This window comes from Chiloscyllium punctatum, chromosome 49 (assembly GCF_047496795.1).
Source record: "Chiloscyllium punctatum isolate Juve2018m chromosome 49, sChiPun1.3, whole genome shotgun sequence".
In the NCBI taxonomy this organism is placed as follows: domain Eukaryota; kingdom Metazoa; phylum Chordata; class Chondrichthyes; order Orectolobiformes; family Hemiscylliidae; genus Chiloscyllium; species Chiloscyllium punctatum.
This window is the reverse complement of record NC_092787.1, coordinates 38,750,338-38,822,426: the sequence shown is the minus strand read 5'-3', so window position 1 is coordinate 38,822,426 and position 72,089 is coordinate 38,750,338. Positions and strand designations below refer to the sequence as shown.

General features: G+C 60.7%; 1 protein-coding gene across 1 annotated transcript; it reads right to left on the bottom strand.

Annotated features, from left to right (window-relative positions):
- Window positions 1-20,948: 20,948 nt before the first annotated feature.
- LOC140469283 (apical endosomal glycoprotein-like) lies at window positions 20,949-69,939 on the bottom strand. The gene is made up of 6 exons (XM_072565626.1): window positions 69,698-69,939; window positions 44,399-44,533; window positions 39,657-39,791; window positions 32,519-32,646; window positions 23,393-23,603; window positions 20,949-21,124 (listed from the first exon to the last, which is right to left on the bottom strand). Exons 1-6 carry the CDS (start codon window positions 69,747-69,749, stop codon window positions 20,949-20,951), a joined length of 837 nt encoding a protein of 278 aa, XP_072421727.1. The 5' UTR covers window positions 69,750-69,939.
- Window positions 69,940-72,089: the final 2,150 nt, after the last annotated feature.

Here is a 72,089-nt window from a genome sequence, read left to right as displayed (position 1 = left end):
CTCCTTACCCCCAACTCTCAGCCCCTCGCTCCCACCCCCTCACTCTCACCCCCTTGCTCCCACTCCCTCGCTCTTACCCCCTCGCTCCCACCCCCTCGCTATCACCCCCTCGCTATCACCCCCTCACTCCCAACCCCTCACTCCCACCCCCTCACTCCCACCCCCTCACTCCCAACCCCTCACTCCCAACCCCTCACTCCCAACCCCTCACTCTCGCTCTCACCGCCTCGCTCTCACCCCCTCACTCCCAACCCCTCATTTCCAACCCCTCACTCCCAACCCCACACACTCACTCCCACCCCTTCACTCCCAACCCCTCACTCCCAGCCCCTCACTCCCAGCCCCTCACTCCCAGCCCCTCACTCCCAACCCCACTCCCTCACTTCCACCCCCTCACTCCCAACCCCTCACTCCCAACCCCTCACTCTCGCTCTTACCTCCTCGCTCCCACACCCTCACTCCCAACCCCTCACTCTCGCTCTCACCGCCTCGCTCTCACCCCCTCACTCCCAACCCCTCACTTCCAACCCCTCACTCTCACTCCCACCCCCTCACTCCCACCCCCTCACTCCCAACCCCACCCCCTCACTCCCACCCCCTCACTCCCACCCCCTCACTCCCAACCCCACCCCCTCACTCTTACCCCCTCACTCTCACCCCCTCACTCTCACCCCCTCACTCTCACCCCCTCACTCCCATCCCCTCGCTCCCACCCCCTCACTCTCACTCTCACCCCTCACTCTCAGCCCCTCATCGCCACCTCCTCACTCCTACTCCCACACTCCCAACCCCTCACTCTCACTCCCACACCCTCATTCCTACCCCCTCACTCCCACACACTCACTCTCACTCCCTCAGTCTCACTCCCTCACTCTCACCCACTCTCTCACTCCCACCCCCTCACTCCTTCACTATCACCCCCTCACTCCCACCTCCTCACTCCCACACTCCTACCCCCTCACACTCACCCCCCACGCTCACCCACTCACTCCCAACCCCACACTCTCACTCCCATCCCCTCACTCCCACCCCCTCACTCTCGCTCCCACTCCCTCACTCCCACCCCCTCACTCTCACACCCTCACTCCCACCCCCTCACTCCCAACCCCTCACTCCCACTCCCTCACTCCCACTCCCTCACTCCCAACCCCTCACTCCCAACCCCTCACTGCCACCCCCTCACTCCCACTCCCTCACTCACACCCCGTCACTCCCAACCCCTCACTCTCACTCTCACCCCCTCGCTCCCACTCCCTCACTCCCACCCCCTCACTCTCACACCCTCACTCCCACCCCCTCACTCCCAACCCCTCAGTCCCACCCCCTCACTCCCAACCCCACACTCTCACTTGCACCCCCTCGTTCTCACCCCCACACTCTCACGCCCTCGCTCCCACTCCCTCATTCCCTCACTCCCACTCCCTCACTCCCACCCCCTCGCTCCCAACCCCACCCCCTCACTCTCACTCTCACCCCCTCGCTCTCACCCCCTCGCTCCCACCACCTCACTCTCACCCCCTCGATCCCACCCTCTCACTCCCAACCCCCTCACTCTCACTCTCACCCCCTCACTCCCACCCCTCACTCTTACCTCCTCGCTCTCACCCCCTCGCTCTCACCCCCTCACTCTCACCCCCTCACTGCCACCACCTCACTCCCACCCCCTCACTCCCACTCCCTCACTCCCACTCCCTCACTCCCAACCCCTCACTCCCAACCCCTCACTCCCAACCCCTCACTCTCAACCCCTCACTCTCACCCCCTCACTGCCACCCCCTCACTCCCACTCCCTCACTCACACCCCGTCACTCCCAACCCCTCACTCTCAGTCTCACCCCCTCACTCCCAACCCCTCACTCTCACTCTCATCCCCTCACTTTCACCCACTCACTGCCACCCCCCTCACTCACATCCCGTCTCTCTCAACCCTCACTCCTTACCCCCTCACTCCCATCCCCTCACTCCCAACCCCTCACTCTCACTCCCACACCCTCATTCCCACCCCCTCACTCCCACACACTCACTCTCACTCCCTCAGTCTCACTCCCTCACTCTCACCCACTCTCTCACTCCCACCCCCTCACTCCTTCACTATCACCCCCTCACTCCCACCCTCCTCACCTCCCACACTCCTACCCCCTCACACTCACCCCCCACTCTCACGCCCTCACTCCCAACCCCCCCACTCTCACCCCCTCACTCCCTCACTCTCACCTCCTCACTCCCACCCCCTCACTCCCACCCCCCTCATCCCCACCCCCTCACCCTCACCCCCTCACTCCCACCCCCTCACACCTCACATCCTCACTCTCACACCCCCTCATTCTCACCCCCTCACTCTCACCCCCCTCACCCCCACCCCCTCATCCCCACCCTCTCATCCCCACCCCCTCACCCCCTCACCCTCACCCACTCACTCCCTCACCCACTCACTCCCTCACTCCCACCCCCCTCACTCTCACACCCCCGCTCCCACCCCCTCGCTCCCACCCCCTCGCTCTTACCCCCCTCGCTCTCACTCTCGCTCCCACTCCCTCACTCCCCCCCTCACTCCCACTCCCTCACCCCCACCCCCTCACTCCCAACCCCCTCACTCCCAACCCCTCACTCCCACTCCCTCACTCCCACCCCCTCACTCCCGACCCCACACTCTCACTTGCACCCCCTCGTTCTCACCCCCCACACTCTCACGCCCTCGCTCCCACTCCCTCATTCCCTCACTTCCACTCCCACACTCCCATCCCCTCGCTCCCAACCCCACCCTCTCACTCCCACCCCCTCACACTCACATCCTCACTCTCACACCCCCTCACTCTCACCTCCTCACTGCCACCCCCTCACTCACATCCCCTCACTCTCACCCCCTCACTCCCAGCTGCTTGCTCCTTACCCCCTCGCTCCCACCCCCTCACTCCTACCCTCTCACTCTCACCCCCTCACTCCCAACCCCTCACTCCCACCCCAACTCTCACTCCCTCACTCTCACCCCCTCACTCTCACACCGTCACTGCCACCCCCTCACTCACCTCCCATCTCTCTCACCCCTCGCTCCTTACCCCCTCACTCTCACTCTCATCCCCTCACTCTCAGCCCCTCACTGCCACCCCCTGACTCCCATCCCCTCACTCTCACTCCCACCCCCTCACTCTCACTCCCACCCCCTCACTCCCAACCCCACCCCCTCACTCCCACCCCCTCACTCTCACCCCCTCACTCTCACCCCCTCACTCCCAACCCCTCACTCCCAACCCCTCACTCCCAACCCCTCACTCTCACTCTCATCCCCTCACTTTCACCCACTCACTGCCACCCCCCTCACTCACAACCCGTCTCTCTCAACCCTCACTCCTTACCCCCTCACTCTCACCCCCTCGCTCCCATCCCCTCGCTCCCACCCCCTCACTCTCACTCTCACCCCTCACTCTCAGCCCCTCACCGCCACCTCCTCACTCCCACTCCCACACTCCCATCCCCTCATTCCCACCCCCTCACTCCCACACACTCACTCTCACTCCCTCAGTCTCACTCCCTCACTCTCACCCACTCTCTCACTCCCACCCCCTCACTCCTTCACTATCACCCCCCTCACTCCCACCTCCTCACTCCCACACTCCTACCCCCTCACACTCACCCCCCCACTCTCACGCCCTCAGTCCCAACCTCCCCACTCTCACCCACTCACCCTCACCCCCACCCCCCTCACACTCACATCCTCACTCTCACACCCCCTCACTCCTACCCTCTCACTCTCACCCCCTCACTCTCACCCCCTCACTCCCAACCTCTCACTCTCACCCCCCCGCTACCATCCCCTCGCTCCCACCCCCTCGCTCCCACCCCCTCACTCTCACTCTCACCCCCTCGCTCTCACCCCCACACTCTCACCCCCTCGATCCCACCCTCTCACTCCCACCCCCTCACTCCCACCCCTCACTCTCACTCTCACCCCCTCACTCTCACCCCCTCACTCCCAACCCCTCACTCTCACTCCCTCACTCCCAACCCCTCACTGCCACCCCCTCACTCCCACTCCCTCACTCACACCCCGTCACTCCCAACCCCTCACTCTCACTCTCACCCCCTCGCTCCCACTCCCTCACTCCCACCCCCTCACTCTCACACCTCACTCCCACCCCCTCACTCCCAACCCCTCAGTCCCACCCCCTCACTCCCAACCCCACACTCTCACTTGCACCCCCTCGTTCTCACCCCCACACTCTCATGCCCTCGCTCCCACTCCCTCATTCCCTCACTCCCACTCCCTCACTCCCACCCCCTCGCTCCCAACCCCACCCTCTCACTCTCACCCCCCACCTCTCACCCCCTCACTGCTACCCTCTCACTCCCACTCCCTCACTCACACCACCTCACTCCCGACCCCCTCACTCTCATGCTCACCCCCTCGCTCCCACTCTCTCACTCCCACCCCCTCAATCCGACTCCCTCACTCCCACCCCCCTCGCTCCTTACCCCCTCACTCCCTCACTCTCACCTCCTCACTCCCACCCCCTCACTCCCACCCCCTCATCCCCACCCCCTCACCCTCACCCCCTCACTCCCACCCCCTCACACTCACATCCTCACTCTCACACCCCCCTCATTCTCACCCCCTCACTCTCACCCCCTCACCCCCACCCCCTCATCCCCACCCTCTCATCCCCACCCCCTCACCCCCTCACCCTCACCCACTCACTCCCTCACCCACTCACTCCCTCACTCCCACCCCCTCACTCTCACACCCCCCGCTCCCACCCCCTCGCTCCCACCCCCTCGCTCTTACCCCCTCGCTCTCACTCTCGCTCCCACTCCCTCACTCCCCCCCTCACTCCCACTCCCTCACCCCCACCCCCTCACTCCCAACCCCTCACTCCCAACCCCTCACTCCCACTCCCTCACCTCCCACCCCCTCACTCCCGACCCCACACTCTCACTTGCACCCCCTCGTTCTCACCCCCACACTCTCACGCCCCTCGCTCCCCACTCCCTCATTCCCTCACTTCCACTCCCACACTCCCATCCCCTCGCTCCCAACCCCACCCTCTCACTCCCACCCCCTCACACTCACATCCTCACTCTCACACCCCCTCACTCTCACCTCCTCACTGCCACCCCCTCACTCACATCCCCTCACTCTCACCCCTCACTCCCAGCTGCTTGCTCCTTACCCCCTCGCTCCCACCCCCTCACTCCTACCCTCTCACTCTCACCCCCTCACTCCCAACCCCTCACTCCCACCCCAACTCTCACTCCCTCACTCTCACCCCCCTCACTCTCACACCGTCACTGCCACCCCCTCACTCACCTCCCATCTCTCTCACCCCTCGCTCCTTACCCCCTCACTCTCACTCTCATCCCCTCACTCTCAGCCCCTCACTGCCACCCCCCTGACTCCCATCCCCTCACTCTCACTCCCACCCCCTCACTCTCACTCCCACCCCCTCACTCCCAACCCCACCCCCTCACTCCCACCCCCTCACTCTCACCCCCTCACTCTCACCCCCTCACTCCCAACCCCTCACTCCCAACCCCTCACTCCCAACCCCTCACTCTCACTCTCATCCCCTCACTTTCACCCACTCACTGCCACCCCCCTCACTCACAACCCGTCTCTCTCAACCCTCACTCCTTACCCCCTCACTCTCACCCCCCCTCGCTCCCATCCCCTCGCTCCCACCCCCCTCACTCTCACTCTCACCCCTCACTCTCAGCCCCTCACCGCCACCTCCTCACTCCCACTCCCACACTCCCATCCCCTCATTCCCACCCCCTCACTCCCACACACTCACTCTCACTCCCTCAGTCTCACTCCCTCACTCTCACCCACTCTCTCACTCCCACCCCCTCACTCCTTCACTATCACCCCCTCACTCCCACCTCCTCACTCCCACACTCCTACCCCCTCACACTCACCCCCCCACTCTCACGCCCTCAGTCCCAACCTCCCCACTCTCACCCACTCACCCTCACCCCCACCCCCTCACACTCACATCCTCACTCTCACACCCCCTCACTCCTACCCTCTCACTCTCACCCCCTCACTCTCACCCCCTCACTCCCAACCTCTCACTCTCACCCCCCCGCTACCATCCCCTCGCTCCCACCCCCTCGCTCCCACCCCCCTCACTCTCACTCTCACCCCCTCGCTCTCACCCCCACACTCTCACCCCCTCGATCCCACCCTCTCACTCCCACCCCCTCACTCCCACCCCCTCACTCTCACTCTCACCCCCTCACTCTCACCCCCTCACTCCCAACCCCTCACTCTCACTCCCTCACTCCCAACCCCTCACTGCCACCCCCTCACTCCCACTCCCTCACTCACACCCCGTCACTCCCAACCCCTCACTCTCACTCTCACCCCCCTCGCTCCCACTCCCTCACTCCCACCCCCTCACTCTCACACCCTCACTCCCACCCCCTCACTCCCAACCCCTCAGTCCCACCCCCTCACTCCCAACCCCACACTCTCACTTGCACCCCCTCGTTCTCACCCCCACACTCTCATGCCCTCGCTCCCACTCCCTCATTCCCTCACTCCCACTCCCTCACTCCCACCCCCTCGCTCCCAACCCCACCCTCTCACTCTCACCCCCCACCTCTCACCCCCTCACTGCTACCCTCTCACTCCCACTCCCTCACTCACACCACCTCACTCCCGACCCCTCACTCTCATGCTCACCCCCTCGCTCCCACTCTCTCACTCCCACCCCCTCAATCCGACTCCCTCACTCCCACCCCCTCGCTCCTTACCCCCTCACTCCCACCCCCTCACTCTCACCCCCTCACTCTCACCCCCTCACTCCCACCCCCTCACTCCCACTCCCTGACTCCCACCCCCCTCACTCTCACTCTCACCGCCTCGCTCTCACCCCCTCGCTCTCACCCTCTCACTCCCACCCCCTCGCTCCTTACCCCCTCACTCTCACCCCCTCACTCCCAACCCCTCACTCTCACTCTCATCCCCTCACTCTCACCCACTCACTGCCACCCCCTCACTCACATCCCGTCCCTCTCAACCCTCACTCCTTACCCCCTCACTCTCACCCCCTCGCTCCAACCCCCTCACTCTCACTCTCAGCCCCTTACGGCCAACCCCTCACTCTCACTCCCACACCCTCATTCCCACCCCCTCACTCCCACACACTCACTCTCACTCCCTCAGTCTCACTCCCTCACTCCCACCCCCTCACTCCCTCACTCTCACCCCCTCACTCCCACCCCCTCACTCCCACCCGCCATCCCCACCCCCTCACCCCCTCACTCCCACCCCCTCACACTCACCCCCCCCACTCTCACCCCCTCACTCCCAACCCCTCACTCCCTCACTCCCACCTCCTCACTCCCACCCCCTCACTCCCACCCCCTCTTCCCCACCCCTTCACCCTCACCTCCTCACTCACACCCCCTCACTCCCACCCCCTCACTCCCTCACTCCCACCCCCTCACTCTCACATCCTCACTCTCACACCCCCTCACTCTCACCCCCTCACTCTCACCTCCTCACTGCCACCCCCTCACTCACATCCCCTCACTCCCAACCCCACACCCCCTCACTCCCAGCCACTTGCTCCTTACCCCCTCGCTCCCACCCCCTCGCTCTTACTCCCCTCGCTCTCACCCCCTCTCTCCCACCCCCTCACTCCCACCCCCTCACTCCCACCTCCTCACTCCCACCCCCTCACTCCCAACCCCTCACTCCCAACCCCTCACTCCCAACCCCTCACTCTCACTCTCATCCCCTCGCTCTCACCCACTCACTGCCACCCCCCTCACACATCCCGTCTCTCTCAACCCTCACTCCTTACCCCCTCACTCTCACCCCCTCGCTCCCATCCCCTCGCTCCCACCCCCTCACTCTCACTCTCACCCCTCACTCTCAGCCCCTCACTGCTACCCCCTCACTCCCACTCCCACACTCCCATCCCCTCACTCCCACACACTCACTCTCACTCCCTCAGTCTCACTCCTTCACTCCCACCCCCTTGCTCCCAACCCCTCGTTCCCAACCCCTCGCTCCCAACCCCTCGCTCCCAACCCCTCGCTCCCACCTCCTCGCTCTTACACCCTCGCTCTCACTCTCACTCCCACCCCCACACTCCCAACCCCACACTCTCGTTCTCACCCCCACACTCTCACGCCCTCGCTCCCACTCTCTCACTCCCACTCTCTCACTCCCACCCCCTCACTCCCACCCCCTCACTCTCACCCCCTCACTCTCACCCCCTCACTCCCACCCCCTCACTCTCACCCCCTCACTCCCAACCCCTCACTCCCACCCCCTCACTCTCACTCTCACCCCCTCACTCTCACCCCCTCACTCCCACCCCCTCACTCCCAACCCCTCACTCTCAATCCCAACCCCACCCTCTCACTCCCACCCCCTCACTCCCACTCCCTCGCTCCCACTCCCTCGCTCCCAACCCCTCACTCTCACTCTCACCCCCCACCTCACACCCCCTCACTGCTACCCCCTCACTCCCACTTGCTCACTCACACCCCCTCACTCCGACTCCTCACTCCCACCCCCTCGCTCTTACCCCCTCGCTCTCACCCCCTCACTCCCACCCCCTCACTCTCACTCTCACTCTCACACCCACCCCCTCACTCTCACTCCCACCCCCTCACTCCCAACCCTTCACTCTCACTCCCACCCCCTCACTCCCACCCCCTCACTCACACCCCCTCGCTCTTACCCCCACACTCTCACCCCCTCACTCACACCCCCTCGCTCTTACCCCCTCACTCCCACACCCTCACTCCCACCCACTCGCTACCACCCCTCACTCCCAACCCCTCACTCTCGCTCTCACCGCCTCGCTCTCACCCCCTCACTCCCAACCCCTCACTCCCAACCCCTCACTCCCAACCCCTCACTCTCACTCTCATCCCCTCACTTTCACCCACTCACTGCCACCCCCCTCACTCACATCCCGTCTCTCTCAACCCTCACTCCTTACCCCCTCACTCTCACCCCCTCGCTCCCACCCCCTCGCTCCCACCCCCCTCACTCTCACTCCCAAACTCCCATCCCCTCACTCCCAACCCCTCACTCTCACTCCCACCCCCTCACTCCCACCCCCTCATCCCCACCCCCTCACCCTCACCCCCTCACTCCCACCCCCTCACACTCACCCCCCCACTCTCACCCCCTCACTCCCACCCCCTCACTCCCACCTCCTTACTCCCACCCCCTCACTCCCACCCCCTCATCACCACCCCCTCACCCTCACCCCCTCACTCCCACCCCCTCACACTCACATCCTCACTGCCACCCCCCTCACTCACATCCCCTCACTCACATCCCCTCACTCTCACCCCTCACTCCCAGCCGCTCGCTCCTTACCCCCTCGCTCCCACCCCCTCACTCCCACCCCCTCACTCCTACCCTCTCACTCTCAACCCCTCACTCTTACTCTCACCCCCTCACTCCCAACCCCTCACTCCCACCCCAACTCTCACCCCCTCACTCTCACCCCCTCACTCTCACACCCTCACTGCCACCCCCTCACTCACCTCCCTTCTCTCTCACCCCTCGCTCCTTACCCCCTCACTCTCACTCTCACCCCCTCACTTTCAGCCCCTCACTGCCACCCCCTCACTCCCATCCCCTCACTCTCACTCCCACCCCCACACTCCCAAACCCACACTCTCACCCCCTTGCTCCCACTCCCTCGCTCCCACCCCCTCGCTCACACCCCCTCGCTCCCACCCCCTCGCTACCACCCCCTCGCTCCCAACCCCTCGCTCCCAACCCCTCACTCCCAACCCCTCACTCTCGCTCTCACTGCCTCGCTCTCACCCCCTCACTCCCAACCCCTCACTTCCAACCCCTCACTCCCACCCCCTCACTCCCAACCCCTCACTCTCACCCCCTCAATGCCACCCCCTCACTCCCAACCCCACACACTCACTCCCACCCCCTCACTCCCACCCCATCACTCTCACCTCCTCACTCGCAGCCCCTCACTCCCAGCCCCTCACTCCCAACCCCACTCCCTCACTTCCACCCCCTCACGCCCACTCCCTCACTCCCACTCCCTCAGTCTCACTCCCTCAGTCTCACTCTCTCACTCCTTCACTATCACCCCCTCACTCCCACCCCCTCACTCCCACCCCCTCATCCCCACCCCCTCACCCTCACCCCCTCACTCCCACCCCCTCACTCTCACCCCCTCACTCCCAACCCCTCACTTCCAACCCCTCACTCTCACTCCCACCCCCTCACTCCCACCCCCTCACTCCCAACCCCGCCCCCTCACTCTCACCCCCTCACTCCCAACCCCTCACTCCCAACCCCTCACTCTCACTCTCATCCCCTCACTTTCACCCACTCACTGCCACCCCCCCTCACTCACATCCCGTCTCTCTCAACCCTCACTCCTTACCCCCTCACTCTCACCCCCTCGCTCCCATCCCCTCGCTCCCACCCCCTCACTCTCACTCTCACCCCTCACTCTCAGCCCCTCACCGCCACCTCCTCACTCCCACTCCCACACTCCCATCCCCTCACTCCCAACCCCTCACTCTCACTCCCACACCCTCATTCCCACCCCCTCACTCCCACACCCTCATTCCTACCCCCTCACTCCCACACACTCACTCTCACTCCCTCAGTCTCACTCCCTCACTCTCACCCACTCTCTCACTCCCAACCCCTCACTCCTTCACTATCACCCCCTCACTCCCACCTCCTCACTCCCACACTCCTACCCCCTCACACTCACCCCCCACTCTCACGCCCTCACTCCCAACCCCCCCACTCTCAACCCCTCACTCCCTCACTCTCACCTCCTCACTCCCACCCCCTCACTCCCACCCCCTCATCCCCACCCCCTCACCCACACCCCCTCACTCCCACCCCCTCACACTCACATCCTCATTCTCACACCCCCTCATTCTCACCCCCTCACTCTCACCTCCGCACTGCCATCCCCTCACTCTCAACCCCTCACTCCCAACCTCTCACTCCCATTCCCACACTCCCACCCCCTCACTCTCACCCTCTCATCCCCACCCCCTCACCCTCACCCCCTCACCCTCACCCACTCACTCCCTCACCCACTCACTCCCTCACCCACTCACTCCCTCACTCCCATCCCCTCACTCTCACCCCCCCGCTCCCACCCCCACGCTCTTACCCCCTCACTCCCACCCCCTCACTCCCACCCCCTCACTCTCACTCTCACCCCCTCGCTCTCACCCCCACACTCTCACCCCCTCGATCCCACCCTCTCACTCCCAACCACTCACTCTCACTCTCACCACTTCGCTCCCACCCCCTCACTCCCACCCCCTTACTCACACCCCTCGCTCTTACCTCCTCGCTCTCACCCCCTCACTCTCACCCTCTCACTCCCACCCCCTCACTCCCACCCCCTCACTCCCAACCCCTCACTCCCACTCCCACCCCCTCACTCCCAACCCCTCACTCCCAACCCCTCACTCCCAACCCCTCACTCCCACCCCCTCACTCTCACTCCCACCCCCTCACTCCCACCCCCTCACTCCCAACCCCTCACTCTCACTCCCACCCCCTCACTCCCAACCCCTCACTCCCAACCCCTCACTGCCACCCCCTCACTGCCACCCCCTCACTCCCACTCCCTCACTCACACCCCTTCACTCCCAACCCCTCAGTCCCACCCCCTCACTCCCGACCCCACACTCTCACTTGCACTCCCTCGTTCTCACCCCCACACTCTCACGCCCTCGCTCCCACTCCCTCATTCCCTCACTCCCACTCCCTCACTCCCACCCCCTCGCTCCCAACCCCACCCTCTCACTCCCACTCTCACCCCCTCGCTCTCACCCCCACACTCTCACCCCCTCGATCCCACCCTCTCACTCCCAACCCCTCACTCTCACTACTTCGCTCCCACCCCCTCACTCACACCCCCTCACTCCCACCCCCTCACTCACACCCCCTCACTCCCACCCCCTCACTCCCAACCCCTCACTCCCAACCCCTCGCTCCCACTCCCTCACTCCCAACCCCTCACTCCCACTCCCTCACTCCCAACCCCTCACTCCCAACCCCTCACTCCCACTCCCTCACTCCCAACCCCTCACTCCCACTCCCTCACTCCCAACCCCTCACTCCCACTCCCTCACTCCCAACCCCTCACTCCCAACCCCTCACTCTCAACCCCTCACTCCCAACCCCTCACTCCCAACCCCTCACTCTCAACCCCTCACTCCCAACCCCTCACTCCCAACCCCTCACTGCCACCCCCTCACTCCCACTCCCTCACTCACACCCCGTCACTCCCAACCCCTCACTCTCACTCTCACCCCCTCGCTCCCACTCCCTCACTCCCACCCCCTCACTCTCACACCCTCACTCCCACCCCCTCACTCCCAACCCCTCAGTCCCACCCCCTCACTCCCAACCCCACACTCTCACTTGCACCCCCTCGTTCTCACCCCCACACTCTCACGCCCTCGCTCCCACTCCCTCATTCCCTCACTCCCACCCCCTCACTCTCATACCCCCCACTCTCACCCCCTCACCCACTCACTCCCTCACCCACTCACTCCCTCACTCCCATCCCCTCACTCTCACCCCCCCGCTCCCACCCCCTCACTCCCACCCCCTCACTCCCACCCCCTCACTCCCAACCCCTCACTCCCAACCCCTCGCTCCCACTCCCTCACTCCCAACCCCTCACTCCCACTCCCTCACTCCCAACCCCTCACTCCCACTCCCTCACTCCCACTCCCTCACTCCCAACCCCTCACTCCCACTCCCTCACTCCCAACCCCTCACTCCCACTCCCTCACTCCCAACCCCTCACTCCCAACCCCTCACTCTCAACCCCTCACTCCCAACCCCTCACTCTCAACCCCTCACTCCCAACCCCTCACTCCCAACCCCTCACTCCCAACCCCTCACTGCCACCCCCTCACTCCCACTCCCTCACTCACACCCCGTCACTCCCAACCCCTCACTCTCACTCTCACCCCCTCGCTCCCACTCCCTCACTCCCACCCCCTCACTCTCACACCCTCACTCCCACCCCCTCACTCCCAACCCCTCAGTCCCACCCCCTCACTCCCAACCCCACACTCTCACTTGCACCCCCTCGTTCTCACCCCCACACTCTCACGCCCTCGCTCCCACTCCCTCATTCCCTCACTCCCACCCCCTCACTCTCATACCCCCCACTCTCACCCCCTCACCCACTCACTCCCTCACCCACTCACTCCCATCCCCTCACTCTCACCCCCCCGCTCCCACCCCCTCACTCCCACCCCCTCGCTCTCACCCCCTCACTCTCACCCCCTCACTCTCACACCCCCTCACTCCCACCCCCTCACTCTCACTCTCACCCCCTCACTCCCACCCCATCACTCTCTCTCACCCCCTCACTCCCACCCCCTCACTCCCAATCCCTCACTCCCACCCCCTCATTCCCACTCCCTCACTTCCACCCCCTCACTCCCACCCCCTCACTCCCACTCCCTTACTCCCACCCCCTCGCTCTTACCCCCTCACTCTCACCCCTCACTCCCAACCCCTCACTCTCACCCCCTCGCTCCCACTCCCTCACCCTCACCCCCTCACTCCCACCCCCTCCCTCCCAACCCCACACTCTCACTCTCACCCCCACGTTCCCACTCCCCCACTCTCACCCCCCTCACTCCCACTGCCTCATTTCCACTGCCTCGCTCCCACCACCTCACTGCTACCCCCTCACTCACATCCCCTCACTCACATCCCCTCACTCCCAACCCCACACCCCCTCACTCCCAGCCGCTCGCTCCTTACCCCCTCCCTCCCACACCCTCAATCTCACCCCCTCACTCCCACCCCCTCACTCCCAACCCATCACTCTCACTCTCACCCCCTCACTCCCACCCCCTCACTCCCAATCCCTCACTCCCACCCCCTCATTCCCACTCCCTCACTCCCACCCCCTCACTCCCACTCCCTTACTCCCACCCCCTCGCTCTTACCCCCTCACTCTCACCCCCCCCACTCCCACCCCCTCGCTCTTACCCCCTCGCTCTCACTCCCCCACTCCCACCCTCTCGCTTCTACCCCCTCACTTCCACCCCCTCGCTCTTACCCCCTCGCTCTCACACCCCCTCACTCTCACCCCCTCACTCTCACCCCCTCACTCTCACCCCCTCACTCCCACTCCCTCACTCCCACTCCCTCACTCTCACCCCTTCACTCCCACTCCCTCACTCTCACCCCTTCACTCCCACTCCCTCACTCTCACCCCCTCACTCACCTCCCTTCTCTCTCACCCCTCGCTCCTTACCCCCTCACTCTCACTCTCACCCCCTCACTTTCAGCCCCTCACTGCCACCCCCTCACTCCCATCCCCTCACTCTCACTCCCATCCCATCACTCTCACCCCCACCCCCACCCCCAACCCCACACCCCCAACCCCACACTCCCAAACCCACACTCTCACCCCCACACTCTCACCCCTCACTCCCAGCCGCTCGCTCCTTACCCCTTCGCTCCCATCCCCTCACTCTCAACCCCTCACTCTTACTCTCATCCCCTCACTCTCACCCCCTCACTCCCAACCTCTCACTCCCATTCCCACACTCCCACCCCCTCACTCTCACCCTCTCATCCCCACCCCCTCACCCTCACCCCCTCACCCCCTCACCCACTCACTCCCTCACCCACTCACTCCCTCACTCCCATCCCCTCACTCTCACCCCCCCGCTCCCACCCCCTCGCTCTTACCCCCTCGCTCTCACCCCCTCGCTCTCACCCCCTCACTCCCACCCCCTCACTCCCATCCCCTCACTCTCACCCCCTCGCTCTCACCCCCACACTCTCACCCCCTCGATCCCACCCTCTCACTCCCAACCACTCACTCTCACTCTCACCACTTCACTCCCACCCCCTCACTCCCACCCCCTCACTCACACCCCTCGCTCTTACCTCCTCGCTCTCACCCCCTCACTCTCACCCCCTCACTGCCACCACCTCACTCCCACCCACTCACTCCCAACCCCACACTCTCACTCCCACCCCCTCACTCCCACCCCCTCACTCTCACTCCCACCCCCTCACTCCCACCCCCTCACTCCCAACCCCTCACTCCCACTCCCACCCCCTCACTCCCAACCCCTCACTCCCAACCCCTCACTCCCAACCCCTCACTCCCAACCCCTCACTCTCACTCCCACCCCCTCACTCCCACCCCCTCACTCCCACCCCCTCACTCTCACTCCCACCCCCTCACTCCCAACCCCTCACTCCCAACCCCTCACTGCCACCCCCTCACTGCCACCCCCTCACTCCCACTCCCTCACTCACACCCCTTCACTCCCAACCCCTCAGTCCCACCCCCTCACTCCCAACCCCACAGTCTCACTTGCACCCCCTCGTTCTCACCCCCACACTCTCACGCCCTCGCTCCCACTCCCTCATTCCCTCACTCCCACTCCCTCACTCCCACCCCCTCGCTCCCAACCCCACCCTCTCACTCCCACTCTCACCCCCTCGCTCTCACCCCCACACTCTCACCCCCTCGATCCCACCCTCTCACTCCCAACCCCTCACTCTCACTCTCACCACTTCGCTCCCACCCCCTCACTCCCACCCCCTCACTCACACTCCCTCACTCCCAACCCCTCACTCCCAACCCCTCGCTCCCACTCCCTCACTCCCAACCCCTCACTCCCACTCCCTCACTCCCAACCCCTCACTCCCAACCCCTCACTCCCACTCCCTCACTCCCAACCCCTCACTCCCACTCCCTCACTCCCAACCCCTCACTCCCAACCCCTCACTCTCAACCCCTCACTCCCAACCCCTCACTCCCAACCCCTCACTCTCAACCCCTCACTCCCAACCCCTCACTCCCAATCCCTCACTCCCAACCCCTCACTGCCACCCCCTCACTCCCACTCCCTCACTCACACCCTGTCACTCCCAACCCCTCACTCTCACTCCCTCGCTCCCACTCCCTCACTCCCACCCCCTCACTCTCACACCCTCACTCCCACCCCCTCACTCCCAACCCCTCAGTCCCACCCCCTCACTCCCAACCCCACACTCTCACTTGCACCCCCTCGTTCTCACCCCCCACACTCTCACGCCCTCGCTCCCACTCCCTCATTCCCTCACTCCCACCCCCTCACTCTCATACCCCTCATCCCCACCCCCTCATCCTCACCCCCTCATCCTCACCCCCTCACTCACACCCCCTCACTCCCACCCCCTCACTCCCACCCCCTCACTCTCACCCCCTCACTCTCACCCCCTCACTCTCACACCCTCTCACTCCCACTCCCTCACTCTCACTCTCACCCCCTCACTCCCACCCCATCACTCTCTCTCACCCCCTCACTCCCACCCCCTCACTCCCACCCCCTCACTCCCAATCCCTTACTCCCACCCCCTCGCTCTTACCCCCTCACTCTCACCCCTCACTCCCAACCCCTCACTCTCACCCCCTCGCTCCCACTCCCTCACCCTCACCCCCTCACTCCCACCCCCTCCCTCCCAACCCCACACTCTCACTCTCACCCCCACGTTCCCACTCCCCCACTCTCACCCCCCTCACTCCCACTGCCTCATTTCCACTGCCTCGCTCCCACCACCTCACTGCTACCCCCTCACTCACATCCCCTCACTCACATCCCCTCACTCCCAACCCCACACCCCCTCACTCCCAGCCGCTCGCTCCTTACCCCCTCCCTCCCACACCCTCAATCTCACCCCCTCACTCCCACCCCCTCACTCCCAACCCATCACTCTCACTCTCACCCCCTCACTCCCACCCCCTCACTCCCACTCCCTTACTCCCACCCCCTCGCTCTTACCCCCTCACTCTCACCCCCCCCACTCCCACCCCCTCGCTCTTACCCCCTCGCTCTCACTCCCCCACTCCCACCCTCTCGCTTCTACCCCCTCACTTCCACCCCCTCGCTCTTACCCCCTCGCTCTCACACCCCCTCACTCTCACCCCCTCACTCTCACCCCCTCACTCTCACCCCCTCACTCCCACTCCCTCACTCCCACTCCCTCACTCTCACCCCTTCACTCCCACTCCCTCACTCTCACCCCTTCACTCCCACTCCCTCACTCTCACCCCCTCACTCACCTCCCTTCTCTCTCACCCCTCGCTCCTTACCCCCTCACTCTCACTCTCACCCCCTCACTTTCAGCCCCTCACTGCCACCCCCTCACTCCCATCCCCTCACTCTCACTCCCATCCCATCACTCTCACCCCCACCCCCACCCCCAACCCCACACCCCCAACCCCACACTCCCAAACCCACACTCTCACCCCCACACTCTCACCCCTCACTCCCAGCCGCTCGCTCCTTACCCCTTCGCTCCCATCCCCTCACTCTCAACCCCTCACTCTTACTCTCATCCCCTCACTCTCACCCCCTCACTCCCAACCTCTCACTCCCATTCCCACACTCCCACCCCCTCACTCTCACCCTCTCATCCCCACCCCCTCACCCTCACCCCCTCACCCCCTCACCCACTCACTCCCTCACCCACTCACTCCCTCACTCCCATCCCCTCACTCTCACCCCCCCGCTCCCACCCCCTCGCTCTTACCCCCTCGCTCTCACCCCCTCGCTCTCACCCCCTCACTCCCACCCCCTCACTCCCATCCCCTCACTCTCACCCCCTCGCTCTCACCCCCACACTCTCACCCCCTCGATCCCACCCTCTCACTCCCAACCACTCACTCTCACTCTCACCACTTCACTCCCACCCCCTCACTCCCACCCCCTCACTCACCCCCCCTACCCCTCGCTCTTACCTCCTCGCTCTCACCCCCTCACTCTCACCCCCTCACTGCACCACCTCACTCCCACCCACTCACTCCCAACCCCACACTCTCACTCCCACCCCCTCACTCCCACCCCCTCACTCTCACTCCCACCCCCTCACTCCCACCCCCTCACTCCCAACCCCTCACTCCCACTCCCACCCCCTCACTCCCAACCCCTCACTCCCAACCCCTCACTCCCAACCCCTCACTCCCAACCCCTCACTCTCACTCCCACCCCCTCACTCCCACCCCCTCACTCCCACCCCCTCACTCTCACTCCCACCCCCTCACTCCCAACCCCTCACTCCCAACCCCTCACTGCCACCCCCTCACTGCCACCCCCTCACTCCCACTCCCTCACTCACACCCCTTCACTCCCAACCCCTCAGTCCCACCCCCTCACTCCCAACCCCACAGTCTCACTTGCACCCCCCTCGTTCTCACCCCCACACTCTCACGCCCTCGCTCCCACTCCCTCATTCCCTCACTCCCACTCCCTCACTCCCACCCCCTCGCTCCCAACCCCACCCTCTCACTCCCACTCTCACCCCCTCGCTCTCACCCCCACACTCTCACCCCCTCGATCCCACCCTCTCACTCCCAACCCCTCACTCTCACTCTCACCACTTCGCTCCCACCCCCTCACTCCCACCCCCTCACTCACACTCCCTCACTCCCAACCCCTCACTCCCAACCCCTCGCTCCCACTCCCTCACTCCCAACCCCTCACTCCCACTCCCTCACTCCCAACCCCTCACTCCCAACCCCTCACTCCCACTCCCTCACTCCCAACCCCTCACTCCCACTCCCTCACTCCCAACCCCTCACTCCCAACCCCTCACTCTCAACCCCTCACTCCCAACCCCTCACTCCCAACCCCTCACTCTCAACCCCTCACTCCCAACCCCTCACTCCCAATCCCTCACTCCCAACCCCTCACTGCCACCCCCTCACTCCCACTCCCTCACTCACACCCTGTCACTCCCAACCCCTCACTCTCACTCCCTCGCTCCCACTCCCTCACTCCCACCCCCTCACTCTCACACCCTCACTCCCACCCCCTCACTCCCAACCCCTCAGTCCCACCCCCTCACTCCCAACCCCACACTCTCACTTGCACCCCCTCGTTCTCACCCCCACACTCTCACGCCCTCGCTCCCACTCCCTCATTCCCTCACTCCCACCCCCTCACTCTCATACCCCTCATCCCCACCCCCTCATCCTCACCCCCTCATCCTCACCCCCTCACTCACACCCCCTCACTCCCACCCCCTCACTCCCACCCCCTCACTCTCACCCCCTCACTCTCACCCCCTCACTCTCACACCCTCTCACTCCCACTCCCTCACTCTCACTCTCACCCCCTCACTCCCACCCCATCACTCTCTCTCACCCCCTCACTCCCACCCCCTCACTCCCACCCCCTCACTCCCAATCCCTCACTCCCACCCCCTCATTCCCACTCCCTCACTCCCACCCCCTCACTCCCACTCCCTTACTCCCACCCCCTCGCTCTTACCCCCTCACTCTCACCCCTCACTCCCAACCCCTCACTCTCACCCCCTCGCTCCCACTCCCTCACCCTCACCCCCTCACTCCCACCCCCTCCCTCCCAACCCCACACTCTCACTCTCACCCCCCTCACTCCCACTGCCTCATTTCCACTGCCTCGCTCCCACTGCCTCGCTCCCACCACCTCACTGCTACCCCCTCACTCACATCCCCTCACTCACAACCCCACACCCCCTCACTCCCAGCCGCTCGCTCCTTACCCCCTCCCTCCCACACCCTCAATCTCACCCCCTCACTCCCACCCCCTCACTCCCAATCCCTCACTCCCACCCCCTCATTCCCACACCCTCACTCCCACCCCCTCACTCTCACTCCCTTACTCCCACCCCCTCGCTCTTACCCCCTCACTCTCACCCCCCCCCACTCCCACCCCCTCGCTCTTACCCCCTCGCTCTCACTCCCCCACTCCCATCCTCTCGCTTCTACCCCCTCACTTCCACCCCCTCGCTCTTACCCCCTCGCTCTCACACCCCCTCACTCTCACCCCCTCACTCTCACCCCCTCACTCTCACCCCCTCACTCCCACTCCCTCACTCCCACTCCCTCACTCTCACCCCTTCACTCCCACTCCCTCACTCTCACCCCTTCACTCCCACTCCCTCACTCTCACCCCCTCACTTCCACCCCCTCACTCCCACTCCTTCACTCACAACCCCTTACTCTCGCTCCCACCCCCTCAGTCTCACCCCCTCGCTCCCACTCCCTCACTTCCACCCCCTTACTCCCACCTCCTCGCTCCCACTCCCTCACTCCCACCCCCTCACTCTCGCTCCTACCCCCTCACCCCCACCCCCTCACTCCCACCCCCTCACTCCCACTGCCTCACTCCCACCCCCTCACTACCACTCCCTCACTCCCACCCCCCACTCCCACTCCCTCACCCCCAACCCTCGCTCCCACTCCCTCACCCCCAACCCCTCGCTTCCACCCCCTCACTCCCAACCCCTCACTCCCACTCCCTCACTCTCACCCCCACGCTCTCACCCCCACGCTCCCACTCCCTCACTCCCACCCCCTCGCTCCCACCCCCTTGCTCCCACCCCGTCACTCCCACCCCCTCGCTCCCACTCCCTCATCCCCAACCCTCGCTCCCACTCCCTCATCCCCAACCCTCGCTCCCACTCCCTCACCCCCACTGTCACCCCCTCACTCTCACCCCCCCACTCTCACCCACTCACTCTAACCCCCTCGCTCCCACCCCCTCACTCCCTCACTCCCACCCCCTCACCCCCTCACTCCCACCCCCCCTCGCTCCCACTCCTTCACCCTTCGCTCCCACTCCCTCACCCCCAACCCTCACTCCCACCCTTCACTCCCACCCCCTCGCTCCCACTCCCTCACTCAGAGGCTGTGAACGTTTTAGCTGTGCTCTCCTTCTCCTCCTTTCGGTGAGTGTGAAGCAAATTGAATCTGTGACGATCGCAAATCATGGCGCTGTTGGGTCAGCAGAACCTGTTGCCTGTGTGGGCTGTGGTCAGGCCTATTCCCAATACCTTTGTATCGATCGAACAGGAGCCCCCAGGAGAGCTCAGCGTCTGTCTGTGAGAATCCTGCTGCAGACCGGGGCTCAGATGGTGATCGGTGTCCCTGAGCTCAGATCTGCAGAGGTCACAGGGGGAGGCAAGGCCGAGGCTGGAAGTTGTTACCTGGATGGTCACCATTCATCTGGAACCAGAACTGAAGGCAGGCACCAGCTACCACGGGCTCCTGGACGGGTGAAACCAGGAGCAGTGGCTCACCACTCTGAAGGTTGCCAGCGCTGGTATCGGCCAACATGAAGTGTCCTAATCACAAGGGAGACAACAAACCATCTGAGTTAATGGGCTGAACAGGCTCCATCTGAGGAGGCCTCACATCCACGTGGGACACAACACTGTCTGACCCACCGGCCCCATTTGGAACAGAATGAGTTGTAAAGCCGTGGAATTATAAAGGCCCTTCAGTTCACCGTATCCAAACCAGTCAAAACCAGCCACCTAACGACACTCATTCCCAGCACTTGGCCCATATGCCTTGACATCTCAGGAGCACGGCTAAATTCGTCCGAAAAGTGAGAAGGGTTTCTGCCTCTGCTCCGTTACAGGCAGTGCCTTCCGATTCCCATCACCCTCTGGGTGTGAAAGGTTTCCCTTACATCTCCTCCAAACCTTCTGCCCCACCAATAAATGCCTGCCCCCTGGTCATCCATGACTCCCCAGGGGCAAATGTTTCTTCCTGTCTACCCTGCCTATGCCCTTCATAACTTTAGCTGTCTCAGTCATGCCCCCACTGCTCCAAGGGAAACACCCCAGGGCTGCCCAATCACTCTTCCTAACTGAAGCTCTCCAGGCCAGGCAACACCCTCTGCATCTGTCCCTCACCCACTCTCTGCAATTTGCCCGAAACGCCGATGTTTCCTGCTCCTCGGATGCTGCCTGACCTGCTGTGCTTTTCCAGCACCACTCTAATCCAGATCCAGTCCAGCAGCGATGTGCCTTAAATCCGACCAGCTCAAAGCAGTCGTGTTGCTGCAGAGCCCCTCCTGGTGGTGGACATTGAAATCCCTCATTCAGGGCACATTCTGGGTCTTGGTCACCTTCAGTGCTTTCTCGAAGTGTTGTTTCACATGGAGTATTACATCAGCCAAGGGAGGACAGTCTGTGGTCATCAGCAGGAGGTATCCTTGCCCTGTTTAACCTGAGTCCATGAGACTGCTCTCTGATGGCCTCGAAAGAACTCACAACGATCGTCCTTGACGTTTCTAACTTCCACCTTAATTGATTCTAAGTTGGGAAAGTTGGGAACCAAGATCATTTCTCATGTCGGTACAAATGTTCCCTTTCATCAAGAGGGCTGCCCAACCACCCTCTGCCAGCTCGCTCCCCTTCGGGTTCGGCCTTTGCTCCAGAAGCACGTCTTGGAGTTGGCTGTCGAGAAGTGTGGCGCTGGAGAAGAACAGCAGGGTCGGACAGCGTCCGAGGAGCAGGAGAGTCACTGCCTCAGGCATAAGCCCTTCATCAGGAACGTGAGGCCGTCAGGTCATAGAGATGGTGTTTTAATTGGAGTTGACAATTTATTTGTTTGATTATGAATGCTGCATGTATTCAGACCCAGAGCCATTAACTGAGGTCCTCTCTACTGCTTTTGTAAACTCTGGCCATGTCTGCTCTCACTGTCCCTTCCTGGCATCCTCTTGTTTGATCAATTGTCATTTCCCTTAAATTTACCCAGTCTTCCCCCCACAAATTTTATTCCCCCTGTATTTAGTTGAAAGCTCTGTCTATTCCCTGGCTCTGATTCACGTGAACACCAGTCCCAGTATGCAGGCAGTGCCAATTACTTCACCCTCCCCAAAAATAAGTCAGAATTCACAGGACACGAGGTTATAGTCAAACAGGTTTATTTGAAATCACAAGTTTTTGGAGCGCTGCTCCTTTGTCACCGGGCTCTAACCTGGTGTTGTGTGATTCCTGACTGTGTCCACTCCAGTCCGACATCATGGCTTCCCCAGGGCCTGGTGTTCACGCTTCACAGTTCAGAACCAACTCCTGCTGGACCAGGCACGTTCATCTCTCGAACCTGATCGGACTACAAGCTGATCTCTGGGTCCAGCCTCCCTCTGAGGACCAGCGCCTGCTCCTGAGAATCGTACCCACCTCTCCCTTAAAAACGCACTGCTCCCACCTCCCATCGTGACAGGTTACAGGTGGCTCTGAGTCATAACCTGCAGAGGCACAGAGGACCTGCTGCTGACGTGAGAGCCCAGCTCCTTACCCTGGCAATGTCGATCCTCCTCTGTGGTGTCTACGTGCCTGGTACCGGCCAAGAAAATACTGACTGCACCTTCCCTGTACCACAGCAGCTCCGAGGAGATAGGGCAGGCAGAGGGGAGGATAGAGAATGACTGTCACTCTCAGATGCCCCACTACCACTGTGCTCCCTCTAGCATCCCCCACCCCTACAAATGTCCTTGAGTATAGTGATCGCATCGTGGCTGTCTTGGCTTGGATTAAACGGTGAAGGTGAAGCCAGGTTGTGTCCAGGCTGAGCTGGACAATGGAAGGTGCACTCACCCTCAGCGGTCTCGGTTGTGTGGTCAGTGACTGGCCGATTGGACATGTTACCAACGAGACGGTTCCACCTCAGCATTCCAGGTGATGTGTACTGGCAAATATTGGCCTCGAAGGAGCACAGTCCCTGGACTTCACACTCTCCACCCACAACACTCACATCGTCAAGGGCAATGTCCCCAATACCAGCTCCGGGAGAACCTTCAAACATCAGCTGCAAACAAACAAGATATTTATCACCAGTCCTTCGCCATGTGAAGCTGGACAGTGATATTTGGTGTAAGTGGTGTCGATAACCAGAGGGACAGAGGAAACCATTCAGGAGTTCAGTAATGATGGAACACAGCACTCCCTCAGCACTGACCCTCTGACAGTGCCCACTCCCTCAGCACTGACCCTCTGACAGTGCCCACTCCCTCAGCACTGACCCTCTGACAGTGCCCACTCCCTCAGCACTGACCCTCTGACAGTGCCCACTCCCTCAGCACTGACCCTCCAACAGGGCCCACTCCCTCAGCACTGACGCTCTGACAGTGCCCACTCCCTCAGCACTGACCCTCTGACAGTGCCCACTCCCTCAGCACTGACCCTCTGACAGTGCCCACTCCCTCAGCACTGACCCTCCAACAGGGCCCACTCCCTCAGCACTGACCCTCTGACAGTGCCCACTCCCTCAGCACTGACCCTCCGAGAGTGCCCACTCCCTCAGCGCTGACCCTCCGACAGTGCCCACTCTCTCAGCACTGACCCTCCGACAGTGTGACACTCCCTCAGCACTGACCCTCCGACAGTGCAGCACTCCATCAGCACTGACCCTCCGACAGTGCGGCACTCCCTCAGCACTGACCCTCTGACAGTGTGACACTCCCTCAGCACTGACCCTCCGACAGTGCCCACTCCCTCAGCCCTGACCCTCCGACAGTGCGGCACTCCCTCAGTACTGACCCTCCGACAGTGCCCACTCCCTCAGTACTGACCCTCCGACAGTGCCCACTCCCTCAGCACTGACCCTCCGACAGTGCCCACTCCCTCAGTACTGACCCTCCGACAGTGCCCACTCCCTCAGCATTGACCCTCCGACAGTGCCCACTCCCTCAGCACTGACCCTCCGACAGTGCCCACTCCCTCAGTACTGACCCTCCGACAGTGCCCACTCCATCAGCACTGACCCTCCGACAGTGCCCACTCCCTCAGCACTGACCCTCCGACAGTGCCCACTCCCTCAGCACTGACCCTCCGACAGTGCCCACTCCCTCAGCACTGACCCTCCAACAGTGCAGCACTCCATCAGCACTGACCCTCCAACAGTGCCCACTCCCTCAGCACTGACTCTCCGACAGTGCCCACTCCCTCAGAACTGACCCTCCGACAGTGCGGCACTCCCTCAGTACTGACCCTCCGACAGTGTGACACTCCCTCAGCACTGACCCTCCAACAGTGCGGCACTCCCTCAGCACTGACCCTCCGACAGTGCGGCACTCCCTCAGTACTGACCCTCCGACAGTGCCCACTCCCTCAGCCCTGACCCTCCGACAGTGTGGCACTCCCTCAGCACTGACCCTCCGACAGTGCGGCACTCCCTCAGTACTGACCCTCCGACAGTGCCCACTCCCTCAGTACTGACCCTCCGACAGTGCCCAATCCCTCAGTACTGACCCTCCAACAGTGCGGCACTCCCACAGCATTGACCCTCCGACAGTGCGGCACTCCCTCAGCACTGACCCTCCGACAGTGCGGCACTCCCTCAGCACTGACCCGCTGACAGTGCAGCACTCCCTCAGCACTGACCCTCCGACAGTGCAGCACTCCCTCAGCACTGACCCTCCGACAGTGTGGCACTCCCTCAGAACTGACCCTCCGACAGTGTGGCACTCCCTCAGCACTGACCCTCCGACAGTGCGGCACTCCCTCAGTACTGACCCTCCGACAGTGCCCACTCCCTCAGTACTGACCCTCCGACAGTGCCCAATCCCTCAGTACTGACCCTCCAACAGTGCGGCACTCCCTCAGCACTGACCCTCCGACAGTGCGGCACTCCCTCAGCACTGACCCGCTGACAGTGCAGCACTCCCTCAGCACTGACCCTCCGACAGTGCAGCACTCCCTCAGCACTGACCCTCCGACAGTGTGGCACTCCCTCAGTACTGACCCTCTGACACTGTGACACTCCCTCAGCACAGACCCTCCGACAGTGTGGCACTCCTTCAGAACTGACCCTCCGACAGTGCAGCACTCCCTCAGCACTGACCCTCCGACATTGTGACACTCCCTCAGCACAGACCCTCCGACAGTGTGACACTCCCTCCGTACTGACCCTCCGACAGTGCCCACTCCCTCAGCACTGTCGGAGGGTCAGTGCGGCACTCCCTCAGCACTGACCCTCCAACAGTGCGGCACTCCCTCAGTACTGACCCTCCGACAGTGCCCACTCCCTCAGCCCTGACCTTCCGACAGTGCGGCACTCCCTCAGCACTGACCCTCCGACAGTGTGGCACTCCCTCAGCCCTGACCCACCGACAGTGCGGCACTCCCTCAGCACTGACCCTCCGACAGTGCGGCACTCCCTCAGCACTGACCGTCCGACAGTGTGACACTCCCTCAGCACTGACTCTCCGACAGTGCGGCGCTCCCTCAGCACTGACCCACCGACAGTGCTGCACTCCCTCAGCACTGACCATCCGACAGTGCGGCACTCCCTCAGCACTGACCCTGTGACAGTGCGGCACTCCCACAGCATTGACCCTCCGACAGTGCGGCACTCCCTCAGCACTGACCCTCCAACAGTGCGGCACTCCCTCAGTACTGACCCTCCGACAGTGACCAATCCCTCAGTACTGACCCTCCAACAGTGCGGCACTCCCTCAGCACTGACCCTCCGACAGTGTGGAACTCCCTCAGAACTGACCCTCCGACAGTGCGGTGCTCCCACAGGATTGACCCTCCGACAGTGCGGCACTCCCTCAGCACTGAACCTCCGACAGTGCGGCACTCCCTCAGTACTGACCCTCCGACAGTGCCCAATCCCTCGGCACTGACCCTCCGACAGTGCTGCACTCCCTCAGCACTGACCCTCCGACAGTGCGGCACTCCCTCAGCACTGACCCTGTGACAGTGCGGCACTCCCACAGCATTGACCCTCCGACAGTGCGGCACTCCCTCAGCACTGACCCTCCAACAGTGTGACACTCCCTCAGTACTGACCCTCCAACAGTGCGGCACTCCCTCAGCACTGACCCTCCGACAGTGACCAATCCCTCAGTACTGACCCTCCAACAGTGCGGCACTCCCTCAGCACTGACCGTCCGACAGTGTGGAACTCCCTCAGAACTGACCCTCCGACAGTGCGGCACTCCCTCAGTACTGACCCTCCAACAGTGCGGCACTCCCTCAGCACTGACCCTCCGACAGTGTGGCACTCCCTCAGAACTGACCCTCCGACAGTGCGGCACTCCCTCAGCACTGACCCTCCGACAGTACCCAATCCCTCAGTGCTGACCCTCCAACAGTGCCCAATCCCTCAGTACTGACCCTCCGACAGTGCCCAATCCCTCAGTACTGACCCTCCAACAGTGCGGCACTCCCACAGCATTGACCCTCCGACAGTGCGGCACTCCCTCAGAACTGACCCTCCGACAGTGTCGCACTCCCTCAGTACTGACCCTCCGACAGTGTGGCACTCCCTCAGTACTGACCCTCCGACAGTGCCCACTCCCTCAGCACTGACCCTCCGACTGTGCAGCACTCCCTCAGCACTGACCCGCTGACAGTGCAGCACTCCCTCAGCACTGACCCGCTGACAGTGCAGCACTCCCTCAGCACTGACCCTCCGACAGTGCAGCACTCCCTCAGCACTGACCCTCCGACAGTGTGGCACTCCCTCAGCACTGACCCTCTGACAGTGTGACACTCTCCCAGCACTGACCCTCCGACATTGTGACACTCTCCCAGCACTGACCCTCCGACATTGTGACACTCCCTCAGCACTGACACTCCGACAGTGCGGCACTCCCACAGCATTGACCCTCCGACAGTGCGGCACTCCCACAGCATTGACCCTCCGACAGTGCGGCACTCCCTCAGTACTGACCCTCCGACAGTGAGACACTCCCTCAGCACTGACCCTCCGACAGTGCAGCACTCCCTCAGCACTGACCCTCCGACAGTGCGGCACTCCCTCAGTACTGACCCTCCGACAGTGCCCACTCCCTCAGCCCTGACCCTCCGACAGTGTGGCACTCCCTCAGCCCTGACCCTCCGACAGTGCGGCACTCCCTCAGTACTGACCCTCCGACAGTGCCCACTCCCTCAGTACTGACCCTCCGACAGTGCCCAATCCCTCAGTACTGACCCTCCAACAGTGCGGCACTCCCACAGCATTGACCCTCCGACAGTGCGGCACTCCCTCAGCACTGACCCTCCGACAGTGCCCACTCCCTCAGCACTGACCCTCCGACAGTGCCCACTCCCTCAGCCCTGACCCTCCGACAGTGTGGCACTCCCTCAGCCCTGACCCTCCGACAGTGCGGCACTCCCTCAGCACTGACCCTCCGACAGTGCGGCGCTCCCTCAGCACAGACCCTCCGACAGTGTGACACTCCCTCAGTACTGACCCTCCGACAGTGCCCACTCCCTCAGCCCTGACCTTCCGACAGTGCGGCACTCCCTCAGCACTGACCCTCCGACAGTGTGGCACTCCCTCAGCCCTGACCCACCGACAGTGCGGCACTCCCTCAGCACTGACCCTCCGACAGTGCGGCACTCCCTCAGCACTGACCCTCCGACAGTGTGGCACTCCCTCAGCACTGACCCTCCGACAGTGTGGCACTCCCTCAGCACTGACCCTCCGACAGTGTGGCACTCCCTCAGCACTGACCCTCCGACAGTGCGGCACTCCCTCAGAACTGACCCTCCGACAGTGTGGCACTCCCTCAGTACTGACCCTCCGACAGAGTGACACTCCCTCAGCACTGACCCTCCGACAGTGTGGCACTCCCTCAGCACTGACCCTCCGACAGTGCGGCACTCCCTCAGCACTGACCCTGTGAAAGTGCGGCACTCCCACAGCATTGACCCTCCGACAGTGCGGCACTCCCTCAGCACTGACCCTCCAACAGTGCAGCACTCCCTCAGCACTGACCGTCCGACAGTGTGGAACTCCCTCAGAACTGACCCTCCGACAGTGTGGCACTCCCTCAGTACTGACCCTCCGACAGAGTGACACTCCCTCAGCACTGACCCTCCGACAGTGTGGCACTCCCTCAGCACTGACCCTCCGACAGTGCGGCACTCCCTCAGCACTGACCCTGTGAAAGTGCGGCACTCCCACAGCATTGACCCTCCGACAGTGCGGCACTCCCTCAGCACTGACCCTCCAACAGTGCAGCACTCCCTCAGCACTGACCGTCCGACAGTGTGGAACTCCCTCAGAACTGACCCTCCGACAGTGTGACACTCCCTCAGCACTGACTCTCCGACAGTGCGGCACTCCCTCAGCACTGACCCTCCGACAGTGCGGCACTCCCTCAGCGCTGACCCTCCGACAGTGCGGCACTCCCTCAGCACTGACCCTCCGACAGGGCGGGCGCTCTCTCAGCACTGACCCTCCGACAGTGCGGCGCTCCCACAGGATTGACCCTCCGACAGTGCGGCACTCCCTCAGCACTGACCCTCCGACAGTGCGGCACTCCCTCAGTACTGACCCTCCGACAGTGCCCAATCCCTCAGCACTGACCCTCCGACAGTGCGGCACTCCCTCAGCACTGACCCTCCGACAGGGCGGGCGCTCTCTCAGCACTGACCCTCCGACAGTGCGGCACTCCCTCAGCACTGACCCTCCGACAGGGCGGGCGCTCTCTCAGCACTGACCCTCCGACAGTGCAGCACTCCCTCAGCACTGACCCTCCGACAGTGCGGCACTCCTTCAGCACTGACCCTCCGACAGTGCGGCACTCCCTCAGCACTGACCCTCCGACAGTGTGGCACTCCCTCAGTACTGACCCTCTGACAGTGTGACACTCCCCCAGCACTGACCCTCCAACAGTGCGGAACTCCCTCAGCACTGACCCTCCGACAGTGTGGCACTCCCTCAGCACTGACCCTCCGACAGTGTGGCACTCCCTCAGCACTGACCCTCCGACAGTGCGGCACTCCCTCAGCACTGACCCTGTGAAAGTGCGGCACTCCCACAGCATTGACCCTCCGACAGTGCGGCACTCCCTCAGCACTGACCCTCCAACAGTGCAGCACTCCCTCAGCACTGACCGTCCGACAGTGTGGAACTCCCTCAGAACTGACCCTCCGACAGTGCGGCGCTCCCACAGGATTGACCCTCCGACAGTGCGGCACTCCCTCAGCACTGACCCTCCGACAGTGCGGCACTCCCTCAGTACTGACCCTCCGACAGTGCCCAATCCCTCAGTACTGACCCTCCAACAGTGCGGCACTCCCTCAGCACTGACCCTCCGACAGTGCGGCACTCCCTCAGCACTGACCCTCCGACAGGGCGGGCGCTCCCTCAGCACTGACCCTCCGACAGTGCGGCACTCCCTCAGCACTTACCCTCCGACAGTGCGGCACTCCCTCAGCACTGACCCTCTGACAGTGCCCACTCCCTCAGTACTGACCCTCCGACAGTGCGGCGCTCCCACAGGATTGACCCTCCGACAGTGCGGCACTCCCTCAGCACTGACCCTCCGACAGTGCGGCACTCCCTCAGTACTGACCCTCCGACAGTGCCCAATCCCTCAGCACTGACCCTCCGACAGTGTGGCACTCCCTCAGCACTGACCCTCCGACAGTGCGGCACTCCCACAGCATGGACCCTCCGACAGTGCGGCACTCCTTCAGCACTGACCCTCCGACAGTGCGGCACTCCCTCAGTACTGACCCTCCGACAGTGCCCAATCCCTCAGTACTGACCCTCCGACAGTGCGGCACTCCTTCAGCACTGACCCTCCGACAGTGCCCAATCCCTCAGTACTGACCCTCCAACAGTGCGGCACTCCCTCAGAACTGACCCTCCGACAGTGTCGCACTCCCTCAGTACTGACCCTCCGACAGTGTGGCACTCCCTCAGTACTGACCCTCCGACAGTGCCCACTCCCTCAGCACTGACCCTCCGACAGTGCAGCACTCCCTCAGCACTGGCCCTCCGACAGTGTGGCACTCCCTCAGAACTGACCCTCCGACAGTGCGGCACTCCCTCAGCACTGACCCTCCGACAGTGCAGCACTCCCTCAGCACTGACCCGCTGACAGTGCAGCACTCCCTCAGCACTGAACCTCCGACAGTGCAGCACTCCCTCAGCACTGACCCTCCGACAGTGTGGCACTCCCTCAGTACTGACCCTCTGACAGTGCAGCACTCCCTCAGCACTGACCCGCTGACAGTGCAGCACTCCCTCAGCACTGACCCTCCGACAGTGCAGCACTTCCTCAGCACTGACCCTCCAACAGTGCGGCACTCCCTCAGTACTAACCCTCCGACAGTGCCCACTCCTTCAGCCCTGACCCTCCGACAGTGCGGCACTCCCTCAGCACTGACCCTCCGACAGTGTGGCACTCCCTCAGCCCTGACCCACCGACATTGCGGCACTCCCTCAGCACTGACCCTCCGACAGAGTGACACTCCCTCAGCACTGACTCTCCGACAGTGCGGCACTCCCTCAGCACTGACCCTCCGACAGTGCGGCACTCCCTCAGCACTGACCCTCCGACAGAGTGACACTCCCTCAGCACTGACTCTCCGACAGTGCGGCACTCCCTCAGCACTGACCCTCCGACAGTGCGGCACTCCCTCAGCGCTGACCCTCCGACAGTGCGGCACTCCCTCAGCACTGACCCTCCGACAGGGCGGGCGCTCTCTCAGCACTGACCCTCCGACAGTGCGGCGCTCCCACAGGATTGACCCTCCGACAGTGCGGCACTCCCTCAGCACTGACCCTCCGACAGTGCGGCACTCCCTCAGTACTGACCCTCCGACAGTGCCCAATCCCTCAGCACTGACCCTCCGACAGTGCGGCACTCCCTCAGCACTGACCCTCCGACAGGGCGGGCGCTCTCTCAGCACTGACCCTCCGACAGTGCGGCACTCCCTCAGCACTGACCCTCCGACAGTGCAGCACTCCCTCAGCACTGACCCTCCGACAGTGCGGCACTCCTTCAGCACTGACCCTCCGACAGTGCGGCACTCCCTCAGCACTGACCCTCCGACAGTGTGGCACTCCCTCAGTACTGACCCTCTGACAGTGTGACACTCCCCCAGCACTGACCCTCCAACAGTGCGGAACTCCCTCAGCACTGACCCTCCGACAGTGCGGCACTCCCTCAGCACTGACCCTCCGACAGTGTGACACTCCCTCAGCACTGACCCTCCGACAGTGCAGCACTCCCTCAGCACTGACCCTCCGACAGTGCGGCACTCCCTCAGCACTGACCCTCCGACAGTGCGGCACTCCCTCAGCACAGACCCTCCGACAGTGTGACACTCCCTCAGCACTGACCCTCCGACAGTGTGACACTCCCTCAGCACTGACCCTTCGACAGTGCAGCACTCCCTCAGCACTGACCCTCCGACAGTGCTGCACTCCCTCAGTACTGACCCTCCGACAGTGCCCACTCTCTCAGCCCTGACCCTCCGACAGTGTGGCACTCCCTCAGCACTGACCCTCCGACAGTGCGGCACTCCCTCAGCCCTGACCCTCCAACAGTGCGGCACTCCCTCAGCACTGACCCTCCGACAGTGCGGTGCTCCCCCAGCACTCACCCTCCGACATTGTGACACTCCCTCAGCACAGACCCTCCGACAGTGTGACACTCCCTCAGCACTGACCCTCCGACAGTGCAGCACTCCCTGAGCACTGACCCTCCGACAGTGCAGCACTCCCTCAGCACTGACCCTCCGACAGTGTGGCACTCCCTCAGCCCTGACCCTCCGACAGTGCGGCACTCCCTCAGCACTGACCCTCCGACAGTGCGGCACTCCCTCAGCCCTGACCCTCCGACAGTGCCCACTCCCTCAGCACTGACTCTCCGACAGTGCGGCACTCCCTCAGTACTGACCCTCCGACAGTGCGGCACTCCCTCAGCACTGACCCTCTGACTGTCGGTCGCTCAGTCAGGATGTTATTACCTGGAAGTGCTTGTTCTGGGGTGCGATGGTGTGAAATGCCCATCTCCATTGATTCCCCTGTGTCCCTGTCTTTGTCCACAGGAGCTCCTCAGGCTGGCCTTGTTGCTGCACCTTGAGACTCAACGTTCCTGCAGAGAGAGCTCAGTGTGATTCCCACATCCTGTAGGTCAGGGACACACTGCAGAGAGAGCTCAGTGTGATTCCCACATCCTGTAGGTCAGGGACACACTGCAGAGAGAGCTCAGTGTGATTCCCACACCCTGTAGGTCAGGGACACACGACAGGCTGGAGACAGCTGGCCTTGTTGGATAATCCCTTCATGGATAATAGGGTCACAAACACTTGAAGGTAGGGGTGGTTATGAAAGGAAGTCTGCCTGAATATGATCTGCATTGCACGATGATACTCACATTGAGGCTGTGCGGTAATGATCAAACAGAGCACTCCCCAGACAGGTTAGTGGGTTAATGGGTATACATGGTTTACTAGGTTAGAGATCATATAGATTTACATTGAAAGAATCTTGCTGAATGATTATTTGATTCTGTGATTGGGGAGTTCATAACTGCTTCCAAATACTATCAGTCACAACGGTGCTCAGACACGAGCTGCTGGGGATGGTGATAAAATAAGGGCCAATCTGTCCCAGTCTGATTTACGCTGCACAACCCTCAGCAACAGAATCCCAACACATCAGTCCAATGTAGGGGATGGAGATAACAGGGAGATTCACACAGCATTCAGGAGTTACCAGGCCAAACACCGTAATGACATGTTAACCATACCCGAAACACCGCGCAATCACATCATGGAGATTTCCATTTTAAATGGGGCTTCTGAGAGTCAGTGTGTGTGGGACTGTTCCCCAGTGAGAGTCAGTGTGTGTGGGACTGTTCCCCAGTGAGAGTCAGTGTGTGTGGGACCCTGTACCCCAGTGAGAGTCAGTGTGTGTGGGACTGTATCCCAGTGAGAGTCAGTGTGTGTGGGACCCTGTACCCCAGTCAGAGTCAGTGTGTGTGGGACTGTATCCCAGTGAGAGTCAGTGTGTGTGGGACTGTACCCCAGTGAGAGTCAGTGTGTGTGGGACCCTGTACCCCAGTGAGAGTCAGTGTGTGTGGGACTGTACCGCAGTGAGAGTCAGTGTGTGTGGTACTGTCCCCCAGTGATAGTCAGTGTGTGTGGTACTGTCCCCCAGTGATAGTCAGTGTGTGTGGTACTGTCCCCCAGTGATAGTCAGTGTGTGAGGGACTGTACCCCAGTGAGAATCAGTGTGTGAGGGACTGTACCCCAGTGAGAGTCAGTGTGTGTGTGGGTCAGTATCCCAGTGAGAGTCAGTGTGTGTGGGATTATAACCCAGTGAGAGTCAGTGTGTGAGTCTGTACCACTTGAGTGACAGTGTGTGTGGGACTGTACCCCTTGAGAGACAGTGTGTGTGGGACTGTACCCCAGTGAGAGTCTGTGTGTGTGTGTGACTGTCCCCCAGTGAGATTCAGTGTGTGTGGTACTGTCCCCCAGTGAGAGTCAGTGTGTGAGGGACTGAACCCCAGTGAGGGTCAGTGCGTGTGGAACCCCCCCCCAGTGACAGTCAGTGTGTGTGTGGGTCAGTATCCCAGTGAGAGTCAGTGTGTGTGAGACTGTACCCCGTGAGAGACAGTGTGTGTGGAACTGTACCCTAGTGAGACTCAGTGTGTGTGGGACAGTACCCCATGATAGTCTGTGTGTGGGACTGAACTTGAGTGACAGTCAGTGTGTGTGGTACTGTACCCCAGTGAGAGTCAGTGTGTGTGGGAATGTTCCCCAGTGAGAGTCAATGTGTGTGGGACCCTGTACCCCAGTGAGAGTCAGTGTGTGTGGGACTGTACCGCAGTGAGAGTCAGTGTGTGTGGTACTGTCCCCCAGTGATAGTCAGTGTGTGAGGGACTGTACCCCAGTGAGAATCAGTGTATGTGGGACTATCCCCCAGTGATAGTCAGTGTGTGAGGGACTGTACCCCAGTGAGAGTCAGTGTGTGTGTGGGTCAGTATCCCAGTGAGAGTCAGTGTGTGTGGGATTATAACCCAGTGAGAGTCAGTGTGTGAGTCTGTACCACTTGAGTGACAGTGTGTGTGGGACTGTACCCCTTGAGAGACAGTGTGTGTGGGACTGTACCCCAGTGAGAGTCTGTGTGTGTGTGTGACTGTCCCCCAGTGAGATTCAGTGTGTGTGGTACTGTCCCCCAGTGAGAGTCAGTGTGTGAGGGACTGAACCCCAGTGAGGGTCAGTGCGTGTGGAACCCCCCCCCCAGTGACAGTCAGTGTGTGTGTGGGTCAGTATCCCAGTGAGAGTCAGTGTGTGTGAGACTGTACCCCGTGAGAGACAGTGTGTGTGGAACTGTACCCTTGAGACTCAGTGTGTGTGGGACAGTACCCCATGATAGTCTGTGTGTGGGACTGAACTTGAGTGACAGTCAGTGTGTGTGGTACTGTACCCCAGTGAGAGTCAGTGTGTGTGGGAATGTTCCCCAGTGAGAGTCAGTGTGTGTGGTACTGTACCCCAGTGAGAGTCAGTGTGTGTGGGAATGTTCCCCAGTGAGAGTCAATGTGTGTGGGTCTGTACCCCCTGAGAGACAGTGTGTGTGGAACTGTATCCCAGTGAGAGTCAGTGTGTGTGGGACTGTATTCCAGTGAGAGTCAGTGTGTGTGGGACTGTCCCCCAGTGAGAGTCAGTGTGTGTGGGTCTGTACCCCCTGAGAGACAGTGTGTGTGGAACTGTATTCCAGTGAGAGTCAGTGTGTGTGTGGGACCATCCCCCAGTGAGAGTCAGTGTGTGCGTGAGACTGTCCCCCAGTGAGAGTCAGTGTGTGTGAGACTGTCCCCCAGTGAGAGTCAGTGTGTGTGGGACTGTATCCCAGTGAGAGTCAGTGTGTGTGGTACTGTACCTCAGTGAGAGTCAGTGTGTGTGGGACAGTATCCCAGTGAGAATCAGTGTGTGTGGGACTGTCCCCCTTGAGAGACAGTGTGTGGGACTGTACCCAGTGAGAGTCAGTGTGTGTATGGGACCGTCCCCCAGTGAGAGTCAGTGTGTGTGAGACTGTACCCCAGTGAGAGTCAGTGTGTGTGGGACTGTCCCCCTTGAGAGACAGTGTGTGGGACTGTACCCAGTGAGAGTCAGTGTGTGTATGGGACCGTCCCCCAGTGAGAGTCAGTGTGTGTGGGACTGTCCCCCATTGAGAATCAGTGTGTGTGGGACTGTCCCCCATTGAGAGTCAGTGTGTGTGGGACTGTCCCCCAGTGAGAGTCAGTGTGTGTGGGATTATAACCCAGTGAGAGTCAGTGTGTGAGTCTGTACCACTTGAGAGACAGTATGTGTGGGACTGTACCCCTTGAGAGACAGTGTGTGTGGGACTGTCCCCCAGTGAGATTCAGTGTGCGTGTGACTGTACCCCAGTGAGAGTCAGTGTGTGTGGTACTGTCCCCCAGTGAGAGTCAGTGTGTGAGGGACTGAACCCCAGTGAGGGTCAGTGCGTGTGGAACCCCCCCCCCCAGTGACAGTCAGTGTGTGTGTGGGTCAGTATCCCAGTGAGAGTCAGTGTGTGTGAGACTGTACCCCGTGAGAGACAGTGTGTGTGGAACTGTACCCTAGTGAGACTCAGTATGTGTGGGACAGTACCCCATGATAGTCTGTGTGTGGGACTGAACTTGAGTGACAGTCAGTGTGTGTGGGACTGTACCCCAGTGAGAGCCAGTGTGTGTGGGAATGTTCCCCAGTGAGAGTCAGTGTGTGTGGGACTGTCCCCCAGTGAGAGTCAGTGTGTGTGGGTCTGTACCCCCTGAGAGACAGTGTGTGTGGAACTGTATTCCAGTGAGAGTCAGTGTGCGTGTGGGACCATCCCCCAGTGAGAGTCAGTGTGTGCGTGAGACTGTCCCCCAGTGAGAGTCAGTGTGTGTGGGACTGTATCCCAGTGAGAGTCAGTGTGTGTGAGACTGTACCCCAGTGAGAGTCAGTGTGTGTGAGACTGTACCCCAGTGAGAGTCAGTGTGTGTGGGACTGTACCCCAGTGAGAGTCAGTGTGTGAGGGACTGTACCCCAGTGAGAGTCAGTGTGTGTGTGGACTGTACCCCAGTGAGAGTCAGTGTGTGTGGGACTGTACCTCAGTGAGAGTCAGTGTGTGTGGGACTGTACCCCAGTGAGTCAGTGTGTGTGAGACTGTATCCCAGTGAGAGTCAGTGTGTGTGAGACTGTACCCCAGTGAGAGTCAGTGTGTGTGGGACTGTACCCCAGTGAGAGTCAGTGTGTGTGGGACTGTACCCCAGTGAGAGTCAGTGTGTGTGAGACTGTACCCCAGTGAGAGTCAGTGTGTGTGGGACTGTATCCCAGTGAGAGTCAGTGTGTGTGAGACTGTACCCCAGTGAGAGTCAGTGTGTGTGTGGACTGTACCCCAGTGAGAGTCAGTGTGTGTGGGACTGTACCCCAGTGAGAGTACCAAGGCTCTAAAGGAGCCTTCCACATCCATCAAAGTTTCACCTGCACATCCACTAATATCATTTATTGTATCCGTTGCTCCCGATGCGGTCTCCTCAACATTGGGGAGACTGGACACCTCCTAGCAGAGCGCTTTAGGGAACATCTCCGGGACACCCGCACCAATCAACCCCACCGCCCCGTGGCCCAACATTTCAACTCCCCCTCCCACTCTGCCGAGGACATGGAGGTCCTGGGCCTCCTTCACCGCCGCTCCCTCACCACCAGACGCCTGGAGGAAGAACGCCTCATCTTCCGCCTCGGAACACTTCAACCCCAGGGCATCAATGTGGACTTCAACAGTTTCCTCATTTCCCCTTCCCCCACCTCACCCTAGCTCCAAACTTCCAACTATCCTCCATATGCCTATCCAATGCCTGTTTAAATGCCCATAAAGAGGGAGAGTCCACCACTGCTACTGGCAGGGCATTCCATGAACTCACGACTCGCTGAGTAAAGAATCTACTCCTAACATCTGTCCTATACCTACCACCCCTTAATTTAAAGCTATGCCCCCTTGTAATAGCTGACTCCATACGTGGAAAAAGGTTCTCATGGTCAACCCTATCAAAACCCCTAATCATCTTGTACACCTCTATCAAGTCACCCCTAAACCTTCTTTTCTCCAATGAAAACAGCCCCAAGTGCCTCAGCCTTTCCTCATATGATCTTCCTACCATACCAGGCAACATCCTGGTAAACCTCCTCTGCACCCGTTCCAGTGCCTCCACATCCTTCCTATAGTATTGCGACCAAAACTGCACACAATACTCCAGATGCAGCCGCACCAGAGTCTTATACAACTGCAACATGACCTCAGGACTCCGGAACTCAATTCCTCTACCAATAAAAGCCAGTAAGCCATATGCCTTCTTCACCGCACTATTTACCTGGATGGCAACTTTCAGAGATCTGTGTACATGGACACCAAGATCCCTCTGCTCATACACACTACCAAGTATCCGACCATTAGCCCAGTACCCCATCTTTTTGTTACTCTTACCAAAGTGAATCACCTCACACTTACCCACATTGAACTCCATTTGCCACCTGTCTGCCCAGCTCTGCAGCTTCTCTATATCCCGCTGTAACCTGCCACATCCTTCCTCACTGTCCACAACTCCACTGACTTTCATATCATCCGCAAACTTGCTCACCCAGCATTCTAGCCCCTCCTCCAGGTCATTTATAAAAATGACAAACAGCAATGGTCCCAAAACAGATCCTTGTGGAACACCGCTAGTAACTGCACTCCAAGATGAACCTTTACCATCAACTACTACCCTCTGTCTTCTTCCAACCAGCCAATTCCTAATCCAAACCTCCAACTCACCCTCAATGCCATACCTCCGTATTTTTTGCAGTCGCCTACCATGGGGGACCTTATCAAATGCCTTACTAAAATCCATATACACCACATCTACCGCTTTACCCTCGTCCACCTCCTTAGTCACCTTCTCAAAGAATTCAATAAGGTTTGTGAGGCATGACCTGCCCTTCACAAAACCATGCTGACTATCCTTGATCACATTATTCTTATCCAGATGTTCATAAATCCTATCCCTTACAATTCTCTCTAAGACTTTGCCCACAACAGAATTGAGGCTCACTGGCCTATAGTTACTAGGGTTATCCCTACTCCCCTTCTTGAACAAGGGAACCACATTTGCTAGCCTCCAGTCTTCTGGCACTATTCCTGTAGACAACGAGGACATAAAAAATCAAGGCCAACGGCTCTGCTATCTCCTCCCTTGCTTCCCAGAGAATCCTGGGATAAATGTCATCAGGCCCAGGGGACTTATCTATTTTCACCCTTTCCAGAATTTCCAACACCTCTTCCCTACATACTTCAAAGCCATCCATTCTAATTAATTGTGACTCAGTATTCACATCGGCAACAATGTCCTGTTCCTGAGTGAATACTGACGAAAAGTATTCATTCAGTGCCTCCCCAATCTCTTCAGCCTCCACACACAACTTCCCACTACTATCCTTGTCTGGACCTATTCCTACCCTAGTCATCCTTTTATTCCTGACATACCTATAGAAAGCCTTTGAGTTTTCCCTAATCCTACCAACCAAGGACTTTTCATGTCCCCTTCTCGCTGCTCTTAGCTCTCTCTTCAGGTCCTTCCTGGCTACCTTATAGCTCTCAATCGCCCCCAATTGAACCTTCATGCTTCATCTTTACATAGGCCTCCCTCTTCCCTTTAACAAGGGATTCCAATTCCTTATTAAACCACGGCTCCCTCACACGACCCTTTCCTCCCTGCCTGACGGGTACATACTTACCAAGGACACACATGTAGAGGAGTGTTCCCTGGCTATACTTTGAGAATGATTTAGAACATAGAACAGTACAGCACAGAACAGGCCCTTCAGCCCACGATGTTGTGCCGACCACTGATCCTCATGTGTGCACCCTTAAATTTCTGTGACCATATGTATGTCGAGGAGTCTCTTAAATGTCCCCAATGACCCTGCCTCCACAACTGCTGCTGGCAACGCATTCCATGCTCTCACAACTCTCTGTGTAAAGAACCCGCCTCTGACATCCCCTCTATACTTCCCTCCAACCAGCTTAAAACTATGACCCCTCGTGTTCGTCATTTCTGTCCAATGTTTTCTGAACACTCACCGATTTTCGGTCCATACATGTGATACCAGAAGGATAAGCACTGATTGGCTGAGGTGGCAGTCTGGAGGGTCGTTGTGAGCCGTGCTGCCTGGTTTGGGAGTAAGGCTGATGAATTGTGGATAAACAAGTAATACCCTGAAATTCAAAGAATGCTTGGTTAGTGGTGAAAGGTGTGTTCCGTGTTCACAGCTTTACGTTTTGTCTCGTAGATGCGCTGTCCTTTCCAGGTTCCCCATCAGATCCAACAGCAATGCTGCCTTGGGACTCATTCCTTCCTTGTTTAAATGTCTGGATTAAACGCATTGTCGGAGCACTGTCCCCCCATAATGATCTGAGGGATTCAGGTCAAAGGCCCATCGACTCTCTCTCAGGTCAAATAGTCCTAAGATATAGGAGCAGAAGTGGGTCACTCAGCCCATCACGGTCGCTCCACCATTCAATAAGATCATGTCTGACCTCTGCACCCTGAACTCTACTTTCCAGCTTTTTGCACTCAACCCTTGATCCCGCCCCTGATTAAAAATCCAATCTACCTCAGCTTGGACAACCCAGCGGTAAAGAATACCACAGATTCACTCCTCTCAAAGAAAACTAACCCTCCACTTGTCCCAAGTGTCCTATGTCCTGAGGTTAGCTGCTCTGGCCCTAGACTCTCCCATAAGGAGACAACCTACCTGCTCACTGTCGGTGACATTGGTGTCTGTTTCAAAGGTCTGGCATTTTTCAAAACTGCATTGTGTCCAAGTTGAAACCCACTCGATTTCTCCTCAAAGGGCAGTACATAGCTCTCCCATGAGAGAAGCTGTTTAGCTTATTTGTGTGCGTGTGTGTATGTGTGGGTGTGTGTATGTGTGCGCACTCACGCGAGGGTATGTGCGTGTGTGGGTGAGTCCAAAGATTAGGTGGATCGGCCAGACCAAATTGCCCCAGTGTCCAAGGTTAGGTGAATTAGCCATGGGAAATGCAGGGTTACAGGAATAGGGTTGGGGGCTGGGTTTGGGGTGGAAAGCTCTTCAAGGGTGGTGGGGGGGGGGGGGGCGTGGTGATGTGGACTTGATGGACCGAATAGCTGCACTGTAGGGATTCTATTATACATGTATCTGTGTGTGTGTGTGTGTGAGCGTGTGTGTGTGTGTGTGTGTGTGTGTGAGAGTGTGTGTGTGTGTGTGTGAGCGTGTGTGTGTGTGTGAGAGTGTGTGTGTGTGTGTGAGTGAGAGTGTGTGTGTGTGTGTGTGTGAGTGTGTGTGTGTGTGTGTGAGAGTGTGTGAGAGTGTGTGTGTGTGTGAGTGTGTGTGTGTGTGTGTGTGTGTGAGAGTGTGTGAGAGTGTGTGTGTGTGTGTGAGTGTGTGTGAGTGTGTGTGAGTGTGTGTGTGTGAGTGTGTGTGTGTGTGTGTGTGTGTGTGTGTGTGTGAGTGTGTGTGTGTGTGTGTGTGTGTGTGTGTGTGAGTGTGTGTGTGTGTGTGTGTGAGTGTGAGTGTGTGTGTGAGTGTGTGAGTGTGTGTGTGTGTGTGTGAGTGTGTGTGTGTGTGTGAGTGTGTGTGTGTGTGTGTGTGTGTGAGTGTGAGTGTGTGTGTGAGTGTGTGAGTGTGTGAGTGTGTGTGTGTGTGTGTGTGTGTGTGTGTGTGTGAGTGTGTGAGTGTGTGTGTGTGTGTGAGTGTGTGTGTGTGTGTGAGTGTGTGTGTGTGTGTGTGTGTGTGTGAGTGTGTGTGTGAGTGTGTGAGTGTGTGAGTGTGTGTGTGTGTGTGTGTGTGTGAGTGTGTGAGTGTGTGTGTGTGTGAGTGTGTGTGTAGTGACTGCAGAGTATCCTAAGTCTATGCTCAAAAACTGCATACCTTCATGACTCCAGCCACCAGAACATCTGCTCCCCCCGTTACCCACTGATTCCAGTTTTTCTCGGGCTCCTTGACCCCACGCTCAGTCAAAGGTAGCCGTGATATCAAAGGTTTCTCCCCGCCCCCCACCCCCGGGATTCAGTTCTTTTGTCCATGTTTGACCCAAGGCTGGAATGAGGTCAGGGGCTGAGTGGCCCTGACCGAACCCAAACTGGGCCTCACTGAGCAGGTTATTGCTGAGCAGGTGCTGCCTGATAGCGCTGTTCCTGACCCTGTCCATCACCTCACTGATGATCGAGAGTAGACCGATTGGGTGATATTTGGCCAGTTTGGATTGGTCCTGTTTTTTTTGTGTCCAGGACAGGCCCATTGTCAGGTCCCACAGCCCTTTCCAATATTCAGTGACTCCAACCATTTCTTGATGTCAAGTGAAGTGTGGAGTGAGTCGAATTGACTGAAGTCTGGTATCTGTGACGTTGGGGACCACTGGAGGAGGCTGAGATGGATCATCTGCTCAGCACTTCTGGCTGAAGGTGGCTGTGGAAGCTTCAGCCTTATCGGGGTGGCCCAGTGGTTAGCACTGCTGCCTCACAGCACCAGGGTCCCAGGTTTGATCCCAGCCTCGGGCGACTGTCTGTGTGGAGTTTGCACCTTGTCTGCGTGGGTTTCCTCCCACAGTCACAAAAGATGTGCAGGTTCAGGTAAACTGGCCATGCTCAGCTGCCCATAGTGTTGGGGGGAATGGGTCTGGGTGGGTTACACTTCGGAGGGTCGGTGTGGACTGGTTGGGCCGAAGGGCCTGTTTCCACACTGTAGGGAATCTAATCTCACCTGATGTGCTGGGCTCTTCCATCGTTGAGGATGGGGATATTTGTGGAACCTCTACCACCATTCCTGGTTGGATGTGGCAGGACTGCAGAGCTTAGATCTGATCAGTTGGTTGTGGGATCGCTTGGCTCTGTCTATGACTTGCTGTTTAGCAGGCACGTCGTCCTGGTCTGGCAGCTTCACCAAATTAGCACCGCATTTTCAGGTAAGCTCCTGATTTACCCTGAATTGGGGTGGATCCCCTGGTTTGATGATAATGACTAAATGGGGGGATATGTCAGGCCATGAGATTATAGATTGTGCTGGAGTACGATTCTGCTGCTGATGACCCATAGTCCCTCATGGGTACCTAATCTTGAGCAGCTCGATGTATTTGAAGTCTGTCCCATTGAGCACAGTGATAGTGCCACACAACATGATGGAGGGTATTCGCAATGTGAAGGCAGGACTTTGTCTCCACACGGACTTTGTGGTGGTGATTCTGAACAATACTGTCATGATTAATTGCATTTGCAGACTGTTAAGGACGAGATTGAGTATATTTTTTTTCCTGTTGTTGGTTCCCTCACCACCTGCTGCAGACCCAGTGCACCAGCTGTTTCCTTTAGGACCTGACCAGCTCAATCTGTCGTCATAGTGCTGACACTGACACCCCACCACCCAGAGGACATTCGGCCCCCTTGCTACCCTCAGACATGTCGTTCAACATGGAGGAGTACTGATTTATCAGCCGAGGGAGGACAGGATGCGGTGATCAGCAGGATTTCCTTGCCCACGTTTTTTGTGAAGTCTTTATGGGGTCTGGAATCGATGGTGAAAACTTCCCGGGCAACTCCGTCCTGACTGTATCCCACTGTGTGCCACCACCTCTGCTGGGTCTGTCCTACCCAGTGGGAGAGGACATATCCAGGCACGGTGATGGTGGTGTCCGGGACATTGTCTGTAAGGTATTGTCCCGTGACTATGACAATGTCAGGCTGTTGCTTGACGAGTCTGTGAGACAGCTCTCCCCGTTTCGACACTAATCCCCCAGATGTTAGTGAGGGAGACTTTGCAGGGTCGACAGGGCTGTTTCTCCCAACAGAAGTGGGGACTGCAGATGCTGGAGATTAGAGTCAAGATCAGAGTGGTGCTGGAAAAGCACAGCAGGTCAGGCAGCGTCCGAGGAGCAGGAAAAGCTTTTGCCCAAAACATCGATGTTTCCTGCTCCTTGGATGCTGCCAGATCTGCTGTGCTTTTCCAGCACCACTCTCCTCAATGCCGAAGTCAATGGCAGGTGTCCAGTTGGTTTCATAAGACCATAAGACATAGGAGTGGAAGTAAGGCCATTCGGCCCATCGAGTCCACTCCGCCATTCAATCATGGCTGATGGGCATTTCAACTCCACTTACCCGCGTTCTCCCCGTAGCCCTTAATTCCCCGAGACAACAAGAATCTATCAATCTCTGCCTTGAAGACATTTAGTGTCCCAGCCTCCACTGCACTCTGCGGCAATGAATTCCACAGGCCCACCACTCTCTGGTTTCATTTCTTTGCTGAGACTTTGCAGTGACTAGTACAACTGAGGGAGTTGTGGGCCATTTCAGGGGGCAGCTGAGAGTTGTTGTGGGTTTGGTGTCACATGTCGGCCAGACCAGGTGAACCTGGCAGATTTCCTTCCCTGAGCCGAGAATCGTCAGTGATTTCATGGTTTAATGATGAAACATCCAGATTCCACCATCTGCACTCAATTGCGGGTCCCCAGAACATTGCCTGACTCTTGGGATTGCTACTAGCTGAAAATGTGTTGCTGGAAAAGCACAGCAGGTCAGGCGACATCCAAGGAGCAGGAGAATCAACGTTTCGGGAAGGGCTTACGCCCGAAACATCGATTCTCCTGCTCCTTGGATGCTACTGACCTCCCGCGCTTTTCCAGCAACACATTTTCAGCTCTGATCTCCAGCCTCTGCAGTCCCCACTTTCTCCTCCAGGGATGGCTAGACCAGCAGCAATACCACTTGACCTATCACACCCTGACCCGGCCAGTTGCTCCCTTTACCTCTGAGTGCCCTGAGGTTTGAACCCATGGTCCATCCTGTTTACCTTTGCCATTGAGAGTGTGATCATACATCGGGCTGTATTTCCACAGGTCACTGCCATTATCACGAATCCACTGAAGATTATCAGTCTCCTTTTCTTCCCATTCACAGAAATCCACTTCAAAATTACAAGAGATAGCTGGAAGCAAAGAAATCAAGTTGGAGCTAGCTTTTTGAGACTATTCCCTCCATCCGCACCATCGGCTGATCAGTAAATCAATAAAATGGGAGCTAATCTGATCATTCACATTCCTGTCCACATCTGATAACCTCTCACAGGATTGTTATGGTACATAAGGAGGCCATTCAGCCCATCATGTTGGTACCAGCTCTATCTCCTAGTGCTAAATGCCTGCCTTTTCTACAGCCCAGCACTGCATTCCAAATAATTATCCAACATCCTGAGGGGGATTGAGGGGGTAAGGGGGGGACACAGGGACTGAGGGGGTAAGGGGGGGACACAGGGACTGAGGGGGTAAGGGGGGGTCACAGGGACTGAGGGGGTAAGGGGGTCACAGGGACTGAGGGGGTAAGGGGGGGACACAGGGACTGAGGGGGTAAGGGGGGGGACACAGGGACTGAGGGGGTAAGGGGGTCACAGGGACTGAGGGGGTAAGGGGACACGGGGACTGAGGGGGTAAGGGGGACACAGGGACTGAGGGGGTAATGGGGGGACACAGGGACTGGGGGGTAAGTGGGGGAAACAGGGAATGAGGGGGTAAGGGGGTCACAGGGACTGAGGGGGTAAGGGGGGGAAACAGGGAATGAGGGGGTAAGGGGGGGAAACAGGGAATGAAGGGGTAAGGGGGGACACAGAGACTGAGGGTGTAAGGGGGACATGGGGACTGAGGGGGTAAGGGGGGGCACGGGGACTGAGGGGGTAAGGGGACACAGGGACTGAGGAGGTTGGGGGGACATTCGGAAAGAAGGGGTAAGGGGGGACATAGGGGCTGAGGGGGTAATGGGGGACATGGGGACTGAGGGGGTAAGGGGACACAGGGACTGAGGGGTAAGGGGGGCACAAGGACTGAGGGGGTAAGGGGGTGACACAGGGACTGAGGTGGTAAGAGGTGGACAGAGGGACTGAGGGGGAAAGGGGGGGACACAGGGACTGAGGGGGTAATGGGGACACAGGGACTGAGGGGGTAAGGGGACACAGGGACTGAAGGGGTAAGGGGGTACAGGGACTAAGGGGGTAAGAGGGGACACGGGGACTGAGGGGTAAGGGGGGAACAGGGACTGAGGGGGTAAAGGGGGGACACAGGGACTGAGGGGATAACGGGGGGACACAGGGACTGAGCAGGTAAGAGGGGGACAGAGGGACTGAGGGGTAAGGGAGAACACAGGGACTGAGAGGGTAAGGGGGAGACACAGGGACTGAGGGGGTAATGGGGGGACAGAGGGACTAGGGGGGTTAGTGGGGACACATGGACAGAAGGGGTAATGGGGGACATAGGGACTGAGGGGTAAGGGGCGGACACAGGCACTGAGGGGGTAAGAGGGACACAGGGACTGAGGGGGTAAGGGGGAGACACAGGGACTGAGGGGGTAATGGGGGGACACAGGGACTGGGGGGGGTTAGTGGGGACACATGGACAGAAGGGTAATGGGGGACATAGGGACTGAGGGGGTAAGGGGTGGATACAGGCACTGAGGGGGTAAGAGGGACACAGGGACTGAGGGGGTAAGGGGGGCACAGGGACTGAGGGGGTAAGGGGGGCACAGGGACTGAGGGGGTAAGGGGCAGAAACAGGCACTGAGGGGGTAAGGGGGTCACAGGGACTGAGGGGGTAAGGGGGGGACAGGGACTGAGGGGGTAAGGAGGGACACAGGGACTGGGGGGGAAGGGGGGATACAGGGCTGAGGGGGTTAGGGGGCAGGGACTGAGGGGATAAGGGGACACAGGGACTGAGGGGGTAAGGGGGGCACACGGACTGAGGAGGTAAGGGGGCAAAGACAGAGGGGGTAAGGGATGACACAGGGACTGAGAGGGTAAGGTGGTACTGGGACTGAGGGAGTAAGGGGACACAGGGTCTGAGGGGGTAAGGGAAAACACAGGGACTGATGGGTAAGGGGGGTACAAGGACTGAGGGGGTAAGAGGGGACGTGGGGACTGAGGGGGTAAGGAGGGACAGAGGGACTGAGGGGTTAAGGGGGGACACAGGGACTAAGGGGGTAAGGGGGTAAGTGGGGACACAGGGAGTGAGAGGGTAACGGGGCACAGGCACTGTGGAGGTAAGGGGGGCAGGATTGAGGGGGTGTGGGGGACACAGGGACCAATGGGGTAAGGGGTTACAGGGACTGAGGGGGTAAGGGAGGACACATGGACTGAGGGGTAAGGGGGGACTCAGGGATTGAGTGGGCAAAGGGGGACACGGGGACTGTGGTGGTAAGGGGGGACACAGGGACTGAGGGGGTAAGGGGGCACAGGGACGGAGGCGGTAAGGGGGGGACACAGAGACTGAGGGAGTAGGGGGGACACGGTGACTGAAGGGGTAAGGGGGACAGGAACTGAGGGGGTAAGGGAGGACACAGGGACTGAGGGGGTAAGGGGGGACTCAGGGACTGAGGGCTTAGGGTGACAGAGGGACTGAGGAGTAAGGGGGACACAGGGACTGATGGGGTAAGGGGTTACAGGGACTGAGGGGGTAAGGGGGTACAGGGTCTGAGGGGGCAAGGGGGTACAGGGACTGAGGGGGTAAGGGGGGATACAGGGGCTGAGCGGTGAGGGGGGACACAGGGACTTAGGGGTTAAGGGGGAACACAAGGACAGAGGAGGTAAGGGAGGGGGACACAGGGACTGAGGGTGTAAGGAGGGACAGGTACTGAGGGGGTAAGGGGAAACACACGAACTGAGGGGGTGAGGGGGGACACAGGGACTGAGGGGTAAGGATGGGCAGGGACTGAGGGGGTACTGGGGGGACACAGGGACAGAGGTGGTAATTGGGGGACACAGGGACTGAGGGGGTTGGGGGGACACATGAACAGAATGGGTAAGGGGAGACATAGGGACTTAGGGGATAAAGGGGGGACACAGGCACTGATGGGGTAAGGGAGGAAGGGGCATGAGGGGGTAAGGGGGGACAGGAACTGAGGGGGTAAGGGGACAGGTACTGAGGGGGTAAGGGGACAGGTACTGAGGGGGTAAGGGGGAATACAGGGACTGAGGGGGTAAGGGGGACAGGGACTGAGGTGGTAAGGGGGGGGGCAGGAACTGAGGGAGAAAGGGGAGATACAGGGACTGAAGGTATAAGGGGGGACACAGGGACTGAGGGGGTAAGGGGGGCAGGGACTGAGGGGGTAAGGGAGGACACATGGACTGAGGGGGTAAGGGGGGACTCAGGGATTGAGTGGGCAAAGGGGGACACAGGCACTGAGTGGGGTAAGGGGGGACACAGGGACTGAGGGGGTAAGAGGGGGACACAGGGACTGAGGGGGTAAGAGGGGGACACAGGGACTGAGGGTTTAGGGGGGACACGGTGACTGAAGGGGTAAGGTGGGTGCAGGGACTGAGGGGATAAGGGGACAGAGGTTCTGAGGAGGTAAGGGGGGGACACAGGGACTAAAGGGGTAACGGAACACAGGGACTGAGGAGGTAAGGGGGGACAGGAACTGGGGGAGTATGGGGAGATACAGGGACTGTGGGTGTAAGGGGGGGCACAGGGACTGAGGGGGTGGGGGGGACAGGGACTGAGGGGTGAGGGACACAGGGACTGAGGGGGTAAGGGAGGACACAGGGACTGAGGGGGTGGGGGGCACAGGGACTGAGGGGTGAGGGACACAGGGACTGAGGGGGTAAGGGAGCACAGGGACTGAGGGGGTAAGGGGGGGCATAGGGACTGAAGGGGTAAGGGGGTCACAGGGACTGAGGGCGTAAGGGGGGACACAGGGACTGAAGGGGTAAGGGGGACACACGGAAAGAAGGGGTAAGGGGGGACATAGGGACTTCGGGGGTAAGGGGGGCACAGGGACTGAGGGGGTAAGGGGCGGAAACAGGCACTGAGGGGGTAAGGGGGTCACAAGGACTGAGGGGGTAAGGGGGCACACAGGCACTGAGGGATTAAAGGGGGACAGGGACTGAGGGGCTAAGGGGGGACAGGGACTGAGGGGGTAAGAGGGACACAGGGACTGAGGGGGTAAGGGGGACACAGGGACTGAGGGGGTATGTGGGGCACAGGGACTGAGGGGGTATGGAGGGACACAGGGACTGAGGGGGTAAGGGAGGCACAGGGACTGAGGGGGTAAGGGGCGGAAACAGGCACTGAGAGGTTAAGGGGGTCACAGGGACTGAGGGGCTAATGGGGGACAGGGACTGAGGGGGTAAGGGGGGACACAGGGACTGGGGGGAAGGGGGGACACAGGGCTGAGGGTGTAAGGGGAACATGGCGACTGAGGGGATAAGGGGGGACACAGGGACTGAAGGGGTAAGGGGTGGACACAGGGACTGAGGGGGTAAGGGGGGGACAGGGACTGAGAGGGTATGGAGGGACACAGGGACTGAGGGGGTATGGAGGGACACAGGGACTGAGGGGGTATGGAGGGACACAGGGACTGAGGGGGTATGGAGGGACACAGGGCTGAGGGGGTAAGGGGACACAGGAACTGAGGGGGTAATGGGGGGACACGGACTGAGGGGGTAAGGGGGCAGAGACAGAGGGGGTAAGGGATGACACAGGGACTGAGGGGGTAAGGGGGGCACAGGGACTGAGGGGGTAAGGAGGGGACAGGGATTGAGAGGGTAAGGTGGTACAGGGACTGAGGGAGTAAGGGAGAAAACAGGGACCGATGGGGTAAGGGGTTACAGGGACTGATGGGGTAAAGGGGGTCACAGGAACTGAGGGGGTAAGGGGGGGACAAGGACTGAGGGGGTAAGAGGGGACGCGGAGACTGAGGGGGTAAGGGAGGGACACAGGCACTGAGCGGTAAGGGGGAACAGGGCCTGAGGGGGTAAGGGAGACAGAGGGACTGAGGGGTTAAGGGGGGACACAGGGACTAAGGGGGTAAGGGGGTAAGTGGGGACATAGGGAGCGAGAGGGTAACGGGGCACAGGCACTGTGGGGGTAAAGGGGGGCCGGGACTGAGGTGGTATGGGGGACACAGGGACTGAGGGCTAAGGGTGACTGAGGGACTGAGGAGTAAGGGGGACACAGGGACCGATGGGGTAAGGGGTTACAGGGACTGAGGGGGTAAGGGGGTAAAGGGTCTGAGGGGGCAAGGGGGTACAGGGACTGACGGAGTAAGGGGGGGACACAGGGACTGAGGGAGTAAGGAGGGACAGGTACTGAGGGGGTAAGGGGAAACACACGAACTGAGGGGGTGAGGGGGGACACAGGGACTGAGGGGTAAGGATGGGCAGGGACTGAGGGGGTACTGGGGGGACACAGGGACAGAGGTGGTAATTTGGGGACACAGGGACTGAGGGGGTTGGGGGGACACATGAACAGAATGGGTAAGGGGAGACATAGGGATTAGGGGATAAAGGGGGGACACAGGCACTGATGGGGTAAGGGAGGAAGGGGCATGAGGGGGTAAGGGGGGACAGGGACTGAGGGTGTAAGGGGGCAGGTACTGAGGGGGTAAGGGGGACAGGGACTGAGGAGGTAAGGGGGACAGGGACTGAGGAGGTAACGGGGGGACTCAGGGATTGAGTGGGCAAAGGGGGACACGGGGACTGTGGGGGTAAGGGGGGGACGCAGGGACTGAAGAAGTAGGGGGGACACGGCGACTGAAGGGGTAAGGGGGGACACAGGGACTGAGGGTGTAAGGGGACACAGGGACAGAAGGGGTAAGGGGGGACATAGGCACTGAGGGGGTAAGGGGTGACACAGGGACTGAGCAGGTCGGGGGGGACACAGGAACTGAGGGCGTAAGGGGAGATACAGGGACTGAGGTTGTATGGGGGGCAGGGACTGAGGGGGTAAGGGAGGACACAGGGACTGAGGGTGTAAGGGGGGCACAGGGACTGAGGGGGTAAGGGAGGACACAGGGACTGAGGGAGTAAGGGGGTCACAGAGAATGAGGGGGTAACGGGGGGGGGGACAGGGACTGAGGGGGTAAAGGGATGACACAGGCACTGAGTGGGGTAAGGGGGACAAGGTACTGAGGGGTTAAGGGGACACAGGGACTGAGGGGTGAGGGGGGGACACAGGGACTGAGGGGCTAAGGGGGTGACAGAGGGTCTGAGGTGTGATGGGGGACACAGGGACTGAGGGGGTAAGGGGGGATACAGGGAGTGAGGGGGTTACGGGGCACAGGGACTGAGGGGGTAAAGGGGGACACAGGCACTGAGGGGGTAAGGGGAGACACACGGACTGAGGGGGTAGTGGAGGGACACAGGCACTGAGGGAGTGAGGGGGTAATGGGGACGCAGGGACTGAGGGGTTAAGGGGGGACACAGGGAGTGAGGGGTTAACGGGACACAGGGACTGATGGGGTACAGGGGGACACAGGGACTGAGGGGGCAAGGGCGACACAGGGACTGAGAGGGTAAGGGGGGACAGGGACAGAGGGGGTTAGGGGGGACACAGGGACTGAGGGGGCAAGGGCGACACAGGGACTGAGAGGGTAAGGGGGGACAGGGACAGAGGGGGTTAGGGGGGACACAGGGACTGAGGGGGTAAGGGGTGGACACAGGGACTGAGGGGGTAAGGGGGACACAGGGACTGAGGGGGTAAGGGGACACAGGGACTGAGGGGTTAAGTGGGGCACAGGGACTGAGGTGGTAAAGGGGGGGATAGAGACTGAGGGGAGAAGGGGGACACAGGAACTGAGTGGGTAAGGGGGTCAGAGGGACTGAGGGATTAAGGGTGGACACAGGAACTGTGAGGGTAAAGGGGGACAGGGACTGATTGGGGAAGGGGGACACAGGGTCTGAGGGGGTAAAGGGGATAGAGGGGGTAAGGGGGGACACAGAGTGAGGGGGTAACTGGGCACAGGAACTAAGGGGGGGGAGTGGGGACAGAGGCACTGAGGGGGTAAGGGGGACACAGGGACTGAGGGGTTAAGGGGGGACACAGGGACTGAGGGGGTAAGGGGGGACACAGGGAGTGAGGGGGTAAGGGGGGAACAGGGACTGAAGTGGAAAGGGGGGGAAACAGGCACTGAGGGGGTAAGAGGGTACAGGGACTGAGGGGGGGAAGGGGGACACAGGTAGTGAGGGGGTTACGGGGCATAGGGACTCAGGGGGTAAAGGGGGACACGGGCACTGAGGGGGCGAGGGGGACACAGGGACTGAGAGGGTAAGGGGGGACATGGACTGATGGAGTAAGGGGGGACATAGGGACTGAGGGGGTAAGGGGGACAGGGACTGAGGGGGTAAGGGGGACAGGGACTGAGGGGGTAAGGGGGACAGGGACTGAGGGGGTAAGGGGACACAGGGACTGAGGGGTTAAGGGGGGACACAGGAACTGTGAGAGTAAAGGGGGACAGGGACTGAGGGGGGAAGGGGGACACAGAGATTGAGGGGGGAAGGGGGACAGAGGGACTGAGGGATTAAGGGGGGACACAGGGAGTGAGGGGGTTACGGGGCATAGGGACTGAGGGGGTAAAGGGGGACACAGGGACAGAAGGGGTAAGGGGGGACATAGGCACTGAGGGGGTAAGGGGTGACACAGGGACTGAGCAGGTCGGGGGGGACACAGGAACTGAGGGCGTAAGGGGAGATACAGGGACTGAGGGAGTAAGGGAGACGCAGGGAGTGAGGGGGTAAGGGGGACAGAGGGACTGAGGGTCTAAGAGGGGACACAGGGACTGAGGGAGTAAGGGGGTCACAGAGAGTGAGGGGGTAACGGGGGGGGGACAGGGACTGAGGGGGTAAAGGGATGACACAGGCACTGAGTGGGGTAAGGGGGACAAGGTACGGAGGGGTTAAGGGGACACAGGGACTGAGGGGTGAGGGGGGGACACAGGGACTGAGGGGCTAAGGGGGTGACAGAGGGTCTGAGGTGTGACGGGGGACACAGGGACTGAGGGGGTAAGGGGGGATACAGGGAGTGAGGGGGTTACGGGGCACAGGGACTGAGGGGGTAAAGGGGGACACAGGCACTGAGGGGGCAAGGGGAACACAGGGAATGAGAGGGTAAGGGGGGACAGGGACTGAGGGAGTAAGGGGTTACAGGGACTGAGGGGGTAAGGGGGACACAGGGACTGAGGGGGTAAGGGGAGACACACGGACTGAGGGGGTAGTGGAGGGACACAGGCACTGAGGGAGTGAGGGGGTAATGGGGACGCAGGGACTGAGGGGTTAAGGGGGGACACAGGGAGTGAGGGGTTAACGGGACACAGGGACTGATGGGGTACAGGGGGACACAGGGACTGAGAGGGCAAGGGCGACACAGGGACTGAGAGGGTAAGGGGGAGACAGGGACTGAGGGGTTAAGGGGAGAAAAAGGGACTGAGGGTGTAAGGGGCCACAAGGACTGAGTGGGTAAGGGTGGCACAGGGACTGACGGGGTAAAAGAGGGACACAGGCACTGAGGGGGTAAGGGGGGACAGGGACAGAGGGGGTAAGGGGGGACACAGGGACTGGGGGGGTAAGGGGTGGACACAGGGCCTGAGGGGGTAAGGGGACACAGGGACTGAGGGGTTAAGAGGCGGACACAGGAACTGAGGGGGTAAGGGGGACACAGGGACTGAGGGGAGAAGGGGGACACAGGGACTGAGGGGAGAAGGGGGACACAGGGACTGAGTGGGTAAGGGGGTCAGAGGGACTGAGGGATTAAGGGTGGACACAGGAACTGTGAGGGTAAAGGGGGACAGGGACTGAGGGGGGAAGGGGGACACCGAGATTGAGGGGGGAAGGGGGACAGAGGGACTGAGGGGTTAAGGGGGGACACAGGGAGTGAGGGGGTTACGGGGCATAGGGTCTGAGGGGATAAAGGGGGACACAGGGAATGAGATGGTAAGGGGGGACAGGGACTGAGGGAGTAAGGGGGCAGGGACTGAGGAGGTAAGGGGGAAACACAGGGACTGAGGGTGTAAGGCAGGACACACGGACTGAGGGGGTAAGGGGGTGACACAGGGACTGAGGGGGTAAGGGGGGCACAGCGACTGCGGGGGTAATGGGGCACAGACACTGATGGGGTAAAGGGGGACACAGTGACTGAGGGGTAAGGGGGGGCACATGGACTGAGGTGGTAAGGGGTGGACAGAGGGACTGACGGGGTTGGGAGGGACATGGGGCCTGAGGGGGTAAGGGGGGGGACGCAGGCACTGTGGGGGTAAGGGGGACACAGGGACCGTGGGTTAAGGGGGTACAGGGACTGACGGGGTAAGGGGGGGACACAGGGACTGAGGGGGTAAGGGGTTACAGGGACTGAGTGGGTTAGGGGGGATACAGGGACTGAGGGGGTAAAGGAGTACAGCGACTGAGGGGGTAAGAGGGGGACACAGGGACTGATGGGTTAAGGGGGGACACAGGGGCTGAGGGGGTAAGGGTGGACAGGGACTGAGGGGGTAAGGGGGGACAGGGACTGAGGGAGTAAGGGGGGCATGGACTGAGGGGGTAAGGGAGGACACAGGGACTGAGGGAGTAGGGGGGACAGGGACTGAGGGGGTAAGGGAGGACACAGGGACTGAGGGGGTGGGGGGCACAGGGACTGAGGGGTGGGGAACACAGGGACTGAAGGGGTAAGAGGGGACACGGACTGAGGGAGTAAGGGGGGCAGGGACTGAGGGGGTAAGGGAGGACACAGGGACTGAGGGGTTGGGGGGCACAGGGACTGAGGGGTGGGGGACACAGGGACTGAAGGGATAAGGGGGGGCACATGGACTGAAGGGGTACGGGGGGACAGGGACTGAGGGGGTAAGGGGGGGGCAGGGCCTGAGGGGGTAAGGGGGCAGGGACTGAGGGGGTAAGGGGGGACACAGGGACTGAGGGGTTAAGGGGGACAGGGACTGAGCTGGTAAAGGGGGACACAGGGACAGAAGGGGTAAGGGGTGGACATAGGCACTGAGGGGGTAAGGGGTGACACAGGGACTGAGCAGGTCGGGGGGGACACAGGAACTGAGGGCGTAAGGGGAGATACAGGGACTGAGGGTGTATGGGGGGCAGGGACTGAGGGGGTAAGGGAGACGCAGGGAGTGAGGGGGTAAGGGGGACAGAGGGACTGAGGGGGTAAGGGAGACGCAGGGAGTGAGGGGGTAAGGGAGGACACAGGGACTGAGGGTGTAAGAGGGGCACAGGGACCGAGGGGGTAAGGGAGACGCAGGGAGTGGGGGGTTAAGGGGGACAGAGGGACTGAGGGTCTAAGGGGGGACACAGGGACTGAGGGAGTAAGGGGGTCACAGAGAGTGAGGGGGTAACGGGGGGGACAGGGACTGAGGGGGTAAAGGGATGACACAGGCACTGAGTGGGGTAAGGGGGACAAGGTACTGAGGGGGTAAGGGGTCACAGGGACTGAGGGGTTAAGGGGACACAGGGACTGAGGGGTGAGGGGGGGACACAGGGACTGAGGTGCTAAGGGGGTGACAGAGGGACTGAGGTGTGACGGGGGACACAGGGACTGAGGGGTTATGGGGGGGCACAAGGACTGAGGAGGTAAGCGGGACACAGGGAGTGAGGGGGTAAGGGGGACAGAGGGATTGAGGGGGTAAGGGGGGCACAGAGTGAAGGGGTAACGGGGCATAGGGACTAGCGGGGGAAAAGTGGGGACACAGGTACTGAGGGGGTAAGGGGGACACAGGGACTGAGGGGGTAAGGGGGACGCAGGGAGTGAGGGAGGAAAGTGGCACAGGGACTGAGGTGGTTATGAGGGACATGGGGACTGAGGGGGTAATAGGGAACACAGGAACTAAGGGGGTAAGAGGGTACAGGGCCAGAGGGGGAAATGGGGGACACAGGGACTGAGGGAGCACAGGGACTGAGGGGGTAATGTGGGGACACAGGGACTGAGGGAGTAAGGGGGGCAGAGGGACTGAGGGGGTAATGGGGGGACACAGGGACTGAGGGAGTAAGGGGGGCACAGGGACTGAGGGAGTAAGGGGGGCACAGGGACTGAGGGGGTAAGGGGGACAGAGGGACTGAGGGGGTAAGGGGACACAGGGACTCAGGGGTTAAGGGGGGCACAGGGACTGAGGTGGTAAAGGGGGGCACAGGGAGTGAGGGGGTAAGGGGGACAGAGGGACTGAGGGGTTAAGGGGGGACACAGGGAGTGAAGGGGTAACGGGGCACAGGGATTGATGGGGTAATGGAGGGACACAGGCACTGAGGGGGCAAGGGGGACACAGGGACTGAGAGGGTAAGGAGGACAGGGACTGAGTGGGTAAGGGGGTACACAGGGATTGAGGGTGTAAGGGGGACACAGGGACTGAGGGGCTAAGGGGGGGACACATGGACTGAGGGGAAAAGGGGGGCACAGGGACTGAGGTGGTAAAGGGGGACACAGGGACTGAGGGGGTAAGGGGACACAGGGACTGAGGGGTTAAGGGGGGACACATGGACTGAGGGGAAAAGGGGGGCACAGGGACTGAGGTGGTAAAGGGGGACAGCTACTGAGGGGGTAAGGGGGACACAGGGACTGACGGAGTAAGGGGGGGACACAGCGACTGAGGGGGTAAGGAGGGGACCCGGCTGAGGGAGTAAGGGACTGAAGATTAAGTGGGGACACAGGGACTGAGGGGTGAGGGGGGACACAGGGACTGAGGGGGCACAAGGACTGAGGGGGTATGAGGGACATGGGGACTGAGGGGGTAATGCGGGAACACAGGCACTGAGGGGGTAAGGGGAACACAGGGAATGAGATGGTAAGGGGGGACAGGGACTGAGGGGGTAAGAGGGGTGACACAGGAACTGAGGGGGTAGTGGAGGGACACAGGCACTGGGGGAGTAATGGGGACGCAGGGACTGAGGGGTTAAGGGGGGACACAGGGAGTGAGGGGGTAAAGGGAGCCACAGGGACTGAAGGTGAATGGGGAGGGCGGAAACAGGCACTGAGGGAGTAAGAGGGTACAGGGCCTGAGGGGGTAAGGGGGACACAGGGACTTGGGGAAGGGGGACACAGGGACTGAGGGGGTAAGGGGGGACACAGGGAGTGAGGGAGTTACGGGGCACAGGGACTGAGGGGGTAAAGGGGGACACAGGCACTGAGGGGATGAAGGGGATACAGGGACTGAGGGGGTAAGGGCGAACACACGGAATGAGGGGGTAAGGGGGGCACAGGGACTGAGGAGGTAAGGGGGGGTGACACAGGGACTGAGGGGATTGGGGGGACAGGGCCTGAGGTGGTAAGGGGGGACATAGGGACTGAGGGGGTAAGGGGGGCACAGCGACTGAGGGAGTAATGGGAGGGCAGGGAATGAGGGGGGAAGGGGGGACAGGGACTGAGGAAAAAGGTGGACACAGGGACTGAGGGGGTAATGGGGCACAGTAACTGATGGAGTAAAGGGGGACACAGTGACTTAGGGGTAAGGGGCACAGGGACGGAGGTGGTAAGGGGGGGACAGAGGAACTGACGGGGTTGGGAGAGACATGGGGACTGAGGGGGTAAGGGGGTACAGGGACTAAGGGGTAAGGGGGGGACACAGGGACTGAGGGGGTAAGGGGTGGACAGGGACTGAGGGAGTAAGGGGTTACAGGGACTGAGGGGGTAAGGGGGGATACAGGGACTGAGGGGGTAAGAGGGGGACACAGGGACTGAGGGATGAGGGGGGGACACAGGGACTGAGGGGTTAAGGGGGGACACAGGGACTGAGGGGTTAACGGGACACAGGGATTGATGGGGTACAGGGGGACACAGGGACTGAGGGGGCAAGGGGGACACAGGGACTGAGGGGTAAGGGGGGACACAAGGACTGAGTGGGTAAGGGTGGCACAGGGACTGACGGGGTAAAAGAGGGACACAGGCACTGAGGGGGCAAGGGGGACACAGGGACTGAGAGGGTAAGGGGGGACAGAGACAGAGGGGGTAAGGGGGGACACAGGGACTGGGGGGGTAAGGGGTGGACACAGGGCCTGAGGGGGTAAGGGGACACAGGGACTGAGGGGTTAAGAGGCGGACACAGGAACTGAGGGGGTAAGGGGGACACAGGGACTGAGGGGGTAAGGGGACACAGGGACTGAGGGGTTAAGGGGGGCACAGGGACTGAGGGGAGAAGGGGGACACAGGGACTGAGGGATTAAGGGTGGACACAGGAACAGTGAGGGTAAAGGGGGACCGGGATTGATTGGGGAAGGGGGACACAGGGTCTGAGGGGGTAAGGGGATAGAGGGGGTAAGGGGGGACATGGAGTGAGGGGGTAACGGGGCACAGGGGCTGAGGGTGGGGGGGAAAGTGGGGACACAGGCACTGAGAGTCTAAGGGGGACACACGGGACTGAGAGGTGAAGGGGGATACAGGTTCTGAGGGGGTGAGGGGGGAACACAGGGACAATGGGGGGTAAGGAGGGGACACGGGGACTGAGGGGATAAGGGGGGAGACAGGGACTGAGAGGTTAAGGGGGACACAGGGAATGAGGGGGTAAAGAGGGACACCGGGAGTGAGGGGGTAATGGGGACGCAGGGACTGAGGGATTGGGGGGAACAGGGACTGAGGGGTTAAGGGGGGACACAGGGACTGAGGGGTTAAGGGGGGACACAGGGACTGAGGGGGTAAGGGGGTCAGGCACTGATGGGGTAAAGGGGGCCACAGGGACTGAAGTGGAAAGTGGGGGGAAACAGGAACTGAGGGGGTAAGAGGGTACAGGGCCTGAGGTGGTAAGATGGGACACAGGGACTGGGGGTAAGTGGGGCACAGGGACTGAGGGTGTAAAAGGGGGACAGGGACTGAGGGGGCGAGGGGGACACAGGTAGTGAGGGGGTTACGGGGCATAGGGACTGAGGGGGTAAAGGGGGACACAGGCACTGAGGGGGCGAGGGGGACACAGGGACTGAGAGGGTTAGGGGGGACAGGGACTGATGGAGTAAGGGGGGACATAGGGACTGAGGGGGTAAGGGGACACAGGGACTGAGGGGGCGAGGGGGACACAGGGACTGAGAGGGTTAGGGGGGACAGGGACTGATGGAGTAAGGGGGGACATAGGGACTGAGGGGGTAAGGGGACACAGGGACTGAGGGGTTAAGGGGGGCACAGGGACTGAGGTGGTAAAGGGGGGGATAGGGACTGAGGGGAGAAGGGGGACACAGGTCCTGAGTGGGTAAGGGGGTCAGAGGGAGTGAGGGATTAAGGGTGGACACAGGAACTGTGAGGGTAAAGGGGGACAGGGACTGATTGGGGAAGGGGGACACAGGGTCTGAGGGGGTAAGGGGGGACACAGAGTGAGGGGGTAACTGGGCACAGGAACTAAGGGGGGCAACGTGGGGACACAGGCACTGAGGGGGTAAGGGGGACAGAGGGACTGAGGGTCTAAGTGGGGACAAAATGGACTGAGAGGTTAAGGGGGATACAGGGACTGAGGGGGTGAGGGGGGAACACAGCGACAATGGGGGGTAAGGAGGGGACGCAGGGACTGAGGGGGTAAGGGGGGAACAGGGACTGATGGGGTAAAGGGGGCCACAGGGATTGAAGTGGAAAGGGGGGGGGGGAACAGGCTCGGAGGGGTTAAGAGGGTACAGGGCCTGAGGTGGTAAGGCGTGACACAGGGACTGGGGGGGGGAAGGGGGACAGGGACTGAGGTGGTAAAGGGGCACAGGGACTGAGGGAGGAAGGGGGTCAGAGGGATTGAGGGGTTAAGGGGGGACACAGGGAGTGAGGGGGTTACGGGGCATAGGGACTGAGGGGGTAAAGGGGGACACAGGGTCTGAGGGGGCGAGGGGGACACAGGGATGAGGGGGTAAGGGAGTACACGGCATGAGGGGCTAACAGGACACAGGGACTGAGGGGGTAAAGCGGGGACACAGGCACTTTGAGGGTAAGGGGCACAGGTACTGAGGGGGTAAGGGGGGACACAGGGACTGAGGGGTTAAGGGGGACACAGGGACTGAGGGGTTAAGGGGGACACAGGGACTGAGGGGGTAAGGGGGGACACAGGGGCTGAGGGTGTAAGGGGGCACAGGTACTGAGGGGGTAAGGGGAAACACAGGGACTGAAGGGGTAAGGAGGGGACACAGGGACTGAGGGGGTAAGGGGGCACAGGTACTGAGGGGGTGAGGGGGGACACAGGGACTGAGCGGTTAAGGGGGACACAGGGACTGAGGGGGTAAGGAGGGGACACAGGGACTGAGAGGGTAAGGGTGCACAGGTACTGAGGGGGTAAGGGGGGACACAGGGACTGAGGGGGTAAGCAGGCACAGGGACCGAGGGGGTAAGGGGGGGTGGGTACACAGGGATGAGGGGGTAAGGGGGTCACAGGGACTGAGGGGTTAAGGGGGACACAGGGACTGAGGGGGTAAGGGGGACACAGGGACTGAGGGGGGTAAGGGGGCTCAGGGACTGAGAGGGTAAGGGAGATCACGGCATGAGGGGCTAACAGGACACAGGGACTGAAGGGGTAAAGGGGGGACACAGGCATTGTGGGGGTAAGGGGGGACAGGGCCTGAGGGGGTAAGGAGGACACAGGGACTGAGGGGGTAAGGGGGGGACACAGGGACTGAGGGGGTAAGGGGGGGACAAGGACTGAGGGGTTAAGGGTGGGACAGGGACTGAGGGGGTAAGGGGGCACAGGGACTGAGGGGGTAAGTGGGGGACACAGGGATGAGGGGGACAAAGGAACTGAGGGGTTAAGGGGGGACACAGGGATTGAGTGGGTAAGGGGGAAAATGGCGTGAGGGGCTAACAGGACACAGGGACTGAGGGGTAAGCGGGCACAGGGACTGAGGGGGTAAGGGGGGACACAGGGGCTGAGAGGGTAAGGGTGCACAGGTACTGAGGGGGTAAGGGGGGACAAAGGGACTGAGGGGGTAAGCAGGCACAGGGACCGAGGGGGTAAGGGGGGGTGGGTACACAGGGATGAGGGGGTAAGGGGGTCACAGGGACTGAGGGGTTAAGGGGGACACAGGGACTGAGGGGGGTAAGGGGGCTCAGGGACTGAGGGGGTAAGGGAGATCACGGCATGAGGGGCTAACAGGACACAGGGACTGAAGGGGTAAAGGGGGGACACAAGCATTGTGGGGGTAAGGGGCAGCAGGGCCTGAGGGGGTAAGGAGGACACAGGGACTGAGGGGGTAAGGGGGGGACACAGGCACTGTGGGGGTAAGGGGGACACAGGGACTGAGGGGAAAAGGGGGCATAGGACTAAGGGGGTAAAGGAGGGACACAGATACCGAGGGGGCGAGGGGGGTCACAGGGACTGAGAGGGTAAAGGGGGACAGGGACTGAGTGAGTAAGGGGGACACAGGGTCTGAGGGGGTAAGGGGGGACACAGGGAGTGAGTGGGTAACAGGGCACAGGGACTGAGGGGGTAAAGGAGGGACATAGGCACTGAGAGGGTAAGGGGGACACGGACTGAGGGAGTAAGAGGGACACAGGGACTGAGGGGGTAAGGGGACATAGGGACTGAGGGGGTAAGGGGGGACACAGGGACTGAGGGGTTAAGGGGGTCACAGGGACTGAGGGGGTAAGGGGGTACAGGGACTGAGGGGTTAAGGGGGACACAGGGACTGAGGGGGTAAGGGGGGGGCAGGGACTGAGGGGGTAAGGGGGACAGAGGGACTGAGGACGTAAGGGGGCTCAGGGACTGAGGGGGTAAGGGGGACACAGGGACTGATGGGTTAAGGAGGACAGAAGGACTGAGTGGGTAAGGGGGGTTCACAGCGTGAGGGGCTAATAGGATACAGGGACTGAGGGGGCAAAGGGGGCCCACAGGCATTGTGGGGGTAAGGGGGCACAGGGACTGAGGTGGTAAAGGGTGGACAGGGACTGAGGGTGGAAAGTGGGGACACAGGGACTGAGGGGGTAAGGGGGTCAGAGGGACTGAGGGTCTAAGGGGGGACACAGGGACTGAGGAAGTAAGGGGGGGACACAGAGAGTAAGGGGGTAACGGGGCACAGGGACTGAGGGGGTAAAGATGGGACACAGGCACTGAGTGGGGTAAGGGGGAAAAGGTACTGAGGGGGTAAGGGGACACAGGGACTGTGGTGGTAAGGGGGGTGTACAGGGACTGAGAGGGTAAAGGGGGACAGGGACTGAGAGGGTAAAGGGGGACATAGGGACTGAGGAGGTGAGGGGGACAGAGGTACTGAGGGGATAAGGGGGGACACAGGGAGTGAGGGTGTAACAGGGCACAGGGATTGAAGGGGGAAAAGTGAGGTCACAGGCACTTGAGGGGGTAAGGGGGACACAGGGACTGAGGGGATAAGGGGGATGCAGGGAGTGAGGGGGTAAGGGGGTCACAGGGACTGAGGGGGTAAGGTGGGACACAGGAACGAGGGGTAAGGGGGACACAGACACTGAGGGGATAAAATGGACGCAGGGAGTGAGGGGGTAAGGGAGGACACAGGGATGAGGGGTAAGGCGGGACAGGGACTGAGGGGGTAAGGGGGACACAGGAACTGAGGGGTTAAGGGGGGCACAGGGACTGAGTGGGTAAGGGGATACATGGCATGAGGGGCTAACAGGACACATGGACTGAGGGGGGTAAAGGGCGGACACAGGCACTTTGGGTGTAAGAGACACAGGTACTGAGGGGGTAAGGGGGGACACAGGGACTGAGGGGTTAAGGGGGACACAGGGACTGAGGGAGTAAGCCGGCACAGGGAATGAGAGGGTAAGGAGGGGACACAGGTTCTGAGGGGGTAAGGGTGCACAGGTACTGAGGGGGCAAGCGGGGACACAGGGACTGAGGGGGTAAGGGGGACAGAGGGACTGAGGGGTTAAGGGGGGACACAGGGATTGAGGAGGGCAAAGGGGGACACAGGGACTGAGGGGGTGTGGGGACTCAAGGACTGAGGGGGTAAGTGGGACACAGGGACTGAGGGGTAAGAGGGACAGGGATTGAGGGGCTAAGGGGGGCACAGGTACTGAGGGGGTAAAGGGGGGACAGGGACTGAGGGGGTAAGGGGGGGACACAGGGACTGAGGGGGTAAGGGGGCACAGGTACAGAGGGGATAAGGGGGGGATAAGGAACGAGGGGTTAAGGGCGGGACAGGGACAGGGACTGGGGGGGTAAGGGGGGGCACAGGGACTAAGGGGGTAAGGGGGGGACACAGGGATGAGGGGGTAAGGCGGGACACAGGGACTGAGGGGGTAAGGGGGGACACAGGGATGAGAAGGTGAGGGGGGACACAGTGACTGAGGGGGTAAAGGGGGACAGGGACTGAGGGTGGAAAGTGGGGACACAGGGCCTGAGGGGGTAAGGGGGACACAGGGACTGAGTGGATAAGGGGGATGCAGGGAGTGAGGGGGTAAGGGGGTCAGAGGGACTGAGGGGATAAGGGGGGACAGGGATGAGGGGGTAAGGGGGGACACAGGGACTGAGGGGGTAAGGGGGAACAGGGACTGAGGGAGTAAGGGGGGAACAGGGACCGAGGGGGTAAGGGGGACAAAGGAACTGAGGGGTTGGGGGGACACAGGGATGAGAGGGTGAGGGGGGACACAGTGACTGAGGGGGTAAGGGGACACAGGGACTGAGGTGGTAAAGGGTGGACAGGGATTGAGGGGGGAATGGGGACACAGGGACTGAGGGGGTAAGGGGGGACACAGGGACTGAGGGGATAAGGGGGATGCAGGGAGTGAGGGGGTAAGGGGGACACAGGGACTGAGGGGGTAAGGGGGTCAGAGGGACTGAGGGGTTAAGGGGGTACACAGGCATTGAGGGGGTAAGGGGGGACAGAGGCTCGGAGGGGGTGAGGGGTCACAGGGATTGAGAGGGTAAGGGGGGACAGGGACTGAGGGGGTAAGAGGGGGACACAGGGACTGAGGGGTGAGGGTGGACACAGGGACTGAGGGAGTAAGGGGGCACAGGGACTGAGGGGGTAAAGGGGACACAGGGACTGAGGGGGTAAGGGAGCACAGGAACTAGGGTGGTAAGGGGGGGACACAGGGACTGAGGGGGTAAGGGTGTTTCAGGGACTGAGATGTTAAGGGGGAGCACAGGGACTGAGGGGGTAAGGAGGAACATGGGAACTGAGGGGGTAAGGGGGGACACAGGCACTGAGGGGTTAAGGGGGTAAGGGGGGCACAGTGACTGAGGGGGTAAAGGTGGGATGGGGACTGAGGGGGGAAGGGGGACACAGGTACTGAGGGGTAAGGGGGACAGAGGCACTGAGGGGTTAAGGGGGACACAGGGACTGAGGGGGTAAAGGGGACACAGGGAGTGAGGGGGTAAAGGTGGGACAGGGACTGAGGGGGTAAGGGGGGACACAGGCACTGAGGGGTTAAGGGGGTAAGGGGGGCACAGTGACTGAGGGGGTAAAGGTGGGACAGGGACTGAGGGGGGAAGGGGGACACAGGTACTGAGGGGTAAGGGGGACAGAAGCACTGAAGGGTTAAGGGGGACAGAGGGACTGAGGGGTTAAGGGGGTACACAGGTATTGAGGGGGTAAGGGGGGACAGGGACTAAGGGGGTAAAGGGGGGACACAGGCACGGAGGTGGCGAGGGGTCACAGGGACTGAGAGGGTAAGGGGGGACAGGGACTGAGGGAGTAAGGGGGACACAGGGACTGAGAGGGTAAGGGGGGGACACAGATACTGAGGGGGTAAAGGGAACAAAGGGACTGAGGGGGTAAGGAGGGGACACAGGGTCTGAGGGGTAAGGGGGGACACAGGGACTGAGGGGGCAAGGGGGGGGAACACAGATACTGAGAGGGTAAGGGGAACAAAGGGACTGAGGGAGTAAGGGGACACAGGTACTGAGGGGGTAAAGCAGGGACACAGGCACTTTGAGGGTAAGGGGCACAGGTACTGAGGGGGTAAGGGGGGACACAGGGACTGAGGGGTTAAGGGGGACACAGAGACTGAGGGGTTAAGGGGGGCACCGGTACTGAGGGGGTAAAGGGGGGGGGGACAGGGACTTAGGGGGTATGGAGGGTACCGGGACTGAGGTGGTAAAGAGGGGAGAGGGACTGGGGGGGTAAGGAGGGGACAGGGACTGAGGGGTTAAGGGTGGGACAGGGACTGAGGGGGTAAGAGGGGGACACAGGGATGAGGGGGTAAGGGAGTACACGGCATGAGGGGCTAACAGGACACAGGGACTGAGGGGGTAAAGCGGGGACACAGGCACTTTGAGGGTAAGGGGCACAGGTACTGAGGGGGTAAGGGGGGACACAGGGACTGAGGGGTTAAGGGGGACACAGGGACTGAGGGGTTAAGGGGGACACAGGGACTGAGGGGGTAAGGGGGGACACAGGGGCTGAGGGTGTAAGGGGGCACAGGTACTGAGGGGGTAAGGGGAAACACAGGGACTGAAGGGGTAAGGAGGGGACACAGGGACTGAGGGGGTAAGGGGGCACAGGTACTGAGGGGGTGAGGGGGGACACAGGGACTGAGCGGTTAAGGGGGACACAGGGACTGAGGGGGTAAGGAGGGGACACAGGGACTGAGAGGGTAAGGGTGCACAGGTACTGAGGGGGTAAGGGGGGACACAGGGACTGAGGGGGTAAGCAGGCACAGGGACCGAGGGGGTAAGGGGGGGTGGTTACACAGGGATGAGGGGGTAAGGGGGTCACAGGGACTGAGGGGTTAAGGGGGACACAGGGACTGAGGGGGTAAGGGGGACACAGGGACTGAGGGGGGTAAGGGGGCTCAGGGACTGAGAGGGTAAGGGAGATCACGGCATGAGGGGCTAACAGGACACAGGGACTGAAGGGGTAAAGGGGGGACACAGGCATTGTGGGGGTAAGGGGGGACAGGGCCTGAGGGGGTAAGGAGGACACAGGGACTGAGGGGGTAAGGGGGGGACACAGGGACTGAGGGGGTAAGGGGGGGACAAGGACTGAGGGGTTAAGGGTGGGACAGGGACTGAGGGGGTAAGGGGGCACAGGGACTGAGGGGGTAAGTGGGGGACACAGGGATGAGGGGGACAAAGGAACTGAGGGGTTAAGGGGGGACACAGGGATTGAGTGGGTAAGGGGGAAAATGGCGTGAGGGGCTAACAGGACACAGGGACTGAGGGGTAAGCGGGCACAGGGACTGAGGGGGTAAGGGGGGACACAGGGGCTGAGAGGGTAAGGGTGCACAGGTACTGAGGGGGTAAGGGGGGACAAAGGGACTGAGGGGGTAAGCAGGCACAGGGACCGAGGGGGTAAGGGGGGGTGGGTACACAGGGATGAGGGGGTAAGGGGGTCACAGGGACTGAGGGGTTAAGGGGGACACAGGGACTGAGGGGGGTAAGGGGGCTCAGGGACTGAGGGGGTAAGGGAGATCACGGCATGAGGGGCTAACAGGACACAGGGACTGAAGGGGTAAAGGGGGGACACAAGCATTGTGGGGGTAAGGGGCAGCAGGGCCTGAGGGGGTAAGGAGGACACAGGGACTGAGGGGGTAAGGGGGGGACACAGGCACTGTGGGGGTAAGGGGGACACAGGGACTGAGGGGAAAAGGGGGCATAGGACTAAGGGGGTAAAGGAGGGACACAGATACCGAGGGGTCGAGGGGGTCACAGGGACTGAGGGGTTAAGAGGGACACAGGTACTGATGGGGTAAGGGCAGGACACAGGGACGGAGGGGGTAAGGGGGGAAGGGACTGAGGGGGTAAGGGCAGGACACAGGGACTGACAGGGTAAGGGGGGAGACAGGGACTGAGAGGGTAAGGGGGCACACAGGAATTGAGGGGGTAAGTGGGGACAGGGACTGAGGGGTTAAGTGCGGGACAGGGACTGAGGGCTTAAGGGTGGGACCTGGACTGAGGGGATAAGGGGGGAATCAGGGACTGAGGGGGTAAGGGGGACACAGGGACTGAGGGGGCATTGGGGGGACACAGGGACTGAGAGGGTAAGGGGGGGACACAGGGATGAGGGGGTAAGGGGAACACAGGGACTGAGGGGGTAAGGGGGGACAGGGACTGAGGGGGTAAGGGGGGACACAGAGACTGAGTGGGTAAGGGGGGACACAGGGACTGAGGGGGTAATGGGGGACAGGGACTGAGGGGATAAGGGGGGGACAGGGCCTGAGGGGGTAAGTGGGACACAGGGATTTAAGGGGTAAGGGGGGACACAGGGACTGAGGGGGTAATGGGGGACAGGGACTGAGGGGATAAGGGGGGGACAGGGACTGAGGGGGTAAGTGGGACACAGGGATTTAAGGGGTAAGGGGGGACACAGGGACTGAGGGGGTAATGGGGGACAGGGACCGAGGGGGTAAGGGGGGGACAGGGACTGAGGGGGTAAGTGGGACACAGGGATTTAAGGGGTAAGGGGGGACACAGGGACTGAGGGGGTAATGGGGGACAGGGACTGAGGGGGTAAGTGGGGGACAGGGACTGAGATGGTAAGGGGAGGACACAGGGATGAGGGGGTAAGGGGGGACACAGGGACTGAGGGGGCATTTGGGGGACACAGGGACTGAGGGGGTAAAGGGTGGACACATGCACTGTGGGGGTAAGGGGGACACAGTGATTGAGTGGGTAAGGGGGGACAGGGCCTGAGGGGGTAAGTGGGACACAGGGATTGAAGGGGTAAGGGGGGACACAGGGACTGAGGGGGTAATGGGGGACAGGGACTGAGGGGGTAAGGGGGGGCAGGGACCGAGGGGGTAAGGGGGGGACAGGGCCTGAGGGGGTAAGTGGGACACAGGGACTGAGGGGGTAAGGAGGGGACACAGGGACTGAGGGGGTAAGGGGGGGACACAGGGACTGAGGGGGTAAGGGGGGGACATAGGGACTGAGGGGGTGGGGGGCACAGGGACAGAGGCGGTAAGGGGGGGACACAGGGACTGAGTGGGTAAGGGGGCACAGGTACTGAGGGGGTAAGGGCGAGACACAGGGATGAGGGGAAAGGGGGGACAGGGACTGAGGGGGTAAGGGGGCTCTGGGGCTGATGGGGTAAGGGGGGGACACTTGGACTGAGGGGTTAAGGGGTCGCAGAGACTGAGGGGGTAAGGGGGCACAGGGACTGAGGGGGTAAGGGGGGACACAGGGACTGAGGGCATAAGGGGGGACAGGGATTGAGGGGGTAAGGGGGGACAGGGATAGAGGGGGTAAGGGGGGACACAGGGACTGAGGGGGTAAGGGGGGGGACACAGGGACGGAGTGGGAAACGGGGGACAGGGACTGAAGGGGTAAGGGGGACAGAGGGTCTGAGGGCGTAAGTGGGGACAGAGGGACTGATGGGGTAAGGGGGACACAGGGACTGAGGGGGTAAGGGGGGACAGGGACTGAGGGGGTAAGGAGGGGACAGGGACTGAGGGCTTAAGGGCGGGACAGGGATTGAGGGAGTAAGGGGGCACAAGGACTGAGGGAGTAAGGGGGCACAGGGACTGAGGGGGTAAGGGGGGGACACAGGGATGAGGGGGTAAGGGGGGAACACAGGGACTGAGGGGGCAAGGGGGACACAGTGACTGAGTGGGTAAGGGGGACACGGATTGAGGGGCTAACAGGGCACAGGGAATGAGGGGGTAAAGGGGGGACACATGCACTGTGGTGGTAAGGGGGACACAGGGGCTGAGGGGTAAGGGGGGACAGGGCCTGAGGGGGTAAGTGGGACACAGGGATTTAAGGGGTAAGGGGGGACACAGGGACTGAGGGGGTAATGGGGGACAGGGACTGAGGGGATAAGGGGGGGACAGGGACTGAGGGGGTAAGTGGGACACAGGGATTTAAGGGGTAAGGGGGGACACAGGGACTGAGGGGGTAATGGGGGACAGGGACCGAGGGGGTAAGGGGGGGACAGGGACTGAGGGGGTAAGTGGGACACAGGGATTTAAGGGGTAAGGGGGGACACAGGGACTGAGGGGGTAATGGGGGACAGGGACTGAGGGGGTAAGTGGGGGACAGGGACTGAGATGGTAAGGGGAGGACACAGGGATGAGGGGGTAAGGGGGGACACAGGGACTGAGGGGGCATTTGGGGGACACAGGGACTGAGGGGGTAAAGGGTGGACACATGCACTGTGGGGGTAAGGGGGACACAGTGATTGAGTGGGTAAGGGGGGACAGGGCCTGAGGGGGTAAGTGGGACACAGGGATTGAAGGGGTAAGGGGGGACACAGGGACTGAGGGGGTAATGGGGGACAGGGACTGAGGGGGTAAGGGGGGGCAGGGACTGAGGGGGTAAGGGGGGACTCAGGGACTGAGGGGGTAAGAGGGGACACAGGGACTGAGGGGGTAAGGAGGGGACACAGGGACTGAGGGGGTAAGAGGGGACACAGGGACTGAGGGGGTAAGAGGGGACACAGGGACTGAGGGGGTAAGGGGGGACTCAGGGACTGAGGGGGTAAGGAGGTGACACAGGGACTGAGGGGGTAAGAGGGGACACAGGGACTGAGGGGGTAAGGGGGGCACAGGGACTGAGTGGGTAAGGGGGACACAGGGACTGAGGGGGTAAGGGGGGGGACACAGGGACTGAGGGGGTAAGGGGGGGGACACGGGGACTGAGAGGGTAAGGGGGGGTGGAACACAGGGACTGAGTGGGTAAGGGGGTGGGTGAACACAGGTACTGAGGGGGTGGGTGTGCTGGGTAGTCGGAGGGAGCAGGATAATTATGTGTGAGAGTCTCAGAGAGAGCCTGAGATGAACAGTGACTGATACCGGACAGCCAGCTTCATCCAGACCGTGAGGAACCAGCCTGTACACTCCCTGAGCTCAGGGTGTGCCTGACACCATCGGTCTGCTCAGATGGGTGATGCTTCAGCCTTGCCTTCAGTGCCATCCGCAGAGATACGACCTCACCCTAACCCTGTGTCGCGGGGAGGTGCAGGTGCAGCGTGGACACTTGCTCAGGTCCCACCCTTTACCCTCAGCCCTTCCCTCCGTTCACTCAGAGTCCCGGAGGCTGCCTCTCAGTGTGAGGGGATCCCAGCCAGAGCTCCTACACTCCCACCAGTGGGCAGCTAAACACAGCTCAAACACAGGAAAACTCTCAGGACGAGAGGGGGACGAATACTGTGTCAGGACCCTGTGCCTGCATGAGGCAAGGAAACAGCCACCAAATCTCCACCCTGTCAATCCCTGCTGTGTCCTCTCTCTGAGGTGAGCTACAGGAATGTTTAGCTGTGAAAGTTGCTGCTTTGAGGTTTCCCCTGTTCTGACGGTCACACTCTGGGGAATGGCAGAGGTCCCCATTGACTGCCTGACCCTCCCCTTTGTCTGCAAGTTAAGCCCAGCCTCCTCCCTCACCGACTCCCCCCACTCCAGGCCCAGGGCAGAGAACAAGCCTCAGACAGAACTGTGTGACCACGGCTGGCAAAGCTTTCTCCAGGTGGGGGTGGGTGGGAAGGGGGTGAGAGGGGCTAATGTCCCTGTCTGTGACGAATCAGGAGCAAATGTGAAGCAAAACTCACCCAGAAGGCTACATGGGAGCACAATCAGCGGTATAATCACGGTGAGGAACATTTGGCAGCTTCTTCCCTCAGCAATGACCGAGGAGTGCAGCAAAGCAGCAGAAAGCCTGCACTTTAACCCTCCCTATCAACAACTCCCTAACACATTGCTGTTTCTCAATCATTCTTGTTGGGTTTATGAGGATTTGAGAGAACTTTAACCAGGAATTGCACTGGCTCCTTGTAACCCTTTGCGGACCAGGGCTCCCTCTGAATGTTGGGTAAAAGTGAGGACTGCAGATACTGAAGATCAGAGTCGAGCGTGTGGTGCTGGAAAAGCTCAGCAGGTCAGGCAGTATCCGAGGGGGAGGCGAATCGACGTTTCGGGCCGCAGCCCCTCATCAGGAATGAGGCTGGGAGCCTCGGGGGGCTGAGAGACAAATGGGAGGGGGGTGGGGTTGGGAGGAAGGTAGATGAAGGTGGTGGAAAAGGTGATAGGTCAGAGAGGAAGGAGACGGAAGAGTGGATAGGTGGGAAAGGTGATGGACAGGTCAGGAGGGCGGTGCCAAGTTGGAGGTTTGGGACTGGGATAAGGTGGGGAAGGGGAAATGAGGAAATTGGTGTATTCCACATTGATCCTGTGTGGTTGAAGGGTCCCAAGACAAAGTATGTTGTGTCCTTCCTCCAAGTGTCGGGTGGTAAGGGTTTGACGATGGAGGAGGCCCAGGACCTGTGTGTCCTTGGTGGAGTGGGAGGGGGAGTTACCGTGTTCAGCCATGGGGCAGGTGGGGTTGGTGGGTGCTGGTGTCCCAGAAACATTCTCTAAAACCATCTGCAAGTTGGTGTCCTGTCTCCCCGATGTAGAGGAGACCATACCGGGTGCAGCGGATACAGTAGATGACATTGGGGGCGTTACAGGTAAATTTCTGTCAGATGTGGAAGGATCCCTTGGACGGAGGTGAGGGGGGAGGTGTGGCCACAGGTTTGAACTTCCTGCCGTGGCAGGGAAGGAGCTGAGAGTGGGGCGTGGCTTGGCAGGTGGGTGGGGCGTGTGGCTCTCACAAGGGAATCGTTCTCCGGAACGCTGATAGGGGCGGGGAACGAAAAATATCTCTGGTGGTGGGGTCCATTGGGTGGCAGAAGTGGCAGAGGATGATGTGATGTAATGGAGGTAGGTGGGGTGGAAGGTGAGGACAGGGAGGGGTTCTGTCCTTGTTGCATTGGGAGGGGTGGAGTTCATATGCAGTGTTACAGGAAGTGGAGGAGATGTGCTGGAGGCCATCGTGACCACGTGGTAAGGGAAATTACGACTAACTACAACTGGCTGGCAAAGCACGGACATCTACTACAAACCCATCAACTCCCACAGCTACACCTCCTCCCACCCTACCTTCTGTAAAAACGCCACCCCTTATTCCCAATTCCTCCACCTCAGCTGTATCTGTTCCCAGGATGACCAATTCCACCTCAGAAAATCTCAGATGGCCTCCTTCTTCCAAGATCGCAATTTCCCTTCCCATGTGATCGACGATGCCCTCTAGCACATCTCCTCCACTTCCTGCACCACCGCCCTTGAATCCCACTCCTCCCAGTGCAACAAGGACAGAACACCCCCCACCCCCCCCCCACCCCGCTCCTTCCACCCCACCAACCTCTGTATACATTGCATCATCCTCCACCAGCTACAAATGGACCCCATCACCAGATATATTTTTCCTTCCCCACCCCTATCAGCATTCCATTGAGATCCACGCACCCACCCCCTCCCACCAGCCCACACCCCACACCCGGCATCTTTCCCTGTCACCGCAAGAAGTGCAAAACTTGGTGCACACCTCCCTACTCACCTCTGTCCAAAGGAGCCTTCCACATCCAACAGACATCTAGTGCATCCGCTGCACCCGGTGAGGTCTCCCCTACATCAGGGAGACAGGACACGAACTTGAGGATTGTTTCAGAGAACACCTCTGGGACACCCGCACCAACCAACCCCACCGCCCCGTGGCTGAACACTTCAACTCCCCCCCCCACTCCACCAAGGACATGCAGGTCCTGGGCCTTGTCCATCGCCAAACCCTTACCACCCCTCCCCCACCTTATCCCAGTCCCAAGCCTCCAACTCGGCACCGCCCTCGACCTGTCCATTACCTTCCCCACCTATCTGCTCCACCTTCCTCTCCAACCTATCACCTCCTCCACCTTCATCTACCTATCACATTCTCAGTTACCTTCCCCCCCGAACCCACCCCTCTCCCATTTATCTCTCAGCCCCCCCCCAGCCTACAAGCCTCATTCCTGATGAAGGGCTTATGCCCGAAACGTCGACTCTCCTGCTCCTCGGATGCTGCCTGACCGGCTGTGCTTTTCCAGCAACACACTCTCAACTCCTTCCAAACACTTATAGGTAGATAAG

Bases quoted from the DNA above. Each gene is read 5' to 3' on its own strand.
- LOC140469283 (XM_072565626.1), bottom strand. From the start codon at position 69,749: ATGTTCCTCACCGTGATTATACCGCTGATTGTGCTCCCATGTAGCCTT. The intron at 32,647-39,656 runs GTGAGTGTTCAG...CTCTCTCTGCAG, and splicing joins CATGTATGGACCGAAAATCG to GAACGTTGAGTCTCAAGGTG. The intron at 21,125-23,392 runs GTGAGTGCACCT...CCTTGTGATTAG, and splicing joins CACAACCGAGACCGCTGAGG to GACACTTCATGTTGGCCGAT.